We start from the raw sequence: 72,089 nt of genomic DNA on the forward strand, positions 1-72,089 counted from the left end.
TTGTTTATATGTATATATAAAAAGGAAATGGAAACTCAAAATATGGTGCCCAAAACAAAACAGATTTTGTTTAGTTTTTGGTACGGAACCCACCTAAGACCTCCAATGATTTTCATATGTCTACTTTGTAATTCTGGCCACAGAACAGATATTTGGACATGAAAATTTTATGATTTTTATACAGTAATGCCTCATTTTATGTCCTATTAATAGCCAAGAAGGGACTCCTATAGCTCCTGATTTCTAATCAGGGTTCATTGCTACTCTGAATTGTTGACAGTGAATTATGAAGAAAACATGGACATGTAAAATTTCATTCCCAAATTAAGGGAGACAAACATTTGGAAATGTTCTTTTTTTTGGATAGATTATTTTCATCCCTCATTATTCTATTATTTAGCTGTTTAAATTCACATTTTTTAGCAAAAATTGATCAACTTCCCTTGTGCTAAAAGACAGTACCAGAATTGTCTACTTTGTAGCTAAGCTGGAAAGAATATTATTGGGAGAAATAATTTTTATTTATTCGTAACAATAAGAGAGTAAATAATACTAATGATAATAAAAACAAACATCCATGAAATTAATTCACAGATTCTAAGGGTTACCTTAAAAATAACTCAACCCAAGATCCTTGAAGCTTACCTAATTCTTGACTACATCATTTTCTCTGGTCCTGCATAAAAATATTTTTGAGGTATCTGATATAAAAGCAGTTAGTTTACCTTCCCCCTTTCATCCATACAGAACTTTTTTTTTCTTTTCTTACATTTTTTTTTTTTTTCTATTCTAAAGCTGAATTGGAGACAAACTCTGGGTCTGTTTTGATACTTTTATCAGTAAATACACATACACATGCAGTACCATGTGCTTATTTCATAATCATTCATTTATAAGTAGGAGCAGAGTAAAACATAATATTTTCTTTTTTGCCTATTACTATTTCTAAAATTGATTCAAAAGTAAAGACACTCAAAATGAAATACTCCCTGTAGGTTTTCAGTTCTTCTAAATTACTATTTTGAGGATTTTTTCAAGCAGAAAAATAATTCTTTTTTTCCTTTTTCAACCTTGATTCAGCTAAACCACAGGAAGTAAATTGAGTTCTTAAAGTGATTTAAGTATAAGAATAGGAACTGTACCTAAAATTCAACCTTGAGTCTCTGTTTAAGAATCCTTGTTAGTCAATGAGCAGTTACACTTTTCTTTCTCTTTGTAACCATGCATTTTGAAAAAAAACAAGGATGGACAGAAGATGGTAAAAGCACTCTTCCAAGATATGACCAATACTGTGTTTTCCTTATACTTTCAAAGAAAATTATTCTTAGTTTCCCTAAAAAATTGTTTCTATCATATTTGTCTCCTTTTAACACTTGCCTTTTCTGTCTTCTCTGAAATATGTTAGCATTTCATAAACTTCGGCAGGTGGGGCGGGTGGTAGTTATTGATGTTATTTGACTCACGTAATATCCTGACAAATTTTACCCCAAGAAAATTAAATACAAATCCAAACAAAATTTTAAATATAATTAATTAAATTATAAATTCTTAAAGGGCAGAAGTGAATGGTTTACTCTTTATTGCATTATCCTGTGCTAAAATATAAAAAGAAATTCATAATTAATCAGAATTAATTCCTTTATCATTTAGTTTCAGCTTTCTTTAGCAAGAAACCTAGAATAATCTATACATAATTACCAAAGATCTCAATTGTAAGCATTTGTGTTTATTTTAGCTTGAATTAACTTTGTAATTAAATCAACAACTTTCCTTTTGACTCAAACACATATTGAAATATATATTGACTTACTAGTCAATATCCTACAGAGCTAATTTCATATAAAAATGATAGCTACCATGTACTGAGTGCTTAATTTGTACAGTTTCTGTGATAAGCACTTTTTAAAATAATTGTTTTAATTTCACTTATGAGGCAATGGATTTTCTATTAGAGAGTTTAACTAAATTTTCCAAAGTCTCACACTATTTGGTTGAGGATCAAAAATTTGAACTCATCCCTGAAATTCCAGCTTTTATGTTCTTTAATATTATACTAGAAAATTTGAAGAATTCTAATGTGATTGAGAAATAAAAACACAGACACATTTACAATAGCCATTTTTCTTCAGAATTAATAAGCATTCTAAGCTTTATTTGGTTTTACGTCAATGAATCTTTATCGTTTTCTCTTGAGAACCACATAGTTGGGAAGCCTGGGTAACATGGAGATTAGAATGACATGGCCTAATTTCTAAAGCAACTTTCCTGACAGTGAATTCATATTATGTTTAGTAGCGGGATTATTTGTGATGTCTTCTCTCTACCTTAAAAGAAGCAAATGGAATGGATTCATGTTGTATGCACAGTGATAGCTCTCAGTCTTCCTTGTGCCCTGATACATCTGTGAATAGGATGTATTAATCTTAGTAACACTGGATCATGACAGTGGTATTTCTTGGAGAGGGGGGATTTCCTTTTTCTCCCTCACTCTCCATTTGCCTGTTACATTTCTGGACAAAAAAAACTCAAGGTAGAAGCACGTGAAAATATGCACAAGAGAATAAAGAGAGGGAATGTACAGAAATAAGCATAGAATTTGTATTCGTGTGGTGAAATTATGGATTTTTCCTTTTTTTCCAAATCTCATGAAATCTCATGTTTTAAATGCTACGTATAAGTTTTGAAAATTCACTTCTATTTTTAAAGACCTATAATATTCTGGGATATATTCATTATATGAAGTTGTCAATTTTCTATCATCTTTTACTTAACATAAATTGCAATAATTGGTTCAAAAAATAATCAAGGTAGGCGAGTTCCCTGTTTACTTGTTGCTTATAGCAAACTTGGCATCAGAACCTTAAAAGGAGATTTTCCATATTATTAGGAAATAGTGCCATGTAATTCAACTCATCCTTTTCTCCACAACCTGTTGAAAATCCTAATTTAGACTATGTGTTTCTTGTTTATGACCAGCATCACGGTAAGCAATATTGACAGGTTTAAAAAAATGCAAACACATTCACTTGTTCCCATACAGAACAAATAGTGGGATGAAAAAGGAAAAACAAACAAACATGTGAAATGGGAGATATTGCTACACTGTTCATCGAAATGAGTTTAACTATAAAAAAGAGAATAGTTGATCTTAAACAGCAAATAGAAAAAAATAACTTCTCAGAAGAATTTAGGATAAAATAAACCAGTGCTGATCTTCCTGGCAGAATCCTTATTCTATTGCCCGGAAAAAGGTATCTCAGACAGTCTATGTTGCCTGGTCTTCTATTATTATTATTATTATTTCTGATCTCCCTAATTGTTTGGAGTCTTTGAACATCCTTATCCAGGCAGATTTTTTTTTTTTTTTTTTTTTTTTACTTTTACCCTCAGGGCCCAAAAAAGTGAAAACAAACTCTATATATACTCTTTTTTTTTTTCTGTACACTGACTGAATCCTAAAAACAAAGAAATTTACAGGATGATGAGGTAATACACAAAAATTTCCCTTCATGTTTAGGTCTATAGAGTTTAAGGAATTGAGCCAGGAAACTATAACTAGCAAATTTTCACTTTTCTGTGTATGCATGTTTGTGTGTGTATGTGTGAGAAAGAAAGAGAGATAGAGACAGAGACAGAGAGAGAGAGGGAGGTGGTGGATGAGGGTTTGGAGGAAGGATAAGTAAAGAAAATTAGGAACAGCACTGAAAATACATTTGCTATGGTCACATTACCTAACTTTACAAATTAATCAGAATAACCTTAAATATCACCATTTTTGAATTACTTTTTCAGATAAGCTCTTCCTTAAGGGATAATCCTGAAATGACTTGACTTGTATGGCTAAGAGAAATCAATCTTGAATGAATTTTTTCAGAATAACCCACTCTGCTTCCTATAATACCAAACTTATCAGACACTCTTACTTTCATTTGTGAATGTTAATATACAGTGTTGTAAAAGCCTCTACTACCCAGAAAAAATTTTTGGAAGAAGATACATAGTACTGTGGAATGATGGCGGCACACAGAAAAGCAATAATTTATTTCTATAATGCATGTTTCTTCTAGTGAACTCAGACTATAAATAATGCATATTATTAATCCCATGTTATACAGGAAACCTTAAAGAACTCAGATTTATTTTAGGGCCATAGAGAGATTTTGGCAATGCTAGGAAATAGCTGAGAATTTATGCTCCTATATTTTCTTTCTATACTTTTCAGAATCCCAAAAGACAAAAGATGTCTTTCTAAAAATTCAAGAAACCATTCACCAGAAATCAAAAAACATACAGTATGTCTGGCATATGGATAAAACTCCATAATTCAAAGCTCTTTAATCTTTTAGGTTTAGTATAACTGCCGGTTTGTTGTGACAGTGTGTGGAATACCACTGATCAGAATCTTTCAGCTTTTGTTGCATTATATAATGGCAATGACTTCTGTTCACTGTGTAAATATATTTCAGGGCCCAATGAGAGTGACAATTATTTCTCAGATGTATTCTGAGGAATACCAAAGCTGCAGCCAACTTTCACCCAAGTTCTTATAAGTCCAATTGTTGAACTGGGGGTAGGGAGGCTGGGGAGCTAAGAGAAAAGAATGGTTGCGTATCACTTATCATTTCTGCAAAGCATAATTCATGTGCAGAATTGTGCTCCAATTAAGTCAGCAGTGTCCCATCTGCAAAACTGTCATTGTTTTTCTCCTTCAACAAATACATGAGCATTTAGCAAAAAGCCCTAGTAGGATAATAAGTAATTTTTTTGGAATCATATTAAAGATACAAATTTTTAGCATATAGATCCTGTTCATTTTTAAAGAATATATATCAAAGTATTTTATTTTCTTTGGAGTGATTGTGTAGAAGAAAAATTATTCTGACACTTGTTAAAATTATAGGGAAGACTCTAAGACTTGGAATAAGGGTCAACTCTATTGCAACTGGGGAGAAAGACAAGGCTCAACTCCAACAACAAGAATAAGTGGGGATTTATAGCCAATGAGCAGAGTGAGGGAGACAGTGGATGGAAAATTCCTGAGAGGAGGCATCAAGGGTAGGAGGATTCTTGCTAAACTGGCTTAACAAGATTTTTACTAAAGTCATAACAAGGGCATACACATCAAGAGTGAGAGATGATGAACTTGATAAGATATTAAGGGCCATCAGATATCAAGGACAGGAGGATTCTTGTTAAACTGACTAAGCTGGATTCTTTGCTGAAAACAGACCAAGGTTGAGATCTAATTAAGAGGCCTCAGAGGAGCCTAACTAAAGTTTGGTCAAGGAGAGAACCTTTTTCAGTTGTAATAGTATTGGGTTTTTAATTTATTTTTTACCTGCTCATTGTTAGCATACAGAAATGTTGTTGATTTTCATGTGTTGAACTTGTTTCCTGCAGCTTGGCTGAGCTCACCCATTTGTTCCAGCAACTTTGTTGCATGTGTATATGTTTCTTGGGATTTTTTTTTTTAATGTAGACAATTATATCATTTTCAAATCAGAAAAGTTTATTTTTCCTTTCCAATCTTTATGCCTTTTATTATTTTTCTTGCCTTATTTCAGTGGCTAGAACTCTCATTACCATGTTGAATAAGAGTGATGAGAGTGACCACCCTTGTCTTACTACCAATCTTAGGGAGAAAACATGTTTACAAAAATATATAATGATATATTATGATAACAGTAGAATTTTGGTAGATGCTCTTTATCAAGTTGAGATAATTCTTCTCTATCTGTAACACACTGAGAGCTTTTGTCATAAATGGCCATTGGATTTTGTCAAATGCTTTTCCTAGACCAACTGATATGATTATACAATTTTTTTCTTTATAGCCTATTGATATGGTCAATTACAACATTTGATTTTTGAGTGTTGAATAAGCCATGGATAACTGGATTAAATCCCAGATGTGGTCATGGTATATAATTATTTTTGTATATTGCTGGATTCAATTTGCTAATATTTTGTGGTAAATATTTATGTCTAAGATAGTGAGAAATATTCCTCTAGTTTTCTTTCTCTTTCTCTCTCTCTGTCTTTTTTTTTTTTTTTTTTTTTTCTGTATTGTCTTTATCTGGTTTTGGTATCAGCATAATTCTGGCTTCATAAAATGAGATCAGAAATATTTCCTCATCTTCTATTTTTTGTAAGATTTTGAGTAAAATTGGTGTTAATTCTTCTTTAAATATTTGTAAATTTTCCCAGTAAAAATATCTGGGCCTGAGGACTTCTTTCTTGGGAGTTTTAAATTTCTTTAACCATTATTGGGCTATTTAGCCTATCTGTTTCATTTTGGTTGAGTTTTAGGAGTCTGTTGTTTTCAAGAAATTTGTCCATTTCTTCTACATTTTTAAATATATGCATATAAATGTGTTTACATTATTTTCTTATTATCATTTTACTGGCTGCAAGATCTATAGTGGTATTTCCTGTTTCACTCCTACTATTGGTTATTTATATCTTTTTATTTTTGTCAATCTTCCTAGAGGTTTACCATCTTTACTGATTTTTTTCTGAAGAGCCAGCTTTTTGATTTCATTGATTTTTTTATATTGTCTACATATTTTGAATGTTATTGATTTCTGCTCCTATTTTTATTATATCCTTCCTTTGTCATGCCTTGGGTTTACTTTTCCTTTTCTAGTTTTTTAAGGTGGAATTTGTTACTGATTTGAAGCTTTTTCTATTTTCTAATGTATGCATCCTACCATTGCTTTCTTTAGCTGCACCCCACATTTGCTAGTATGCCTTTATTTTCATTTTCATTTACTTATATAGATATTTTATTGCATTTGAGACATCTTCATTGACCCTTGGACTATTTAGAAATGTATTTCTAAATTTCTTAGTATTTAGAAGTTTTCCTCTTGTGTTCCTGTTAATAATGCTTTATGCTTTGATTTCATTATGGTCAGAGAACATGCTTTGTATGATTTCAATTCTTTTAATTTTTTAGAGGTGTGTGTATGGCCAGGATATGGTATATTTTGGTAAATATTCCATGGACACTTAAAAAAATGTGTATTCTGCTGTTATTGGTTGAAATAGTCTATATATGCCAATCAGATTCTGTTGTGTTGTTCAGATCTTGTTTTTCTTGATGATGTTTTTATATAGGAAGTTCTATGAGTTGGCACAAGGGGAGGTGTTAAAGTTCACAATTGAAATTCTGAATTTGTTCATTTCTCCTTTCAGCTCTTTCAATTTTTACTTCACATATTTTGAGACTCTCCTGGTTGGTGAATACATATTTAGGATCATTATATCTTCCTTATTTTTATTACCTAACAGGTGCCTGTGGCTCTCTCCCCTCCCCCACTCCCCCCCCCCTTTTTGAAAAAAATGTTATTTTCTCTCTGTTGTTTAGATTGGGTAACTCCTATTGATTTGCCCTCAAGTTCACCGATTCTGTATTGGAGATCTTCTATTTACTGTTGAGTCCAGAATGTTTTTTGTTTCTGTTACTGCATTTTTCAATTCAATAATTTCCATTTAGTTCTTTCATATAACTTTTTTCTTTGCTGATATTTTTCTTTTTTGCAAAGAGAATTTGTAATTGCTTGTTGAGGAATTTTTATGACAACTGTCTTAAAATCCTTGTCAGATAATCCCAACATCTGATTCATGTTGGTGTTAGAATCAGTTGATTGTCTTTTCTCTTTTCATTTGTGATTTCTTAGTTCTTGCCATGACAGGTTATTTTCTATTGTGTACTGGACATTTTGCCTATTATACTAGGAGTCTGAGTGTTATTTAAATATTTCCTTTTTTTAAAAATTTCTTTAGAAGGAATTAGCATGTAGGTCCTAGCCTGATTTTATAGTCTGTGGTTCTAATGAAAATTTATTTTTCCAAGACTTTGCACTTTTGGTCTACTTGGTTTATCAGGTCCTCTTTAAGCTCCCATTCATCCCTGCTATTACTGCCTGAGGTGCCAGCAGTAGCTTTCCTAAATCAGTTCACCTGGTATTTTGTGGTCAGAGAAGGGAGTGTCTGGCCAAGAAGGGCCAAGAGCCTGGTTTTCATGGCTGAATCTCTGCTGGTGCCGCCTTGTTGTCCAGTGTCTCCCTTTGGGGAAGAGAGTCTCAAGCCCTGTTAAGAAAGCGTGGTAGAGAGGCAAGTATTTTTGAAGTCAAACATAAGAAGAGGGCTGCAAAGACCTCACTATATTCTCATACTTCTGGGAGCAAGGTTAGGCAGGCATTGTAGAAGACAAAGCTGAAACATAGAAACTGACTGACTTGCAACGATGAAAAGGTGATATTAAAACCCAGACTGCCTATCTTCTCATTATTGCTCATTCAAAGAGAGTGAATCTTTAGATCACAAGATAGTCTTTTAAATTTTATAGAAATCTCATGTAGTAGAGGCTTTTTATTTATTTATTTATTTATTTTTAATTTATTTTTTTGGGGGGTACACCAGGTTCAATCATCTGTTTTTATATACATATCCCCATTTTCCCTCCCTTCCTTGACTCCCCCCCTCGAGTCCCCCCCACCCTCCCTGCCCCAGTCCTCTAAGGCATCTTCCATCCTCAAGCTGGACTCCCTTTGTTATACAACAACTTCCCACTGACTATTTTACAGTTGGTAGTACATATATGTCTGTGCTACTCTCTCGCTTCGTCTCACTTTCCCCTTCACCCCCCGCCCCCTCCCATACCTCGAGTTCTCCAGTCCATTCTCTGTATCTGCATCCTTGTTCTTGTCACTGAGTTCATCAGTACCATTTTTAGATTCCGTATATTTGAGTTAGCATACAATATTTGTCCTTCTCTTTCTGACTTACTTCACTATGTATGACAGATTGTAGTTCTATCCACCTCATTACATATAGCTCCATCTCATCCCTTTTTATAGTTGAGTAATATTCCATTGTATATATATGCCACATCTTCTGTATCCATTCATTTGTTGATGGGCATTTAGGTTGCTTCCATGTCCTGGCTATTGTAAAGAGTGCTGCAATAAACATTATGGTACAAGTTTCTTTTGGGATGATGGTTTTCTTTGGGTATATGCCCAGGAGTGGGATTACTGGATCATATGGTAGTTCTATTTGTAGTTTTTTAAGGAACCTCCAAATTGTTTTCCATAGTGGCTGTACCAACTTAGAGTCCCACCAACAGTGCAGGAGAGTTCCCTTTTCTCCACACCCTCTCCAACATTTGTGGTTTCCAGACTTTGTGATGATGGCCATTCTGATCGGTGTGAGGTGATACCTCATTGTGGCTTTGACTTGCATTTCTCTGATGATTAGTGATGCTGAGCATCTTTTCATGTGTTTGTTGGCCATCTGTATGTCTTCTTTGGAGAAATGTCTATTTAGATCTTCTGCCCATTTGTGGATTGGGTTATTTGCTTTTTTGGTATGAAGCTTCATGAGCTGCTTGTATATTTTGGAGGTTAATCCTTTGTCCGTTGTTTCATAGGCAATTATTTTTTCCCATTCTGAGGGTTGCCTTTTAGTCTTGTTTATGGTTTCTTTTGCTGTGCAAAAGCTTTTAAGTTTCATGAGGTCCCATTCGTTTATTCTTGATTTTATTTCCATGATTCTAGGAGGTGGGTCAAAAAGGATCTTGCTTTGATGGATGTCCTAGAGTGTTCTGCCTATGTTTTCCTCTAGGAGTTTGATACTGTCTGGCCTTACATGTAGGTCTTTAATCCATTTTGAGTTTATTTTTGTGTATGGTGTTAGGAAGTGTTCTAATTTCATTCTTTGACATGTTGCTGTCCAATGTTCCCAGCACCACTTATTGAAGAGGCTGTCATTTTTCCATTGTATACTCGTGCCTCCTTTGTCAAAGATAAGGTGCCCATATGTGTTTGGGCTTACTTCTGAGTTCTCTATTCTATTCCATTGATCTTCCTTTCTATTTTTGTGCCAGTACCATACTGTCTTGATCACTATGGCCTTGTAGTAGAGTTTGAAGTCAGGAAGCCTGATTCCACCAACTCCATTTTTCCTTCTCAAGATTGCTTTGGCTATTCGGGGTCTTTTGTGTTTCCATACAAATCGTAAGATTTCTTGCTCTAGTTCTGTGAAAAATGCCATTGGTAATTTGATCGGGATTGCATTGAATCTGTAAATTGCTTTGGGTAGTACAGACATTTTCACAATGTTGATTCTTCCAATCCAGGAACATTGTATGTCCCTCCATCTGTTTGTGTCGTCTTTGATTTCTTTCATCAGTGTCTTAAAGTTTTCTGCATACAGATCTTTTGCCTCCTTAGGCAGGTTTATTCCTAGGTATTTTATTCTTTTGGTTGCAATGGTGAATGGGAGAGTTTCCTTAATTTCTCTTTCTGCTCTTCCGTTGTTCGTGTATAGGAATGCAAGAGATTTCTGTGCATTAATTTTGTATCCTGCTACTTTACTAAACTCATCCATTAGTGTTAGCAGTTTTCTGGTAGAGTCTTTAGGGTTTTCTATATATAATATCATGTCATCTGCAAAGAGTGACAATTTGACTTCTTCTTTTCCAATTTGGATTCCTTTGATTTCTTTTTCTTCTCTGATGGCTGTGGCTAAAACTTCCAAAACTATGTTGAATAATAGTGGTGAGAGTGGACACCCTTGTCTTGTTCCTGTTCTTAGAGGGAATTCTTCCAGTTTTTCCCCATTGAGAACGATGTTGGCTTTTGGTTTTTCATATATGGCTTTTATTATGTTGAGGTAATTTCCTTCTATGCCCATTTTCTGGAGAGCTTTTATCATAAATGGATGTTGAACTTTGTCAAAAGCTTTTTCTGCATCTATTGAAATGATCATATGGTTTTTATCCTTCAATTTGATGATATGATGTATCATGTTGATTGATTTGCGTATATTGAAGAATCCTTGCATCCCAGGGATAAACCCCACTTGATCATGGTGTATGATTTTTTTAATGTGCTGTTGCAGTCTGTTAGCTAGTATTTTGTTGAGGATTTTTGCATCTATATTCATCAGTGATATTGGTCTGTAGTTTTCTTTTTTTGTGACATCTTTGCCTGGTTTTGGTATCAGGGTGATGGTAGCCTCGTAGAATGAGTTTGGGAGTGTTCCGCCTTCTGCAATATTTTGGAAGAGTTTGAGAAGGATAGGTGTTAACTCTTCTCGAAATGTTTGATAGAATTTGCCCATGAACCCATTTGGTCCTGGGCTTTTGTGTGTTGGGATATTTTTAATCACTGCCTCAATTTCCGTACTTGTGATTGGTCTGTTCATGGTTTCTATTTCTTCCTGGTTCAGTCTTGGAAGATTGTATTTTTCTAAGAATGTATCCATTTCTTCCAGGTTATCCAATTGATTGGCATATAGTTACTTGTTGTAGTCTCTCATGATGTTTTGTATTTCTGAGGTGTCCGTTGTTACTTCTCCTTTTTCATTTCTAATTCTGTTGATTTGCATCTTCTCCCTTTTTTTCTTGATGAGTCTGGCTAATGGTTTATCAATTTTGTTAATCTTCTCAAAGAACCAGCTTTTAGTTTTATTTATTTTTCTTATGGTTTCTTTCCTTTCTTTTTCATTTATTTCTCATCTGATCTTTATGATATCTTTCCTTCTGCTCACTTTGGGGTTTCTTTGTTCTTCTTTCTCTAGTTGTTTGAGGTGTAAGGTTAGCTTGTTTATTCGATCATTTTCTTGTTTCTTAAGGTAGGACTGTATTGCTATAAACTTCCCTCTTAGAACTGCTTTTGCTGCGTCCCATAGGTTTTGGGTTGTTGTGTTTTCATTGTTGTTTGTTTCTAGATATTTTTTGATTTCCTCTTTGATTTCTTTAGTGATTCCTTGGTTGTTTAAGAGTAAATTGTTTAGCCTCCATGTGTTTGTATTTTTTGCAGTTTTTTTCCTGTAATTGATATCTAGTCTCATGGCGTTGTGGTCTGAGAAGATGCTTGATATGATTTCAATTTTCTTGAATTTGCTGAGGTTTGATTTGTGACCCAAGATGTGATCTATCCTGGAAAATGTTCCGTGTGCACTTGAGAAGAAAGTGTAGTCTGTCGTTTTTGGATGGAATGTCCTATAAATATCAATTAAGTCGAGATGGTCTAATGTGTCATTTAAGGCTTGTGTGTCTTTATTTATTTTCTGTTTGGATGATCTGTCCATTGATGTAAGTGGGGTGTTCAAGTCTCCCACTATTATTGTGTTCCTGTCGATGTCCCCTTTTATAGCTGTTAGCATTTGCCTTATGTATTGGGGTGCTCCTATATTGGGGGCATAGATATTTACCATTGTGATATGTTCTTCTTGGATGGATCCCTTGATCATTATGTAGTGTCCTTCCTTGTCTCTTTTAATAGTCTTTACTTTCAAGTCTAATTTGTCTGATATGAGTATTGCTACTCCAGCTTTCTTTTGACTTCCATTTGCATGGAATATCTTTTTCCATCCCTTTCCTTTCACTCTATATGTATCCCTTGGTCTGAAGTGGGTTTCTTGTAGGCAGCATATAGAAGGGTCTTGGTTTTGTATCCATTCAGCCACTCTGTGTCTTTTGGTTGGAGCATTTAATCCATTTAAAGTGATTATTGACATGTGTGTTCCAATGACCATTTTCTTAATTGTTTTGGGTTTGTATTTGTAGGTGTTTTCCTTTTCTTGTGTTTCCTACTTAGAGAAGTTCCTTTAGCACTTGTTGTAAGGCTGGTTTGGTGGTGCTGAATTCTCTTAACTTTTGCTTGTCTGGAAAGCTTTTGATTTCTCCCTCAAATCTGAATGAAATTCTTGCTGGGTAGAGTATTCTTGGCTGTAGGCTTCTCTCTTTCAGGACTTTCAGTATATCCTGCCATTCCCTTCTGGCCTGCAGAGTTTCTGTAGAAAGGTCAGCTGTTATCCTGATGGATTTTCCCTTATATGTTGTTTGTTGCTTTTCTCTTGCTGCTTTTAATATGTTTTCTTTGTGTTTAATTGTCATTAGTTTGATTAATATGTGTCTTGGTGTATTTCTCCTTGGGTTTATTCTGTATGGGACTCTCTGTGCTTCTTGGACTTGGTTCATTATTTCCTTTCCCATGTTGGGGAAGTTTTCCACTAGAACCTCTTCAAATATTTTCTCAGACCCTTTCTTGTTTTCTTCTTCTTCTGGGATGCCTATAATTCGAATGTTGGTACGCTTAATGTTATCACTGAGGTCTCTGAGACTGTCTTCTAATCTTTTTATTCTTTTTTCTTTTTCCTGCTCTGTGGCAGTTATTTCCCCCATTCTATCTTCCAACTCACTTATTCGTTCTTCTGCCTCAGTCATTCTGCTGGTTATAGCATCTAGAGTATTTTTAATTTCCGTTATTTTGTTATCCATTGCGGTTTGTTTTTCTGAGTTCTTATGAACTGTTTCTTGTACTTTCTCTATTTTGTTATCGAGATTTTGTATCATTTTTACTATCATTATTCTAAATTCTTTTTCAGGCATTTTTCCTATTTCCTCCTCATTTATTTGGTCTTGTGGGTTTTTTTCCTGCTCCTTTGCCTGCATGGTGTTTCTTTGTTTCCTCATGGTTGTCCAAACTTTTGGGGTTGCTTGTCCTGGAGATAGAGGTGTTTATAGAAGACTGTCCAAGCCTCAGACTAATGCCCAAGTATTGGATTAAATGAATATTAAGTCTAGGAAACAGATACACGTATAACACACACATTTACTGAATCCGTTAGGACATAAGGCTCTAGAAAGACCTGACAGAACCCCAGTGTGCTATCAGATATTCAAAGAGAAACCCAACAGAAATTGACAACTGAAACAGAACAAATCAGAGACCAAAGTAAAAGCAAACAAACAACAAATAACACCCTACACATACAAACATCAATCCGTGGAGATTTTGTAAGCTAGGATCAAATATAGAAAAGAGCTGGATTACCACCAGAGAGAATGGAGATTCTCAGAATGTAATGAGACAACTGTACTAAGAACTAAGATAAAGACAAAAGCCTAATATTAAATCTGGAGAATAGAGCTAGGAGTCTGAGCAGAGCGATAGTGTTGCTTATAAGTATGTTAAGATAAAATAAACTTAAAAAGGCTGGAAGAAAGGGGAACTGAAGAGCGTAATGTGGTTGGAAATATGCAAATAAAAAGAAAGGAATAGAGATGTATAAAAGATAGGGATGAAAGGAAAGTATGAGAGATATTTTGTCCATACTACCAAAAACTTAGCTAGATATAGAAGTACATAAAAAGGAAAAAAAAAAAAGAATAAAAAATAATCATTAAAAAATTATGTTATAAAACTTGTAGATCCCTTAGGGCTAAGATCGTATTTAAAAAATCAAAAAAAAAAAAAAAAAAGAGAGAGAGAGAGAAAGAAAAAAAGAAAAAAAAAAAAAATCCAGAACTGATCCCAGAATGGACCAGTTCAATAGGTATTGATACTACTATTTCTGTTTCCTTAAGGTCTCAGCTGTAAGTGTCCTTCTCCTTGCCTTGGGTTTTTTGCATTATTCTGTGACCAGCAGAGGTTCCTTTATTGTTCATCTGTAAGCTTCGGTGTGTGGGGAGGGAGAGGGTACAATAGTGGTTCCTTCTCCTGGGAGGGAGTGAGCAGTGGCGCAGTGTTGTTTCAGTCAGCCTTGGAGGTGCCTGTTGCAGAGGGTGCTGGTGGCTCAGGCGTAAACAGAAAGTCTTAGAGTTGGGCCTCTCTCGGGGTTTTTTTCTTTTTGATGCTGTTGTTTTTTTTTTTTATCTCAGCAGCCTCCCTGCTGCTGGCGTTGCAAGGGGTTTTAATCTAGCCCCGCCCGAGCGCCTGAGGGTGCTTGTTATCCCTGAGCGCCTTAGTTGGCCCGCAGGGCGTCTCTCCACTGCCTGTTGCAGAGGCACCGAAAGAGAGGGAGAGGCTACGCGCGTGGCTCCTCCCCTCCGCCCATGAGCCTGCAGCCTCCAGCCGCCATCATGGCCGGGCAGCTCTCAGGGACGGGTACTCCTCTCCGCGGACCTCCTCCCTCCTGTGCTCTTGGTCCGTCACCCCACCGGCAACAATGTTTCTCACCCTGAACCAGCTCTCTGGTTCCCACGCTCCCGCTCCCGGACCCTCCGTTCAGCCGCGGATCGATGTCTCGGTCCGGGAACGCTGAGCTGCGCTGCGGCCCCTCCGTATGTTTCTCACTCCCTCCTGTCTGCCACAGCTCCGCCGCTTCACCCTCTTTGAGCCCTCGTAGATGCCTCCCTACCGGGTATGTCGGGCTCCCCGCAGCCCTTTCTGGTGTCCGAGGCCGTCTGCTGGTGTTCAGCTGGTTCTCTGTGGGAATGACTGCGTCCTTCCATGCATTCCCAATGCATCTGTGGAGAGGGATGCACTCCACGTCTCTCTACTTCGCCGCCATCTTTTCTCCCTCGAGGCTTTTTAAATTGAATCTGCTTTTTCTATGTAGATGAAAATCAACTACTATATCAATATTTCATTAAGAAATATTTTAATTTGTCACATTGTCAGCTAATAATTTCATTAGGAAAAGAAGAATAAAAGAAGACGTGGAAGTTTTTAATTCATTTTAATCTCAAATCTTGCAGATAAAGCATTAAAAACAAAAATCACTGGATAAAAATATTCTATATCACTCAAAGACTGTACCTTTTTCTCTTTTAAATAAAAAGAAATTAAAATTAAAAAAAAAAAAAAAGAAAGCATGGGAGCACCTTACCTGATCATTTTCTATTAGTGTGGCTCCTTGATTGAATCCCCTTTTGGTGATGCCAGGCTCATTTAGTGTTGTTAGAGAGACTCCTGCTTGATATGAGTGTGAAATGATCCCACCTGGGCTGCCTACACTTTCTAGGTTGAGGGTTGAGAAATGCTGTGCTTAGGCCACCTTCCTCTGATGGGTGGGGGGATGTAACATGTTCTGCTGCTATGTTTCTCAAGTCTTGGCATCCCAAACCAGTCTGCCTTCCTCTTTACACTTTGAGAAGCCTTATTTTAATATCTCTAGTTTTATTCCAGTACAATTGTCCTTGGTAAGGAGAAATAGAAAAAAATAAGTCTACATGATCTTGCTCAGAACAGAAGCCTGTAGCATAATATTTTAAATACTTTTTAGAGTATAAGAAGAATCATACATTTTCACTATAATTTCAGATGAATAGAATCTATAAATGAGAAAATAGACAAAATATCAAAATGTGGAAAAAATACTGTGGCACTGAGGAACTTAAAAAACAAACATTATATGTATTTGTATATATTTATATGCATTTATTTTGCTAATATATATTTATCATAGTGGTACTCAAAAATAACCAAATTATGGTCACATGTTATAAGGTATTAAGTTCACCTACTGTGCTATACTGCAAAAAGATAACTTATAAAAACAAATTTAACAAATTGTACCTTTAGTTTAAGATAAAAAACCTTCTAAAGAAAATATTGGACTGATTATTTACTTTAAACCAAATTCAAGGGATTCTCAAAAACATCTCCTTCTGAGTTGATTTCATTATTGATTCAATATTTTCATTTACAAATTATTTTTTAGGCATGCATAATTGTACCCACAATTTTGATAACTGGTTTCACAGTTGAATATAGAAGGTGTACTCCAGGAAGGCTAGGTTTGACCTACTGGAGCCCTCACCATTGACAAGGCTTTGGATTCTTCAGGTCAGGGTCTCAGGTTTACCAGACTCAGGAGGCTGACTGACCTGAAGCAAACTGTAAGTCTAAAAGCGTAGCATGAGGCAATGCTCTGTGATGATACAACAGTTCTGCTTCTTGATTGCAGTGGTGTTAACATAAATTTAAACATGCGATAAAATGACATAAAACTGAATGTACACACTGTACCAGTGCTAATTTCTTTGTTTTGATAGTGATTATGATTAAGTGAGATGTGACAATTAGGGTAAACAGGGAGAAAAGTGCATGGAACCTCTCTACTCTTTTTTCAAATTCCTGTGAATCTATAATTATTTCAAAATAAAAAAGTTGAAAAAATTATTAGAGCCTATTTTAATCTATTGAGGGCAAGTACACAATCATTATTGCTATTTTTAAAAAAAAAACTCTTTTAGATAATATTCTTTGAAATGAATATTAGAATTATTCTGTGAAGTCCTAAAAATGGCATCATATTACAGTAATATGTTATTTGAGGGGGAGAATATTGTCCTTATAATATTGTCCTCCTATCCTTGTATTTACCAGCCGGAATGGACAATGCCCCTAACTACAAGGCCATTGTAGCTTCAATGTTGTAGGCACAGAAGTCTAGCAGAGGAAATGTGTGCAACTCAATTCACTATGGAAAATGATGTTTCCTTTCATTAGCAAAGGAGTCCATGGAATCAGATAAGTTCAGAAAGTGTTCATAATAAACTGTAATTAATGTGTCAAGAGAGGTAAGTCTCCTTTATAGAGTTGATATTTGTTGAGATAAGACATCCTTCTTCTCTTGTGGAGATTTAATGAAATTGTCTTTCTTAATAACAATGTTTTTGCAAATCATAAAATATTTTGTGTAAAGAAATAGATGGGATTTGTAATCTTAAAAGTCTTAGCTCATGGTTATGTCTTTTCTCTAGTTCCATAATTTTCCATACTCTAATTTTTGGAATAGTGTTTGTGCCTTCTATAAAAGTTAAGTGTGGATCTGGAAAGTATGAGAAACACACATTGAGTGTAACTTTAAGCACTGATCCAATCACCTCTGGCTAAAACTGTCTAGTGGTTAGAGTGAATTACATTCGCTCTTTTACCGTGGTCTGGAACATCCTATGTAATCTGGCCATTACCTACCTCACAGATCTCACCTCATTCTTTCCTTCCTTTTATTCTATAAATATTTATTGATACCTCTTGTATACTAGTTACTCTTCTAGGTGCTGGGCATCTAAGAATGAAAAGACAGACACCATGGTATACTTGCTTTCATGGAGTGAACCTTCTAGTAGGGAGAGTTAGATTTGCAAGTCAATGAATGTTTTCTTTTCCATGCATTTATTCCTATAAAACTTTACCGAAGGGGGAAAAAAGCACTTACTCTATTTCTAACTGATTGCCAGTTTTTTACCTGCAGCCTTTTGAATAAAGGAGTTAGAGGAGATTATAATCACAGCACTGCTGTTAGAAAGAAACAAGCAAACATTTTTAGAACTTATGTCCTATGTTCAAGGTTCAAGGGGGTGTCTGCTGAATGTCACATTTTGTCATGTGCCCACTACTTGGCCAGGGAATCTTGGCTGACCATACCACCAAGATCATTTCAAAGGTGGGAAGGATATTTTCCCACAGGAACATCAGGGTGCTAAGAGGGAGTAAGTGACATGGCTAAGACTGGAACCTATCTTAACTTCAGAACTAGTGTGTGTATCACTATTAGAAATTATTAAACTGAAATTCAGAAAGGAGCTTTAAGGAATTTATGAATCTCTTGAAATAATATGCAAAATGTTGGATGGGAGGAAGTGGTCTCAGGGTTTAATTAGATTTTTTTCCAATATTATTTTTATTGAAGTATAGTTGATTTACAATGTTGTGTTAATTTCTGCTGTACAACAAAGTGATTTAGTTATACATATATATACATTATGTTTTAAATATTCTTTCCCATTATGGTTTATCATAGGACATCGAATATAGTTCTCTGTGCTAATTAGATTCTTAAAAGCCTTATGACCAAAAAAATAAAGTAATAATCATAAAGTTAAGAATTACTGCATGCATATTGCATCTATTGAAAGGAAGTAAGCAAATATGAGTCCTCTACCACTATGCAGCTCACCTCTTTCTCTTTCATGTTTAAGAAGCTACAAGAAATTAAAACTAAGCTGTGGATGCATTCCACCATTTACCGCTGGTTTGGGATTAGTGACACACTTTCTGGGAAGCATCCCACAGGAGCCTATCTGTAAAAGAAGGGCTGCTTTGTTTACAAGGTAATGACAGGCATCTACTCACTTCTACAATTCTTTGAATCATCTCCATATGAAATAGTATTTATGTTTAGCCTCTACTCTTTTTACTACTTGCTCAAGTGAGAGAAGAAGGTCACTGATTTGTTCGCAACTGTGTAGTGAATGAACTTGGACTAGCTTGTTTCCTAGCTTCTGTAGGTGCCTCTAGGGAGAGCTAAGTGCTAGAGGAGATTAACCTTCAAGTGTGTACTTAAGTAATTAGCTGGGAAGAGGGACTGGAGACTTATCCCTCAATAAATTTAAGCTACTTTTAGGAAATATAGTAAGTCAAGGATTCCCCAAGAAACCAAAACAAAGAATTTCTTCTCAGCTCTGAAAGTAAAACTATAGATATAACAGATGTGAAAGTGCTTTGGAAAAGTAGTTAAAACACTAGAAAAATGTGATGGCTTATGATGGAAGCAATCCCTCTGCCCCCTCCCCTGAATGCTACAGCATAGTTTTGTGTGCAGAAAACTAGTAGTAACAAAATTCATTATTGAAAAAGAGAGGCTAAGTAGAAATTATTTAAGAGTGATAAGGATTACAATAAAGAATTAGCATACTTTGGTAGGATTGCCGAAACTTATTTTTTCAGTGATTTTTATTTTGGATACTTAAGGATGATATTTTCCCCTCTGGAGCACAGAGAATATAGGTTAATTCCACTTGCAACCGGCTGAATATTCCAAGACTGCTCCTGTGGGCTTGGGAGTCAAGCAGAGATGAATTCACACAAAGTCCTTCTTTGCTGACTCTATACTCATTTCTGACTTTTCACCCTTAGATAATAGTTAAAGCTCAATTCCTCCTGGGGGGTGGGGGGTGGGGGTGGGGGAAGGCTACTGTTTCAGGTTCCGAATTCTTTACTTTCAGCATCTGTTGGATGATTCAGGAAGACAGGACTTCTCCATGAGCTCACTTGTCTTTTCCCAAGTGAGAAATCTACACGAGGAGCCAAAATTAACACACAAATTGGAATTCCTTTCTCTCCTTGCATGTTTTAAATTACATACGGATATAACCAACTACTACTTTTCTATGGTCTTTCCCCAGAGTCACTTTTTACAATGCAGATTAACTGGATCTCTTTTTATTTATCAGGCAAGAGTTTTTTTTTTCCCTTAGGAACTAGCACGGGAATAAAATGAGTGAGCAAATATGGGGCGAGGGAGAAGGAAGTAAGGCTTTGATTACTACATATTAAGAATGTTTTCATATCCCAAGTGTCTTTATTAAAGATCTATTAAAAGTAAGCCCTGTTACAAGGGATGCTTCAGTCAACTGAGCACAGCAAGTAAAATATCCTATAGCAGTGTTTGTCAAAGTGTGAGTCCCAGACTATGGCAGCAGCATCACCTGGGAACCTATTAGAAATGTACATTCTTAGGTCAAACCTCAGGCCTATTGAGGATGAGATCCAGTAATTCCCATTTTAACAAACCCACTGGATGAGTCTGATGCCCGCTAATGTTTGAGAACATATGTCCTAGTGACCAGCCATTTTCCTTTTCTCTTAAGATACTTGTATAAGTATATACATCTATATTTTTATTGGAGTATATTTGCTTTACACTGCTGTGTCAGTTTCTGTTGTACAGCAAAGTGAATCAGCCATAAGTACACATATATCCCCTCTTTTGGGTTTCCTTCCCATTTAGGTCACTGCACAGCATCACAGAGCACTGAGTAGAGTTCCCTGAGCTATACAGTACAATACTACTATTTTACACATAGTAGTGTATATATGTCAATCCCAATCTCCCAATTCATGCCACCCCACCCCTCCTTTCCCCCTTGGTCTCGATACATTTGTTCTCTATGTCTGTGTTGCTATTTCTACTTTGCAAATAAGATCATCTATATCGTTTTTCTAAATCCCACATAGAACATACGATATTTGTTTTTTTCTGACTTATTTCACTCTGTATGACAGTCTCTAGGTCCATCCATGTCTCTGCAAATGACACAATTTCATTCCATCTTATGGCTGAGTAATATTCCATTGAAGATAAACCTGTTTAAATATTTTGAATGAGGTTAATTTAATTTCATGAATCTTTTAGTTTTGAATATCACAAAAAGATTAATTAATTAATTTATTGGCTGCATTGGGTCTTCGTTGCTGCACTTGGGCATACTCTAGTTGTGGTGAGTGGGGACTACCCTTCATCGTGGTGCGTAGGCTCCTCATTCATTGGCTTCTCCTGTTGCAAGGCAGGGGCTCTAGGCACGTGGGCTTCAGTAGTTGTGGCACACAGGTTCAATAGTTGTGGCTCACAGGCTCCAAAGCTCAGGCTCAATAGTTGTGGCGCATGGACTTAGTTGCTCTGCGGCATGTGGGATCTTCCTGGAGCAGGGATCTAACCCGTGTCCCCTGCCTTGGCAGGTGGATTCTTAAGCACTGCGCCACCAGGGAAGCCCTGTATGTCCTTTAAAAAAAAAAAAAATTCCTAGAGCTAATCATTGCCATTTCCTGAATTCCATCAAGTATTCTTTCCAAACCATCTAAGAGAATTATAAAATTACTCTAAACGCTACTGTGTGTTTGGTCATGTACATCAACCTCTGCTCTTCCTTCACCCAGTGAGGGTTCCTTCCAGGAGCCCTCTGTGCCCCTACTGAGGTTACTGTTCTCTGAGCCTTAGGCAGAGCTGTCTCTCTGGGTCTTCCCTTGTCTCTCCTGTGGGTCTCATTTCTCCTGTATCACTGTTTTTTTCTCTTAATTCCTTTCTCCCTTCTCTTTCCTCCCTGATAAAAGATGAATGCAAGTTAAACATTTTGAACCTAGTTTATGGAAAAATGGTTTTATTCCATTCTTACACTTAGGAGTTGGCGATTTGGGGGTTGTCCATTCCTTTTTAAAACAAACCATTAAAAAATGACATGGAAGCCTTGTGTTTATGGCAGAAGTTGTTCATTGATGGGTTTTACTGGAAGATCTGATCCAGCAGGAACTCAGCTGTGTTATTAGAGAAATCACTGTTTATATGTCTTTTCTTGTGGGCTGTTCAGTTTCACCTCATAAGATTTTTCAATTTCTTATCTTAAGGGAGAGGCAAAAGTGGTGATTTTATGTCTGACTCCCGACCAGAGTTATTGAAGCCAAACAGTAGCCAGGACAAGGGATCTTGCCTTTCAAGGCACATAATTTTGCTTCTTAGAACAGCACCCATCCTCCACTCTGTTGCATTCAGATATCCCCTGATTTTGTGGTATCTGTAGGTCATGCAAATGTTTGGCATCTATTAATAAATGGACACTATGTTGTATATACTGAGGTAATTAAAGTGAGTTATGGTATGAAGTATAAAGGGTAGAGGATGGAACCATGGGAAACTTTAACATTTAAGGGGCAGTTGAAAAAAATCCTATAAAAAAAGAAAGTGTTAGTTTAGGTTTTCCAAGAAGCAGACTGAATTAGATGTGCAAGAGATTTAGTGAGGAAATCGCCTGTAAAGGATAAATGGGAGAGTGTAAAGTAGTAGGATGGGTGAAATTATACAAGATGTGGATCTGACACCTGTGAAAGGAGAAAGAGATGGAAGGATTGGGTAGGAAGAATGTCGCGCAATTCACTTCCCAAAAAATTTTGGCCAAAGCAATTAATTGAAAGTCCCTGAGCGAAGATATCTTTTGGATGAGTCCTGGGAAGGCAGGAAAAGGTGGGCACTAGTATCCCTGTCATGCTCATCATCAACTGAGAACAGCAAAGGGGGGTGTGAACTTGGTGCAGATGCAGTGTTGAATCCCAAGGTGAGGCAGCTAGGGCTTCACCTATGCTTCCTGAAACATCGTTTCTTGGAGAAAATCTGAAAGGCAGATGTTAGAAATGAGAGAAACTGGAAAGAATGGCAGTACCAAAGCCACAGAGAGGAAGTTGTGTGTATGTATACTCATAACTCCGCTAAAAAAAGACATGATGGATAAATTATCTTAAAACTGCAAATTTGAACCTGACACTTTTCCCTGTGAAACCTGTAGTTAATAGTCATGTGCAAAAATGTGCATAATTGGAGGCAACATTAATACTGGGGAAAACATAGATCTGGAGAAGATGATGGATTGGCTTTAAAGTTTAAAACCATTTATAATTTTCAAATATGCACTTTGAGTTGATTTGAAATATTTCACACTTAATGGAGTTAATTAATCACAGCTGATTTCATTGCAAGCACAGCACCAACCAGGAAAAACATAGTCACAACACAAGTGAAAATCAAGGCATATCACTCCTACGTATTTAGTGATGAGGAAGGGATTTCTTTCCTAAACTTTAATTCTTACCTTATTAATATGTTGTATTCCAACATAATTAGAAACTTGGTTATGGCTTCAGCCTTCTTATAACCACAACTGCTCAATTTCTATGTATCATTCTTTGGGAATTTTAAAGTTATCAAAATTTCTATTATCCCTATAGACTTACTCCTGAAAAAAGTGGGTCCACATCTTGTAATTCCTCCCTGTATGTATATAACTGTCAACCAATAGTCCAGCAGCAGGGATCCATTTTCAGAAGTGTGTTGGGATGTGTCCATCATACATACACAATGACACAGATAAAGAGTTTAAAGAGAGAAAAGAGAGAGTGAGGAAAATCCCTAATTATCACAGATCGCTTCTGTATATGCAAAGCTGAGTGATGAATTCCCTGATGACCACCCCCCATGACTTTAGAGAGATTGCTCTGCATAAGAAGGGAAACAGATTGGGGGGTGTGGGGAGAGTCCAGGAAGGAAACCACAGGAGTTAGGGTAGCTAAGTTCTGAAGCAGGAAAACAGAGGAGATGAGGGAGAATAAGACTATGAATTCCATGAGGTTGGACACCATGTTCATTTTTGCTATTTGTTTCATCACCAGCACAGTAATGGCTTATTGGCAGAAATCAACAATTTGCAGTTCTAATATTCAAAATTAAATGAGTTTTGGGGACTTCCCTGGTGGTGCAGTGATTAAGAATCTGCCTGCCAATGCAGGGGACACGGGTTCGAGCCCTGGTCTGGGAAGATCTCACATGCCATGGAGCAATTAAGCACATGTGCCCCAAGTACTGAGCCTGCACTCTAGAGCCTGCAAGCCACAACTACTGAGCCCAAGTGCCACAACTATGGAAGCCCACAAGCCTAGAGCCCATGCTCTGCAACAAAAGAAGCCACCACAATGAGAATCCTGTGTACCATAACTAAGAGTAGCCCCCGCTCGCCACAACTAGAGAAAGCCCGCGTGCAGCAACAAAGGCCCAACACAGCCAATAAATAAATAAATAAATAATTAAATTCATTAAAAAAATTAAATGAGTTTTGTTCTCTAGTTGATTCATGTTTTAAACTAATTTCTGCAACCAGCTCAGATTTTAAAGTACAGAAGTGCACCACTTCCTTTAGTCAACCCTGTAGGTTAGTCCTGTTCTGGACACAGTATAAATTTTCAAGAATTAATTGATGGAATTGAACTGTCATAGTTTTAGTTATTTAAGCTCTGAGATGTTTAGTTTCTATAATGTGATCACTCTTCATACCCCTTTTATTTCCAGATGAGCAGAATCCAGTGTGGACTCTAGAGGAAAAAGTCTTTCTTCTGCATCTCCTAGGTGTAATAGCTGTGACACATTTTTTTACAACTCTAATTGAAAGGGGGTGGTGTGGTAGGTGGCTTGGGATCATCTATTAAAATCCAAGCTGCCTTATTATGTACCTGGCGACATACCAGTCTAGGCCTAACAGATCCTTCTGTATGAAGTAGCTGTATGTTTAAATAAACATTTAATAACAGGACAAAAGTGGGTCCCCACACCCACCACCATCAGACCTCCGGTTGGCATCCACTCTTCTGGCTTTACACAGATCTGCTCTGAAAATCACCAATTTAACAGAATCATATTTGACTTTTAAAACTTCCAGAAGTGTTTTTTTTTTTAAATCGAAGGATTGTATGATTCTCTCTAAAAGGAGGATACTTAAAAAGGTAATTTGAGGTTCTAAAAAAACAAAGTCAACTCAGCTCTCCAGTGACCTTCATTTCCGTTTTTCTAAGAACCAAGAAGTGTGTGTGTTTGTGTGTAAATGTTACATAGAATACAAATATATGTAATATTTATATATATATAATATATACACATTATATATATTACACACACACACACACACACACACACGTCATAAAATTGTAATGAACTTCTACATACAAACCAGAATTTCAAATCTTTGAAAATACAGTTAAACATGTAGATTGGGTTTAGCTTGTTTTTATTTTTGACACTGACAGTGCTTCAAAATCTTTAAGTTGAAAATAATTGTTTTTGTTACAATTGTGAAACATATGCAATTAGGGTGGTTTTAGGGACTTACGTGATGATGAAAACAATTGTAATCAGTAAGCTTCAGTGAGTTTATTAAAGTGTTTACAGATCAGGGTGATTTTGTTTTGAGCTGAATTCAGGTATCTCTCTAGAGGTAGCATCCGTAATCCATCTGAATTTTCCATTACCGCTAACACTGAAAAAAAGTAAGAAAAAGGTAATTAAAATTATAATTAAATCAACACTGAGAAATAACTTGAGACAGAAGAGGTTTATAAGTTTTTGCAAAAGTTTTCTTCCTAGAGTCGCTTTCAGATTTTTCAAAGATAAAATAATATGGGTTGGATATTGTGCATTTCTGCATGATGCTCAAGCGTTCCCTGTTGACTCCCTGTAGACATTTCCATAGTTATCAAGTTGAACATGCAAGTTGGAGTTATTTCTACACTTTCACATTATATTAAATAAAAAAAGAACCTGCAAAGCAGAGTCAGTAGCACAATTCCTTTTATTCAGCAAAATATTGATACTGCAAGTAATATAAATATATATAGACATATTGTTCTATATTCGTGAATATACAAGGAATGAAATATTAACATTTAGTTAATAGTAGTTAATTTTGGGGCAGAGGTTTGTGGGAGGTGATGGAAAGCTTCCTAATTTCATGTTCCAAGTTTCAGTTCTATGAAGTTTTTAACCACACATTTCATTATTTTTATTTAAAAAAGTCAACAAGAACTCTAGGCCCTCTTAGGTTTCCATTTTTACAAGATTTCTTTTAAGATAGAAAAGAATGGTTTCTAGCACTGTTTAAAAAGATTCCTCTTTTAAAATATCAAATTGTACACTTTAAATATAGGCAGATATATCTCAATAAAAATTCTTAAAGAAAAAAAAGATTCCTCTTTAAAAAAAATTCTAATTCCTTTCCTAAATCTTTGTGAACTATTATTATTTCTCCCTTAAACTGGTTGTAACAGGGAGTTATATGTAGAGAGTTTGAAAGACCTCTCACTAGGTGGAATATGAGAATGATTTGTGAAGGAAAGCTTTGAAAAGAGAAGGTATTGACATATCTAGGGAGGTGGAACGGAGGTACAAGGAGAAAAGAATGCTTCTGGAATAACATAGAATGTTCTTACTCCCACAACACTAGATATGACTAAAGATGTTTTCCAAAGGTGAGCTGACCTCTCTGAGAAATATGAATATTAAAGGTGCAGCATACAATTTTCTGAGATTGGTGGCAATTGCGCCCTCTAGTGGAGGCTGGAGAGCAGACAAATCCGGGAAAGCGGGCTTTTAGCATCTTCCTTCCAAAGACAATGAGAAATTCAAACAGACACTTAGAATAGGAAATGTGTCTGGTTAAACACGGTGGATTAAATACTTAGGTCTCTTCTCTTTCTCAAGACACCATTAAAATGCTACTAAATGGCGAAAAAAGGTAGAAATCCTTCAAAATGAGGCGATAAAATCAGACAAGAGATGGGAACTAATTTTTGAACGCAGGAAAGTGGATGGAAGTTTGCAGAGGCGGGAGCTGGCTGCAAGTAGGACTCCAGTTAAGAGACAAGTCTTTTGATGCAGAATCCCCAAAGGGCTCAAGAATTGGAGGTGCCATTTACCACTGACATCTCATGTGAGGTGTGGAGGGGAAAGCAGGGGGTTGCTTGTCTGTCTGGATGAAGAGAGCATGAGATCCTGCGGATCGGGACAACTGCAGGAGCCTGGGGAGCATTGCACCATACCAGCACCCGGGCCTCGTGCCCAGAAATTCTGATTTAAGTTAGTCTGGATGGCACCCAGATATGTAGATTTTTTTAAAATCTCCTAAGACGACTCTGACATGCAGCCAGGAGTGAGCACCATGGCTCACATACAAATTGACCATTGTTCCAAAAAGGAAACAGGCTATTTTTAGCGACTTTACCCAAGGTTTCCCATCTAATAGCAGTGAGTTAGAATGAGAAGCAGTTCACTCTTTACGGGTTTTCTTCCCATTGGCCATCCAGCCTTGAATTCTGCCTATTGGAGGCAGTGTGACTTACCCTCAGCTCATTGTGACACTGTGTCTCTAAATAGTGCAACCAGTACCCCAGCAGAAGAAAACTTTGTAGGTCAGAAATCATTTATAGATTAAGAAAAAAAAGCATCATCTTCATGCACCATTGAATTATAATCTTAAATATGTCTTTTGTCTTGTTTACACATGACTTTGTGCCCCATGAGAAAAACAGATAGTGCAAAAGAAAGAAACAATGCCGGTGGTCAAGGAATTTGATGCCCTTTGGTATTGACTTGTACTCCCAGATCACTGCATTTAAAATTGAGAATGCAGGGTTTTCGTGTCCATGCGTTTCTGTGTCATTATGTTTTCATACCACGAGAGCAATTTTGATATAAAACAATATTGCTCTGAAAATAGAGTGCTGTCCCTCAGAATGAAGGCAAATGAGGATTTAGAACCCTTGCAGGTTGTACTGTCAGTACTAATTTGAGTGCTAAAGTTCCATTTGCAAACCTAAGTAAACAGGAATGTAGACAGCTTGAACAAGATGAAATTGTGATATCGCCCAAAGGAACAAGCTGATCAGGGAGAGCTCAGCATGAATTTGAATCAAAAGCATCTGCAACAACTTTAACTCTGCTTCATGCCATCAGGGCTGGACCGACACAAGGGAGGCTGAATCCATAACACCTGGGATGGAGGGCAGAGCGCCATACACTAGCCATTCTGACAGCCTCTCCAGATTTTTGTAGCATGTGGGGGCCGATGCTAGACAAAGATCACATCCGATTCTTGCGCAGCTGCGATCTTAGTGGGCTCTGGCAGATTCCGGTTCCTAAACTCATCAACAGCAATAAATATTTATTGCATGTTTTGTGAGCACATTGGTAGCAAGACTGAATTTGCACTAAATTTGAATATAAAACGTCGTTCAATTTAGACAATATGCATAAAAGCACATGACAGAATTCTTTCCTAAAGAAATAACAAACAGCTACTTATATAATAAAAAGCCTCAGAACCACAGCAGGCTTCTGTGTTTGAAGGAAAACCTGCTGAAGGCACGGAAAGAAAGATTTCCTGTTGATGGGAGGATTTTGGCTCTGTGTAAATCCAGCAGAATTCTCTCAGCTAGCCGGGGCTCTCTGCTTGAGTAGACAGCCTAACTAAGGTGGCAAAAGTGGTATGGTTTGGACTTAAAGTTTTAGTTTTTCTAGAAACCACCAGAGGGTGGTTACTGAGGCAGGGCAGAGTCAGAGGGAACAGATGTGTTTTCCTGTATGGGCAAGGTCTGACTTCAGGGATGGTGAAGAGTATTTCAACAAGCACTGATCCAGGAGAGCTAATAAGTTGAAAAGTGTAATTCATGCTAAGTATCCAAACTCCTTGTGGGCAATGGAGGCGAAGCCATCATACGCATATAGACAAAAGTTAAATAAAAATCCTCTTCTCTCCAAAGGAAACTCAAGTCTTTTTTCTCTGATAGTCTGTGTCCAGAGCTGAGTGGAATACATAATAATTTTCCTACTAACTAAAAATGACCTCTCACTGTTAGACCGTACTTGCCAAGAAGAAAAAGAAAGAGAATCTACATTGGTAAATATTCTTTCATCATATCTAGATCATCAATGGCAAGTTGAAAACATGAACAAAGAAAGAATCATCTTCCTAAGAGTGGAAATGAGATGAAAAGGAATGAATGAAAACTAGATCCAGAATAATAAGATTTTAATTTTTAGTTTTCAAAATCCCTCGATTTGGTGTGGGGATGTGCCTTTGTGTGGGGGGGTGTATGCACTCCTTTGTATACATGTAAGCTTTCTTTATGCTCATTGTACAAGAATAGTCAATTAGAGGATCTGGAAAGCAGGGCAGCAACTAACATAAACAATAGAGAAGGCACCCTTCTGGGCAAATTAGTGAAAATATGCTTCTTCTGCTAGCTGACTATAGCCCCGCTACCAGGTTCACGAATTGATGATTTCAACCCTTACCCCATCTCCACCCTCACTGCCACACACCTCTGTATTGGGCATAGCCTTCCTAATCTTACTGGTTTACCATCCTCCACAGCAAAGTGCACCATTGCCATTTCTACCTTCTTTAAATTGTCTTATGGGAAAAAAAACAAAAAATTAAATAAAAAACACCACTTGATAAATTGTCCTACTCCAGAGGGGTGACATAGTGAAATGAGGGTGTAAACCAGAGATTCTAAACCTAAGGCTCCCAGTGCCCTTGAAAACAAAATGTCTTTTGCATGTGTACCTCCACGTTTTTCTAAGGGCAGAGGGTCTGCAAATGTGTCAGCGACCCCAAAAAGTTAAGCCTTAAGCTAAAGTGTAGTGGAATTAATAATTTAGAAATGTTCACTAAAGAATAATTTAACTTTTAAAAAGTGACCCTGCATTATCCAAATGAACTTCTACATGAAGGTCTGAATTTACCAAACTTGCTTGAAACAAAATTCTTGTAATTTTAGGGGATGATTTCAAATGAAGAGTTTTAATAAGTTGTTTATAGTCTGAAATTCTTACCTCAAAAGCCAAAAGAAGATATCTACCTTTTGTAATTAGTTATGTCTTTTTCTTTCATTTATTTTTCATGGGATATTTCATTATTCCAAGGCTCTCATTTCTCTTTAGCATAGTGACTTTCACTTTGAAAGAAATGTTTAGTGATTGAAAAGTTCAGCTCATTTGTGACATTGTGTATTTTTCCTTCTGTCATGTAAGAAACACAGAATTAAGGAATCCAAAATCCCTAGCTAGTTTTCTCCTTTATGCAAGATTATATTCCACTTGACTGGATTTTCTTTTTTCCATTCAAAGATAAATCACTTAAAGAATTTCTTTCTGTTTATATGCCATATAACCCTAAGAAATATATTCCATAAAATAATATATTATTAATAAATTAACTATTTGTTCACATGATATTCTCTATGTTGACTTTGTTTTAGACTCTTTGGTTTCCCTCAATATTGTTGTCTTTATTGCCATAAAACCTCATTACTTTTAGTTCCACAGTTTCAATTTTGTGATTTTTTCTAAAAGGGCTAGTGCTGAAATTAACCGTATGCCTTTACAATACCATCTTTATTTTTTTTTTTATTTGCTTAACATGTTTTTCTTCACAAATGAAGCAATCAGTTTCATAAATATCCCTATATAAAACAGAAAATACCATTTTATTGATTTTGATAAAACTGATATGATATGTATTTCCCTGGTCTCCTTTGACTAATGAGCAAAAGTGAGCTTTATTCTTTAGTCTCAAAATGACAAGCAATTTGCTTTACATAAGTATTATCTTTTATTCATATACATACATTTTTCAGAAAGAATTAACAGATATACTTTGTAGATTTTCTAGAATTCATTCTCTCAAGATGTTAAAAAAGAAAAAAAAAGCAAAGAATAAGAAAGAGTATCCAAGAACACCCACAATACCCACTGTTTGCCTTAAAATTTATTTCAGGTTTCTGGACCCAATTCCAATATGTGTGTGTCTGTGGAAGTTTCTCCACACCAACAAGCAATGCTTGGGACCAGCAGGCAGTCTGAGAATTCCATTCAATTGTGACACTATCTACCTGGGGATGGCATCAGATTCCACAGGTAAAGGGCTCATTCCTACAAGACCACCCTTCACTTTAGACTCCAGTCACAAACCCAGGTGATTACCTGTGCTTCTGACCGACTGGCTACAACTGTATGTGACAGACTGGCTACAAACTGTTGATTCTTATGACTCTCCAACTCAAGATGCTAATCACAAGATCAGATTGTCATCTGTATTTCTGACCGACTGGCTATAAATTAGAGGTTCCTACAATCCCCTTTGTGTTTGATTGATTTGTTAAATTGCTCACAGGACTCAGGAAACCCATTTAGTCACTAGAGTATCAATTTTTTATAAAAGAATATAACTCAAGAACAGTCATATGGAAGAGATGCATGAGGCAAAGTGTGTGAGAAGGAGCACAGAGCTTCCATGCCTGTCCAGGGGCTCCCTTCTCCCTGCTTCTCCACATATTCGCCATCCTGGCAGCTCTCCAAACCCTAATCTTTTGGGTTTTTATGGAGGCTTTGTTACATAAGCATAATTGATTAAATCATTGGCCATTGGCCATTGATGATTGATTCAACTTCTTGCCCCTCTCTCCTCCCTGAAGGTCAGGGGATGGGACTGAAATTTCCAACCCTCTAGTCACGGGATTGGGTCCTCTGGTGACAAACCACCACCCTACCTTGATCTAGGGGTAGCAAAAGAGTCACTTCATTAGAATAACAAAAGACACTTTTTATCACTCTCACCACTTAAGAAATTCCAAGGGTTTTAGGAGCTCTGGGATGAAGGACAAATATATATTTCTTATTATAAATCACAGTATCACAGAAGTTTTCTGATGAAGATCTCTCTTTTCCCCAATTTTGCTGAAGATCAGAATTCTGATCTTCCAAAGAAACTCTCTCCTTTCTCTGTTTCACTCAGTTCATTTATTTATTTTCTAATATAAGAAATACATAATTAATGTGTGTTTATTTCAAAGCATACATTTAAGCAATGTGGTTATTTATAATTGCTAGAAACCTTTAATGATAGAATTGGGCATTGCCATTTTTATAAAGTTGAGCATTGTTTTGCTTATTAAATTTCCTTCACTTTAGTTATTAACATTCCCTTAGAAATTATGAGCCTGAACCCTCTCACCAGTGCTTAGGCTGGAATCCTAAACAGAAGGCAGCTGGCACACAGGGCAGCATATTTGGTGGAGGTAGCTAGGAAGATGGCAGCTTAAAAAAAAAAAAAGTGAGAAAACATGGGTGGTATCAAGTATGACACAGAGAAAGTATCTTGGATTTGGGGGACCTGGATTTAGGACTTGGATTCAAATTTATTTAGTCTCTGCTGCATACATTATGGCAGGGTATTTTTTGACTTCCACCACCAGTATTTCTTTCAAATAAAGTAATCCTCAGGGATGAACTCACAAATAGCATCATTTTGAGATATCAGTGTTTGCTTGTTTTTGAATTCACAATAGAAGCAAGTCATATTGTTACCTGTTTCTTTTAATTGGCCGTTCTGAGCAGTGCCAGAGTATTTAAGAACAGTCAATAATGTTTGATGAATGTAATTAATTATGAGTTACTCCAAAATTCAAGACACTTGTAAATTAATCATTATCATTTTATTGTTTATTTTTTTAAAGACATCTTGCTATTTATTTTCAAAATAATGTTTTTGTCCTTAGGAAAATCAGACAGTTTCTAAACATTTTATGAGGATGGAATGTAAGCAGAACTTGTTAGTCACAAAAAGCATGGGATTGATTTATATTTTAGTTGGTTAGTGATTTCATGCCATCTCAAACAATAATGGTTCTACAATTGGTTTTTAAGAAAGAAAAAATTTATTTTTATTTTATAATTTTCAGCTGAAAGACAAAGCACATAAAGACTATGAAACTTAGATTAAGGAATCAAGAATGAAAGAATTAATAGCCACAATTCTGGTAAGTTTAGTAAATCAGGTGGTCTCCATAATTAAAAAGAAATATATATGCAATTTTAAATTATTTTTAAAGAAAAATTCATTTTATTTGAAAAATATTATATCTGCTATGTTAGGATGTATACACTGATAATTTTAATCATTTCTTTTGCTATTAGGAAAAGTAATTTGATATATGGAGGCACTTACTTAGGAGAGCACACTCCAAACTTCTCTCTTGGGTAACATGTTTTTGGTAATATTCTGTACTGGATAATTACAGAACAAATCATCTTTGCACACTTTATTAAAAACACATTTTTGATGCTCTGGGTAGTTGATCACTGGATTTCTCCTAAGAACTCTATTTTCTCAATATTACTTTTATTTTTTTTTGCATTAACATGGGTGCCTCTTACATTTCTAGGAAATATTGATTATCCTTAGTAAAATAAGTTTTCCAGTGGTTACAAATGACTTGTGGATGTGATGAAAGAAAGATCATTGATCTCAAATCCAATAATCCTGTATGTGCAGACAAGAGACTTTATGAATCCTATTTATTTATATGTTTCTATTATGTGGCTCAGCTCACAGGACTGGAGGTATTGGTTTATTATTACAAGGATGCTTTTGAAGCCAATAACAAAAACACCAATACCAATTTTACCTAGGCCTGCATTTACCTAAGAACATTATCCTATTAAAATAATTAGTTTCTTCAAATTTCAATGAAATCTTGCTTCTTTTGTGTTTTCATCCATGTGGTAACTTATTTTTTCCTAGAGCTTTTTTTACCATACTCTTATTTAAATTAGTCTTTTTTTATTCAATATCCAATTTCAACACAAAACCATAAAAGATATTCTTAGAAACTGTAACATCAACTGAAACCATCCGAAGACAGTTAATGATAATGTCCTAATAACATTTAATTTAAATTGGTTAATTGAGAGTAGTTTCTGTTCTAATAAATTAAATATGTATATATACACACATATATATAGCTTTTAAAAATTATCTTGCCTACACGGTCTCTTCATAATCTACCATTTCAAAGTTTGTGGTGGGTAGGTTTAGGTAACAAAAACTGTTACCAAAAAACGTATAGCTACCAAAAAGACTGACTAAACAGTGAGTTATTCCTCTAAAGAGTCAAGTGAATGGCAAATTAGAGACATGGTCAGAAAATAAATGATACCCATTGTGCCCTAATTGTCCATTAGTCATCTTGCCAATGAATCCAGCTGTAGTGTTCTTGAGGTGATTGAACATGACCCCTGGGGTATGTCGGCCATTACAAGACAAAGGGAAATTTCTACCCCAATAACTGATAGTCTGGGAGCTCTCCCTACATCTTTTCCTTTTTTTCTGCCCCCATCCTTTCAGATTTAACATCCAGGTTGAATGCTTTGACTTAAAATTGATGGTTTGCTTGTTTCTCCATTGCCTTTTTTTGCTGCTGTAATTCCTCACCTATGGGGAAATAAAGCACACACACTCAGAGCCCTGTGCAGCACTGACAATGAGGCAGATGTAGTTCATACAAGGTCTATTCACATGCAAATCTCAACTGAACCCCAAAGAGGGACAGCCTTGGAGCAAAGACATATCTTGTTCCAATCAGCTGTTTTTCAGAGGAGTGTATTTATTTGAGTAATAAACATTTACATGCCAATATTGAAAAGTTAATAGAATTATTGCATGTGAAATATTTCAACCACTATATAAATGTACAGAATTTTTAAAAACATAATTATAAATCCAGACAGCTCTGCTTACTGTCAAAATATGAAGAGGCAATGCCATTAGATTAAAAAAAGGATAGGTCATATATTATAAACGTATAACATATCATATTGGCATAAACAGGATTTGAGGCATAAAAATTATTTATATCAAAATTATTTTGACTTGACTATCAACTAACTAGTCTTTAAGAAGATGATGCAGTCAAGTGAAGTTTCCAGCCTGGTATCAGCAAGTATTTGGCAGGATCAGTCCCTAGTTCTGAGCTAATGTCAGACATGGCTAATCAATCATGGCACTCTTTCTTGCTGAGTCCAGATTTTGCCTTAGGTATCATCACAAGTGCCAAATCCATTATTTTTTATAATAGCTGCTGAAAAACTGTGTTGCAAAAGATTGTGTTTGCAATCCCAGTTCAGGGCAGTTCTTCTGGGTTGCAACAGTTGAAGACCACTGATATAAAACAAAATGGTTCATAGTATATAAAAAATAATTCAATTTAAGTATCTTGACCATTTAAAGGGGATAATTTACACATGCCCAGAGATCAATAATAGATTCCAGAGTTCCAACTACCAGTAATAATGGGATTAAACTTTTCTCCCTTGTCATCACCTACTTCTCTGGACTTTTTTCCACAGTCAAACCTTACAAGATAACTTTCTTATATTGATTATCTACATCTGCTCACCTCTAACCTCTTAATTGTCTCCTATCTGGCTTCCATTCCTGCCGATCTACTGAATCTTTCTCACTTAGATTAAAAATCACGTCTGTGTAATTAAATCCAATGGACAACTTTTTAATCTTTATTTTATTTCCAAGCAGCCTTCAGTACTGCTGATCACTTCTGCAACCTTCTCCCTCCCTAATGTGCATCATCAGTGCCTCTGTGGTGTCACCACACAGTACTGAAATTTCTTCCTTTTTTTTGTTCTTCCCAGTCTCTTGCCACCTTCTAAACCTATAACCAAATTTTAACTGGTGTTTTTCAGGGCTCTGTCAAAGTTCCTTTTTCCTTTCCCTTTGTGTATTTTCCCCCATCAATGTGTACTCAATGGCTTATAATACCTTCTACAGACCTATGAGCCCCAACTCAGTATTTGCTGCAAAAACTTCTCTCCTGGGCTCCTGATTTATATTCCAAGTACCTATGTGGCATTCCTACTTGGTTCACAAGTACTCAGACTAACTAAATCAAAACCAAATGCTCTATCTTCCTTATGGAACTCCTGCTGTTTCTTCAGTGTATCCTATTTCAACAAATGGCCCTGCCCTCTTTCCTGTAGCTCAGGCCAGAAATGAGAAACTCTCTTGACTTGTTCCTTCTCCTCACCCGTCACCATCCTTTTTATATGTTCTGCCCCTTGTACTCTCTTAGTATTTTTCAAATTAGTCCATTTCTCTCAATTCTCATTACTACTAGTTGAATGTGTTCCTATTTCTACTCTTGTCCGTCTGAACCATTCTTTACAGTGCTGCCAAAGTGTTGAGAAACTCTTAATCATTATTTAAAACCTTATGATAATTTTGCCTTACCATTTACATCACATCCAAAATCCTCACAGGATTCTCTCTGGCGTGGCTCCTCTCTAGGTCTTCGACTGTATTGTTCAGTCCATCTCTTTCCTCCATCTATAGCAAGCTTGTCTCTCTTCAACAAAGGGACTTCATTGTTTTGCCTGAGGACTTTCAGGCTCATTTTATTTTTTCATCCTGGTATACCCTTCACCCATCCATTATTTAGGCAACTCTTACTCATCTTTCAGGATTTAGATTATATGTTTGTTTCTCTCTGAATACCCAGGTTGAGTTAGTTACTTCTGCTTTATGTTTCTACAGCACTCTCCACCTGCCTTTTTCAGAATAATTGCCACACATGTCCTTTTTCTTAACTTCAAAAAGGCAGATTTCATATTTGTCTAGTTCGTGGTTACATTTTCAGTGTAGTTACCTCAGAAATATTTTGGAAATATTGGTATTCTGAGAATTTTGTAGAGAAAATTTAAAAATATATTTTGTCTTCTTAAGTACACTGTTTTTGCTTTGGAAGAATTCTTTTCCATGAGATGCAATCCAGTGGGACTGTAAGTGAGGGATCTTGTCTTCCCTCAGGCTGAGGTTAGGGATGAGATTAAATTTTCATGATTTGATGATCCCTCCCTGGAAACTGAATCTTGAGCAGAGTGGCAAAAAAAGCAGGGGTGAGAGTGAGTTTCTTTCCTGTGGAGGTACTCTAAGTGCTCTTGACATTCCTGTGCCTCAGCTCCATGCCTTCCTGTTTCCAAGACAGCTATCCCCACCCTGATATTACTTCTCAGGACACTATATTTGTAATAAATTTCCTTTTTAAAAAAATTATCCAAAGTTGTTTTATATGGCTTACAATAAAAAAACCCTAATTGGCAGTTTTTACTTCTTTTTTTTTTTTTAATTTGACTTTTTTTATTTTTTATTTTTTACAATTAACTGCATATATTTAGAGTGTACAATTTGGTATCCCAATCTCCCAATTCATTCCCCCCCAACCCTCCCTGCTTTCCCCACTTGGTATCCATATGTTTGTTCTCTACATCTGTGTCTCTATTTCTGCCTTGCAAACCAGTTGATTTGTACCATTTTTCTATAGTCCACATATATGTGTTAATATACAATATTTATTTTTCTCTTTCTGACTCACTTCACTCTGTATGACGGTCTCTAGGTCCATCCATGTCTCTAAAAATGTCTCAGTTTCCTTGCTTTTTACAGCTGAGTAATATTCCATTGTATGTATGTACCACATCTTCTTTATCCATTCATCTGTTGATGGACATGTAGGTTGCTTCCACGTCCTGGCTATTGTAAATAGTGCTGCAGTGAACATTGGAGTGCATGTGCCTTTTTGAATTATGGTGTTTTTTTATTTTAGCATGTCAAAAATATATCATGATTTACTTGGGATTCTGGATTGGGATCCTGTGATATTCTGTAGCTGGTATTTAAAACTGATGACTCTCAACCTGTAGTCTTAATCCCTCCTTGCCTAGATGTCGTGTTTTTTAAACATCTTTATTTCAGTCAATCCTGTATTCATTCTTTCATTTATACATTTACCCCACAAAAATTGTATTAGTATGCTTTCACTATTGTAAAAATTAATACATAGAAAGCTCAATTAAAACAGAGTTGGGAGGCTAGAAGGAGAAGCTTCAATGATAGCAGAGCCCACTGGACGAAGGAAGAGTTCCTTTTCTTGCCTGCCAAGATCTCAGTCCCTGAGAGACTCACAACATAGCCAATGAAATGCCACTATACTTTGAATTCTTACTTCCTCCAATGGACTCTTCGTTTGCTATAGCCCTCCCAACTTCCTTTTCCCTTCTATATGAGTCTTCTCTCCTTGTTGCAGGGGCGCTTGCATGTGGCTCATCATGGTTGCAGACCCCACATTGCAATTTTTTGCTGATCCCAAATAAACCCATTTTTGCTGGAGAAGCAACCGGCAGTCTATTTGTTTAAGGTCAACACTATGTATCATACATTGGCAAGACACTGGAAATACAAACATAAAAACACATCATTTTGGTTCAAAATATTAGTGATGAGATACGCTAATAAGTTGCTTCAATATCTTGAGATATGATAAACGCTATGAAAAAAGATTATATGCAAAGTAAGTATTCTATCATGGGCAATGGAGGACTAAGGTTCTGTTGTTGTCACTCAGTGCTATAATGAAAGGCTTGGGGAGGGGGGCGGTGGGCAACTAAGCTTTAATAAGAATGAATGGAGAGACCTTTGTGAGGATGTATCATAGAGTAGTTAAGAGCACAGAGTCTGGAGCCAGAGTGGGCTTAAACCCTGGCTTTGCATGTATGGTATAGTTTTTCAAACCAAACCACACACACACACACACACACACACGCAATACTATATTAAGCCTCTAGATGTAACTCCCAGTTTACCAGTAATACAGGGGAAGGTACATATTAAATAACACCATAAGGATGCAACCAGCAAAATCTAGAATTTAGAAAACTCCCCAGAACAAAGACTACTGTTTATATTAACTAAAGAGCTAGTGAAAATCAGAAGCAAAGGGAATCTGTAGATTAAAAGAAATTTAAAAGACATAATCAAATGGAATATTTGGACTTTGGATCCTGATTTAAACAATCCAGTAAAAACTATATTTATGAGACAACCATGGAAGTCTAAACACTGACTGGATTGTGAGAATAGTTGTTAATTTGTAGCTTTGAATATGGTATTGTTATGTTTAGGACAGGTCCCTTATATTTTAGAGATGCATCCAAAAATATTTACAAATAAATAATATGTCTGAGATTTGCCTCAAAATAATCCACTTGGGAAGGGAAGGGAAAGGGACTTATATAAAAACCAAGAGTGGACATGAATTGTTGTTGGATGAATATTGGATAGTTAAATGGGACTAAATTTATATCAAAACTTTAAAAAAAGAAAAGTAAGTAAAAATTCGGGATTTGCCATTTACCCATAGACCAACTGTATGTCTTGAACAAATTATATAATATCTCTGTTTTAACCTAAATTTTCTTTACTTGTAAAGCAGGGATAATAGTAAATTACCGCCATAGGATTGTTGTGAGGATTAAATAAACTAGTTTATGTATATGTTTAGAGTCATGCCTGGCCCAGAATTAGGCTTTATAAATGTTTACTCTTATTATTATTAATTGGTATAGCAAGATGATAAACAACACGAGAAAGAAAGGCTGGAGAGACAACTGAATAGATGAGAAATCTACAACAGAGGTGAAAGTTAATAAGATAGGAAAATTTTAAGAATATATAATGATGTTCCTAGGCACCAATTCCTATATAATGTACCTATGATTCCAGGGTTTGAACTCTATGTATAAGAGTAGAGAGAACAGAGAAAGAAATAATTTCATCCTCTTTGTTTTTTATTTGTGCTAAACTATAAGACCTCTAGAAACACACAGTTGAAATTTGTACTTTACAATGAACATGGTTTGTTCACTAAAAAATCTTATAGAGCATTCTCATAGAGAACCAGCTTCACTGTGATAAACTTTTCCAATGCTATTGCCTTCATGAGAACCACATTTCATAGCTCACTACCAATGATGTTTTTAATCTTCCAAGTTAATGGCTTTACCTAAATTCAGCAAGCCTGTATAAATCATGGAAAACATATATTCTTTTCTATGTGAAGTTTGATTTATTGTTTTATTATTATTAATATTATGATGATGCTGACAATTGCCTGAGTGCATTGAGTCCATCTTCATGTGGGAATGTTCTTCCTGTTTGTTGTGTTGTAAGTGATGACTTCAATAACCATCTGAGTTACTACATCCCTGATAAGCTTGGGTGTTATTGAAATGATTTTCCAGAGGTAATGTGTTTCTGGCCTAGCTTGTTTCATTGTTTTATTGAATATGTGAAAAATGTTAGAAATAGCAGCACTTTAACAAAATGATCATGTATGGTCATGTGGGAATATTGAAGATAAAAAGTAACAAAATATGGTCACGTGGCTAGCATAAATGTATGGACTTTTTTTGCATACAATATTGACTAATTTAGTGTTTATGTTTCTAATGGAGACTGTGGAAGTGATTTATAATTGTTTTTAAAAGCACTATTCATTTTATTTTTAAGTTGGCTCAGCATATTTTTTTTTTCTTTGAAAGGAACTACATATGATTTTTGCTTTCCATACTGAAAGTTACTAAAAGTTGTTGTCGCACACATTTAGGCGTATCGCATAATATAAATTTGTCAAATTAAAATTAAATAAAGCCATCTATTTTACATTGTGAACATCTCACGAACATTACAAATATTAACAAATATCAATGTAGAAATAAGAAAAAAGGGAAGTATGCTAGATGTAATAATTAATACAAATAATTACTGCTGTAATTTACAAAGTATTATTTATTATTTGGCAGCACTGTGCTAACTGCTTTATGCGCATTATCTCATTATTCTTCACTGCGATTCTATTAGCAGTCATGGCACCTTTTCCGTTAAACAACAGTAAAGAGTCTTTGTAAAAACAGTGTGCTTGCTTTAGAGATTTGAGAAAATCCTCCAACCCCTTCTCCGCTTACTAGGATGCCATGCAAACCCCTCTGATGTAGATCGTCCCAAGCCACCAGTGCCTACAGGAGATCCCATTATTATACCCATTTGCATAGTGGAAGGCCAGTACTGAGATTAACTTGTCCAAAGTCATACATTCAATGCATGTCAGAGATGATGCCCTGCAGTTATTTTCTCCACCTTGTGTTTCTTATTGATGCTCCTCTTCTTCCTTCTTACCTGCTGCAGAAGTTAATTATTGGTAAATTTTAGTTGTAGTTAATTAAATCTTTAGTTCATCCAGCTCCCCCTCATCCTACAGAAGAGCTGCTCCTGTTGATGCCATATTTACAACTCAGACTTCTCCTTCTCCTTCTCCTTCTCAGAAGCTATCAAAGTAGCCTGATCCATTCTAGCCCCTTGAATGCTTACAAAATTGGTATTTTTCAAGCTTTTGTTGGTGCCATCCTGGAAGCAAGTGACAAGAGACAGGTGAAGGAAAACTGCTGAGGCCCTGGAGCAGCTCCCAGCAAAAGCAGTAAGGTGCCGTGTTGTGACTTGAGAAAAAACCCACTTTTAAAATTTTACTCTGTACGTGTGTAGGTAGGTATGTATGTGTGTGATTGCAGTTGAGATATTTGTGTCCTCTTTTTATATTTAATTTAAATGGACTGTGAGATTAGACTGACCAGATTCCTGTGAATTATAAATGCTTTAAAAACAAACCCACTTTTTTGTTTTTTGGTTTTTTTTTTGGCCACACAGCAGTGTCATGCCATGCGGGATCTTAGCTCCCTGACCAGTGATGGAATCTGCTCCCCCTGCACTGGAAGCATAGATTCTTAACCACTGGACCGCCAGGGAAGTCCCCAAATGCCCTTTTTTGGGTGAGAGGTTATGTGCAGAGAATATTATGTAATACTGTATAGCTCTAAAGCATGATGGGTTTAAATATCTTTCAGAATTACGAGATTATTCTAATTCATTTGGAGAATGTAATCTTTTTATTCTTTATAAATAATTGTTACAAAACAATATTAGCCCTTCATTTTGAACAGTGATTCATTTTTGCATGAACTGGTTATCTAAAAATAATAATAAATAAAAGTGAATCATACTTAAAGTTTGACATTTTACACTGCTCCAAAAATAATTATTATGATTTTTATGTACAAATGATATAAGAAAATAATAAAGCAACACCTATTGTATCAAGATTGTTGTGTCAAGATTCCACCAGAGAAGTAGAACTAGTAGGGTGAGTGTGTGTATATACACATAATGTACATATATATGACTTATTACAAAGAATTGGCTTAGGTGATGATGGAGATTGGCTAAATAAGTCCAGATGTATAGGACAGGCAGTCAGGAAGGGAAGATGATGAGCAGAAGGGAACTCCCTCTCCCAGGAAACCTCAACCCAGATTACCCAAAGCAATTTCCCTTACTTAAACTTACCTTATCATGGGGTTTATATACATCTGCAAAATGCCTCCACAGCAAGACCTTCGTTTGTGTTTGATTGAGTAACTGGGGACTATAGCCTAGCCAAGTTGCCATCTCCATAAAACTATCATATCTGTAAGTTCTCTACCCTCCTCAAGAGCTAGCATGCTGTCAAACTGAAAGCTCTCTCTGAGCTCCTGCCTGCTCACATCCTTCTGCTTCCCTTTAGAGAAACCATCATATTGAACCACCATATCGGATTTTTCAAAATATTGTCTTGCTTTTTTGTTGTCTTTGGAATTTGTTAAAAATGGTGACACTGTGTTTTTTCCAGATATGCTGTTTTCACTTAACATGTTTCTAAAATATGTTCATTTTTAAGTAGCTGTTGTCATTCATTTCTAATTCTCTACATTATTGGGTTATTTGAATGCACCAACAATTATTTATCCATGCTTCTATTTATGATCATTTCATTTTATAGTTATTAACTATTAAAACAATAAATTTTGAAGCTTTTGCACATATCTGTTTATTCACATCTTAAAGGGTTTCTCTGGGTAAGTACTTAGAATTGGAATTTGTATGTGGTCAATGCAGGTTGAACTTAACAAGATATTTTTATAGTGATAATACTGATTCACTTTGCTTCCGTCAGTATAAAAATGTAGATCTTTATTAACACATGGTTTTACCAGACTATATTAGTTTCCTATTGCTGCTATAACAAAGTATCAAAGTAACAATTTAACAGTTTAAACAACACAAATTTTTTCTCTTAGGATTCTGGTGGCGATAATTACAAAATCAGTTCCTCTGGGCTAAAGTATAGGTGTGGGCAGGGCTGATTCTTTCTGTAGGCTCCGTGGAAAATCTCCCTCTGCCTCACTTTTATAAGGACATTTGTTGCTACATTTAGGGCCCCCCTGGATAATCCAGGATAATCTATCCATATCAAAATCTTATTTAATCACATCTGCAAAGTCCCTTTTGCCATATGAGGTAACATTCATAAATTCTGGGTTTTAAGTTGTGTACCACATCTTTGGGGGCAGAGCATTATTTAACCTACACTTCAAGTTTTTTTTTATGCCAAACCTGTACATATAAAATGCAATCTTATTGTTTTAATTGGTATTTCCAGTAATGCTAATCTGTTTGAGCATTTTCTTACATGCAATGGGCACTTGGGTTTCCTTTTCTGTGAAATGAGTGTTTATATATTTGATCTTTGATTTTGATTGAAATGTTAGATACATATGCTGAATACACATTATTATGACAAATATCTTCTCCCAGTTTTTAACTTATTTAAAAATTTTAATGCCATCTTTTTATGAATATTATTTTAATGTAATCAATCTACTTATTCCTTTATGCTTAGAAATTTTTGTCTCATCTAAAAAGTATTTTCCTAGCCTAAACTTATAAATATATACTCTTACTTTCTCCTAAAATATTTAAATTTTTGTTCACATATTTATATGTAATTCACCTTGAATTGATTTTTGTTTATAAGTGGAAACCAATTTATTTATTTTTTCCTTATGGATAACCAACTATCCCAGCATCATTTATTGAATACTGCCACTTATACCCTACTTTAAAATTCTACTTCCTTGTGAATGAAGCATCCATATATACTTGAGTCTGTTTCTAGATCTGGTATTATGTTTTATTGGTCTATTTGTTTATCTCTATACCAGTACTCCATGACGTTACTATAGATTTCTGATAGGTCTTAAACTCTACCAGAGCAAATACACCATTTGGGTCTCTTTGAGAAGTATCTCGTTGTTCCTCCAAATAATTTTAGAAAAACTTTTGTCAAGTTCTGGAAAATCCTGTTGGCCTTTGCTTGGAATTGCGTGGAATCTATAATTCAAGGGAATTGACATCTTTATGATATTTAATCTGATTTAACCATGAATATCTCTGTCTCTGCAGATATTCTTTAAATTATCTTTCAACAGGGTTGCACAATTTTCTTCACAAGTATTTTACACATATTTGGTTAAATTTATTGTTAGATGCTTTATATTTTTATTACTTTCTACATGGCATTTTACAATTATTATCTAACTTTTTTTTTGCTCTTATATAGAGATACAATTGAGTTTTACATATTGATCTTATATCCAGATCTTTGTTAAACTCTTGTAAATTCTAAAATTTAACTCTGGATTGTTTTGGATTTAACATGTAGACAATAATATTATTCCTGAACAATTAGAATTTTTTAAAAAAATCTTTGTAATTCCATTCCATAGGTTGCCTTTTTATTCTGTTGATTGTTTCCATTGCTGTCAAAGAGAACTCACACAAATGACTGATTAAATATTGTGATATATATGTATAGTAGTATGCTATTTATATAAAATTCTAAAAGAGATAAAGCTAACCTGTGGTTAAAAAAAATCAGAAAGACAGTTGTCTCTGAATAGTGGGGGGTAAATAACTGAGAAGAAATGTGAAACAAATTTTGAGATGATGGTAATGTTCAGTATTTTGATAGAGTTTTGGGTTGCACAGACTTATGTATCTGTAAGAATGTACTGAATGATACACTTAAGATTTGTCTATTTCATTGTGTGTAAACTTTGCCTCAAAAGAAAAAAAAAAGAATTGTAAACAAATATTGAACTTTAGTTAATGATAATTAATGGCATATACAGAGACCAAGTATTTGGGAGGCAGTGTAATGATGTCTACAACTTACACTGAATTGTATTAAAAAGTAAGATCTACTGATAGATAAATAGAAGAATAGATGGGGGATAAACAGATGAAATGTTATAGAGCAAGTAAGTTGAAAGATTGATTGTAGAATCTGGGTGATGAGTATAAAAGTATAAGTTTTCATTGAAGTCTTTCAATCTTTCTGTACTTTTGCAAACTTTATAATAAAATATTAAAAATATGGAATTAATATATTTCCACATAAAATACCACCATAGAATCATTGACAGTTTTTCAGAACTTTCAAGTTCTATATGAAACTCAGTATTATGGCATTACTGAAGGCCTAGAAATTTTTATTTTACTTTGATAGCTTTTTTAATTAATTATTTTACTTTTCTGAATTGCCTTCATTTGATTACTTTCACTTAGGCAAATTTGAATTTCAAAAATAAATATACTTTATCATAACTCCATGAAATATCTTAAAGTTATTTGATACTTATTTTTGTTAAATGAAGGTAAAATGTGGGTGATGACATGGTTGGTGTAGATATAAATCTCCTAGTTTTAGTTAGTTGATTTGTTTCTGGCATGTTGAGTGCATCCTTATAACTATAAGGTTAAAAATTAAACAACAAACAAAGAAGAAGAAGAAACTAAGTATTAATGAGTGCAGGTATTGCTCAAGGGAAGAGCATTTGATTATAACTCAGAGAAGCCCTGTTTCAGATCCAGATGTCCACTAATAACTTTTGCAAATGGATAGCTCCATTGGGAAAGCATGTGAAGCTAAATGTGCTTGACCCCTTCTTGTTTTTGTTTTTTTTTCAGTTATTGTCATTTGGAGACTGTGCGGAGCTGTTCATGTGTTGTTAGCTCATGAAACAATTTTTATAATGCTTTTACATAATATCTGTTATAATAAGGATTTCAGACTGCGCAATATGTTGACATAGAGGTTAATCTCATTTCTATCATTTACTACATTTGTATGGAGCAAATTTTGAATAATAAGTCTTCTTTTGCTTATGATTAAGGAAGGATAACTGTTTCTTTTAGAGTCATTGTATTCATGGTGTTCATATTATATTAAGCCATAATAAAAATAGTGAAAAATCAAGAAGAAGGTTAATATAATTTGTGCGTTTATTATTTGGATGTGTTTAAATTCGGATTGTTGAAAACTAACTTTGAATAGTTTTAACACAAAGAATTGAAGGGAAAAGAAAGCAAAGCAGTGCAAACCAATAATCAACCAATAAACATGGAAGCCTGAACTCAAGATGAATATAACACCTACTAGCATATCAAACATTTGCAAATTATGTGAGAAAATTTAAAACAACTTCCTCTGAAATTTTGAGAGTGAAAATAGATTTTGATTTTGAAAGGATATCTAGAAGTTTATGTGTGCTATTTTCATTCATTTTAGGACCTAAACAAGTTTTTGTGCTTTCCTTTTTAAAGGTCAACTTGTTACAGAGAAATCACACCTTTCCTTTAGTCACACACATGATCTCTAATTGCACCCAAGAAAACAAACCCACTATTCTCAGGGTCAGAAATAATTAGCATGTCTTTTCCTGTTAAAGCTCCCAAATTCCACAGAAAGAACATCTTAAAATCATTATAGAGAAGCAGGACTGGAATTACCTAAACAATTAGCTTATCATAACAGTTGGATGTTTGGAAAATTAGTTCTTATCCCTAATGCAAAGATAAATGTTAGATTAAACTTGTAGGTTTATGACCATTCCTTAGTTCTTTCAATTACAATCCTATGAATCAAAATGTTTTGAAAATCAAAATCGGCCAGAAATAAACCAGTGTATGTATTTTGTTCAGTAAAATGCAGAGAACTTAAATTGTTTTGCTGCATTTTCTAACAGAAACCCTAAAGGGCTACTCATATTTATTTTTTAGATCAGGCCATTTCAGCTATCCAGATGAAGATATAAAGTTTAAATGTAGCAACCAGAAACAAAGCAAAACAAAACAAAACAAAACTCACCTTTGCTCTCCAAGGATAACATAACCCAAACAGATTTAAAATCTAGAGAGTCAAGCAAGATTCTTGCTTACTGATTGAACCATGTAGTTAGTACCTATTCAAATTAGCTTTCTACCTGTGTTATGATTTTTAACAGTTATGAAAATAAAATTTAATAGCAAACTCAACACCTGTTTTTCAATGAGGCCAGAATAGGACTCCTCTTGCTTGTTTACATGTTTTTTTAAAATTTATACAAAGCTACTCAGTGTATTCAAACTAGTACAGCCTTTATGAAGGGTAATTTGACAACTTCTGTGAAGAATATTACATATGCTTAGATTCAACCTCTAAGTTTTTTTTTCTAAAGAAACAATTAAGAATTCATTAAAAGCTGTGTATTTAGGGTTTTGATCATTATAATAGTCTAAATAGAAGTAACCTAGAGAATTCCCTGGCCAGTCCAGTGGTTAGGATTCCATGCTTCCACTGAAGGGGCCACAGATTTGATCCCTGGTTGGGGAACTAAGATCCTGCATACCATGAGGTGTGCTCCCTCCCCCCCAGAAAAGGTAGTTTGTTTGAGGAAATATTCTTTCAATAGAAGTTTTAAAAAAGTAACCTAAAAATATAGGATTAGGAGATTTATTAAATATAATTTTTTCATACAATGTAACACTATGAAGTGTATATCTAAAAATTATTTAAGGTCATGAGAATACACTCAGAATGTATTAGTGATAATTTTTTTCAAAAGTTTGTATACACAAGTTATAAAATCACTCACGTTCAGACATACATAAAAACATAAGAAAAGACTGGAAGAAAATTCAACATAACTTTTAAAATGCTTAGGTCTAAGTGGAAAAATTATAGATAGCAATTTTTAAAATCTTTTTGCATATTCCAAGTACTCTATGACAACTGTGTGATAACTTTTATCACCAGATAAAAATATTAAGTTAAAATATGTAAGTATAACAAATACAATTTCTCCAAGTATCAATTTGGAAATCCCTCCACATTATGCTATACAAATATAATGAAGACACAGACAGGGCTAAGGGGACTTAGGTAAATAATTCAACCTTTCTGTGACTTAAGTTTGCTATTTTATTAAACAGAAAATGAATAAATCTTGGTCCACAAACTTGGATAGGCACTGAACAGCTTTTATCTCTTATATTTGAACAACTGTGTCTGGCTAAACATTAAAGTGTTAGAAAGTATAACATTAGTAATACCCTGACCCAAGTAATGAAGAATTTTGAAATGGTAGAAATGTGGCATTTTTATTAAAATTTAAAATATGCATACTCAAAACCAAATAAATCAATGAAGGGTTATTATAGTTCTCATAGCCTAAAGGCCAATGTTACCAGCTATACAGAATTTGTTTTGATAGAGCAATAAAGTAGGAATTCAAATTATATCAAACTCCCCAATTAGCCAGTAAGATTTAGATACGGGTTGCTCTGATTATAGTGATTCTGCTGTAGACTAAAACTCTGAATGAGGAAAACCTGCAGAATTATGTTACAAAACTGAAAAAAAAATCATCCTCTGATATTAAAGTTAGTAAGTATGAAAGATGGTATTCCTCATTTAAACAAACAGGTCTATTTAATAGGTTTAGAATTGGGGTGCTACTGAGATTGGGGTATTTCCAAATTCCATCAAGAAAGCTAGGGTTTCTCATAAATCGGCAATCTGTTCCTTTGCACGTTACCTTATCTACTCCCTAAAACACATTTCTTTTAATAGTCAATCTATAAACGCCCATTCCCTCTTCAGGTCAGCTCAAATGCTTTACCCTGAAGAAATCCTTTTCTAAGTCTGAGGTGTTTTGTTTTTGCTTTTACTCTTGTGACTCTACTATACCTTGTGTTTTAATGACTATCGCAAGAATCACTGGAAATTAGAAATGTTTGTGTGATTACCTTTTTTTTCTTTGAACTGTTCACTTTTTGAAAGCCAGGACTGCCTATTTTGTCTCTGCCAATGCCTAGTTGGGCAGGCAGTATAAGTTTGCTGAAAGAGTCTTGAATGGACACACAAATTGTTCTCAAGCACAGCCAAGTTGACAGAATTTTATCCTGAGATCAGGTGTACACCAAAAAAAGAGAAGCTAGATATTTTCAAATATATCAAAGCATATTCAAAGTAACTTTAAGCAGTAACAAAAGAAGGGATGTTGTCTATATGGCTACGTGACTATTTTCATTTTTAAAAAGAAACAAATAGTTGAACATGAACATATTTCTATAGTTCAGAAAAGGGAAAGGGTGTCAAATTTTAAGGACTATTATCAGTTATTTGAGTGAAGATATCTTTGAAGCAGAAAAGGAAATTCATTGAGATATGAGTCATATCTTGAAATAGCCCTAAAATATGTGACTTTTTATTTGGTCCAGGGCACACAGATCAACCTTCTGATCTATAATGTGGTTGCTTTGGGTTGATTTACCCATCAGGAGGGAGAAGCCAGTGAAATGACAGGTGCTGGTTATCCTGCCAGATATCTCTGTTATTGTGAATGTATAAATTGCCCTTCTGGTTTATCCATCCCATTCTTTGTGAGATTAGCCACTGTGAATCAGTTCCTCAGAACATAATCACTTGTGGAAGGACTGATACCATGGAGTTCTCAGGCTGCATACCTAAAGGCTGGATATTAGACTGTGGAAACACTGCAGATGAAGTCTTAACCTGAAGCAGTGGGCCAGCCAGCCAGCCTCTATTTATAGTAGCTCTTGAAAGCAGCTTTTGGTAACTGAATGTTCTAGTTTCCAATTAAAATGTATGCAAATTAAAATGTATGCAACATAATTGCTCCTGTCAAAATCTTCCTTTCTCCTTATGCCTACTGATGTTTGTAAAGTGTCCTTAATTGTGATTTTGGACATTATAAAGAATTACTACAATGAACATCCTTTTACATGTTCTTAAATTAGTTAGAACATACACCAAGAAGTAGATTTTTTTAACCATAAGGGTGATATCCAAAAATTAATAGCCTGCAATGACAGAGGTGCTGTCAATCAAACCAATTGCTAGCCAAGCAGCTATAGAAAGTATACTGTTTCAATATTAGCCCTGGAAATGTGCTGTACTTTCATTATAGAATACCAAATTATCTAAGGAAGTTTATACCAATTTACTCTTCTCTTGAAGTGGGAACTTTGGAGGTTTAACTCTCCTTTGAAGTTTGTACATGCTCTCAGTTTACCCCATCACATTAGATGATCTTTTTTTAAGAGAGATAGTTAACTTCTATTTCCCAATGAAGAAAAGAGAATAACCAATGCAAATGTTGGTTATAAGTTCTTATTCTATAACATCTTCTTTATAATATTGAAATAAGGCCTTTATAACCAGTGATTTTTTTAAGCAAAACTAAAATTTAGTTTAAGATTAAACTTTCACAATGTAGTGATTATTGTATAAAATTTATTAAAATATTGTAAAATATAAATTCTCCAGTATATTTTTAGAATGTATACATATAACTAGATTATAGTTTTGGAATTAAGTACCTATTTTTCCTTCTTAGTATTTTGATGTAGAAATGGCAATGGCAATGAGTATCTATCTTAATGTTTTTGTTTTGTTCTGGAGTGTTGTTCATTTATTGTGTGGATTTTTTTTTTAATTTTAACCTGCATTCCAGATGAGCCAACACAGGGCTTGTTGTTTCTTAATATCAAAGCAACATGCATGAATTTTCATAATAATTATTTTATTATTTGAGGCTATAATCTTGTGTTGTTTTCATGCTTTTATGATATTTATGTTTTATTAAAATTCTTTCAAATTCTGATTTTTCAATTACAGATGCTCAAGATAAGTTTGTGGACAGAACTGGGTAAGAGTTATTTACCAGGTTAGTACCCAGGTCCTGGAGTCATTCCAAACAAGGGCATTGCTATGACTTGGATAAGATCAGAAGTCAAGAAACAGAGTAGGACTTTAAAGTCTAGAGGGTAGCCAATGGGTAAATTAAGTTAGTGGTATTAGACAGCAAAGGAACCAAAGAATGAGAAAGTTCAACCATAAGGAAACAAAGTTAAAGGGTAAAGCACATATTGATAAAAAAGATATTTTTAGAGCAAATATCTAGCACCCATTGTGACTCAGAGATGTGGAGAAAGATATTTAGAGACCCAAACTAAAAGGGACAAGTATTTCCATAATCAATGGTATATGGGGACAGTGAGATTATTTGAAGTTGCAGTCATTCTTGCATACTTCCAGACATATGGTTATTGTAAATACAATAAAGAAAATAGTTTCCCACACAGATAATCAAAGTATAATTTTCAAGTTGCATCACTAGGTTCACAATAATATTTCATAGCTAACATCTTTCAAACCCAAGCTTTGGTGAAAGACAGAAATTTAACGTTAGTCCACATTAGTTAGGTGGCAAAATTACCATTTATGTTCTAATAATCACATATAAAGACAATGATCAGAAATGCCCTAAATTAGATACATTGCAGCATCCTATGATAAAATTCATTGGTCCAACTCTGGAATCAAATACAGGCTTGTTTACCTAAAAACATTTTTTCTAAAGGCATAATGGGTTTAGTTATTCTTAAAATAATCTAGGAAATGAGTAACAGCTGAATTTTTATTAAGTTTATACTGTTATTAATTAATGCTACAGGCATTCAAAAATGAGATTTTGATATAATCAGCAACTGGAAAAAATTGCTTCTATTAAAAAAAGAAGAATATCATTAGTACTACATTCTGTTGAATGATCTCAACTTAAAATTTGAAAGGCAATAAAAAATTACTAAGGGAAACGTGGAATAGCATATTGAGATGAATACTGATTCAAATGCTTCATTTGGATAGAGGAAGATAAAATTAACGCGTAAAAATCATAGTTTATGTTGTCTTTCTAGATTTCTGAAAAACACAAATACCACACTTTGGACTCTAATGTAGGTAAAAATAAAATAAATTTCCCACTTTGGGAAAATACTTTTTTTTCTTTCTAGGAAATGGATTATCAGAATGAGTTAATTAGTAGATGCAATTACATCCATTAGCCAGAAAAACAAAACAAAACAAAAACTAATTCTTAACTCCTGGCTATCTTCACTTACTGATGTTGAAACTAACCAGTATCCAATTCTTAAATTACTTATTTCTTTGATGGAAACTATTTCTGATTGAGTTTTGTTGAGTTCAATAAAACCAATGAACTATATTAGCAGATTTGATATATGGATAAAATTAAGCTCAAATTTCAATATTATCAAATAAACATATCATTACTTAGTTTTCAATAAATAAGTTTTCAATAAAATATAATGTGAGCCCAAATCCTTACAGTAAGTTAAAACAGAATTTTAAGTGATTACTAAACAACAATTACATTTGGATAATATCACCTCAAGGTAGCTTACCCTAACACATTCAAAAGCTCTCATGATTCCTACATAACTAGAAGATAATCTGAAGCTCAAAATATTTATGTTTCTGCTTCAGGCCATTCAAGAATTAATGAGAGAATCTAAGATGAATCTGAAGATCTGAGGTGCTATTTTATCAACTATTCTTTATTATTTGAAAAAATAAAATGTATGCAAACCTTGTCTGTGGTGCATGGATTCTCAGTTTTACTAAGTATGTAGATTCCATTCCAATCTTCGAAGATTAAGTTCAGTGTGTAGCAATATTTCTTTCCATAGATTTATTGTCAGTTTTTCTAAAAGTTTTCTGAATAAACCAAAGGGTCATCAATTGCTTTCCCTAATAAATATGTTATTTAAGAGTATATGTTGTTTTAGAGTGAGTACACTAAATATAGTTTTTCAAGTGGGACTCATATTTGAATGTTTCTCAAACTATTTATTTAGCTTTTAAAAGCATTGGGATGTTTCTGAAATAATTTATATTTCTAATATGTAACTATATTAATTGACTAAAAAAACAACTTTAAGTGAATAAAACTTACACTTTACAGAGAACATGATACCTGTAACACAAAATTGATCTTTCTCGCTATTAATATATTCTACAGAATATCTTCTATTTTAATTCTTTAAATGCTTTGATATTGTCTTTGGAAATGCTAGCTCACATGTTTCTCATTTATACCCCATGGCAATTTGCAGTCTCCCTCAAAGTGTTATATGACTTCTATTTTTTAAGAGTTATTTCAACATTTCTGAAATTGAAATTGACATTAGCCCTGGAAATGTGTTGTGCTTATATACTTCTATAAAGTTCAGAAATTATTTTAATTTAACCTTAGTTACACAGTTCAGGAAAGAATATCAGAAACAACTCTTTCTGATAAAGTGTAGAAATAGGATTTAAGATATTATAATATGACAAAACATTGGTAGAGCTAGAAATAGAACTAAGCAATCATATTCTAAACATTATCCTGTCTTTAAAATTTAAGTTGCCTCAGGAAGTTGAAAGTAGTCAGGAACGTTTAAAGAATAAGAACAATGGTAATGCCTCATTGCAATTTTGCCCCCAATGAATATGTTTACACACACACACACACACACACACACACACATACACACACATCCTCCTCCATTAACATTATTGTATTACATATTATGAAGTCTAATTTTATGCCTGTGAATAATATAATTCACTCCACTAATGTTTAGTGAATACTTATGCTATGCTGGCATAATTCTAGGCAATGAGGATATAGCACAGAATACATATGATCAGAAATGAAATTCTCTAATAAATTCAATGTTCAAAAATATTCAAATTATGATTTTATATGTATAGTGGCTGTTTCAGTTGAAAGCAATATAAAACCTAACTTATAACAGTTTTTAAAAAGGAGAGATATTTAGCTCACGCAATTGAAGAGTCCTAAAATGGATTTGGATTAGGATTTAGCTGGACGTAGGTTTTTAAATGTCAGTTTTTTGGGTCTTTTTCCATTTCCAGAATGGATGCTTTCTTTTCTATGTGAGTTTCCTTTCAGAAAAGGCCTTTTTTACATAGCAGGAAAGATGGTAACTGACAGCCAGGCTCAAGCCTAAATATCAATTGTTTTGTGAGCCAAAGAATGGGAGATATTTTCTCTTTTAACATCATAAATCTTAGGGAAAGTTCTGATTGGTCTTGCTGTGAACCATCCTTCAACCAATCACTTTGGAAAGAAGTATCTAATTGGCTGTGCCTGGATTACATATCTGCTGTTTCTGGGGGAGTGGAGGGGAAGAAGGAGACTGTGAGACAGTCTCCTCAAATTGTACAGCATAGATTTGCCATAGGAAAATTATTCAGAAATTAGAATAAGTAAGGAATGTTGCTGGGCATAAAATGATAGTCATTCTGTATAGTAATTTTCAATACATTTGAGATATGATCATTTGCTTCTGTTATTCACTTAATGTGCATCCCTCATTGCCTTTCATCAGATGATATGTAAGTGGTATTATAATTATGCATTTCTCAGTTTTAGCTATTGACTGGGGTTCTTCAGAAGACCTAATTTCAAATTGCTGCTGATATTGCTAATAAAAGCTATATAATTTAATAGCTGTCAAATATATATTCTTTATCAAAACTAGCATAGAAATAACTGTAAACATAACCTCTGGACATGAAAAATAGAAGCCAAAGAAGAAAAGGGTAAGGAAAATCTAATACGGTAAAGTGAACTATTAGTATTAAGTGCTAGGTCTTATTCTAGGCAAGTGTTTAACATTATTTCACAATTACCCCACAAGAGATACACTATCACCTCAGTTTTCAAATGAAAAAAGTAGACTTGGACAAAGGCAGATATCTAATGGCAGATCAATCTGACTCTGGATTCCATGTTTTTCCTCTATACAAGAGAGTAAGTTTAGGAACACAAATATATTTGAGTGTGTGTGTGTGTGTGTGTGTGTGTGAGAGAGAGAGAGAGAGAGATCTCAGCTTCAGAGCTTAAGTGTGATCAGCCAAATTCTCTGTTGACACTATTTAACAGAGTTCAGTTTATTTTTCTGCCAAATCCTGCTTCCTTCACTTCCTTACAAGTGTTATTCCTAAAAAGCACTCTTCAATAAACCACTTGGGTGCAAATCTCCATTTCAGACTCTGTATTCTGGGAAACCTAACTTATAATAGTTGGTGCTAGGAGTAATCCTAGGATGAAGAACCCAAGAAGGATTTTGCAGTTGAATCATACCTGCTGGCTGGCTGACAACAAGGACCCCATTGCTAGTGGAAGGTGGAGCACAGAAAGCCCCTTGCACAAGGCACAACTCTCACATCTTTCACTTGTACTTAACTGGTATAATATAGCTGTGAAAGGAAAGGTATTGTAAGGTGCGATATCTCAGGCATTTGAGAGATCTAAGGGACGTAATAATTATAAGAACTATGAAATTAGGTGTCTCTTATCTGAGCAATGGATGCACTAGATAAAGACGAAGGAAGTCTGAGGTTGATTAATCACCATTTTAAGGATAAATATAAAAACAAAGAAAGAATAATTGTGGTGGCATACAAATAGATTATCATGTATGGCATCCAGAAGGGAAAAAACCTCAGGATCAGGCCTAGAACAGACATAAATCATAGCAGAGCTCCAGAGAAAATAAAATTCTCAACCCTGGCAAGTCTGCAATGCCAGGATTATATCTTGAAGGAGTGGTACCCAGAGACATGAAATAGGGGCATCTGGGTTAATGCACTAAAAAATTTTGAATTCCCAGATTCCTTTGAACACCTGGACCTGTGGAAGTGTTATTCTCCTGATTAAAAGCTTGTGAGCCCTCCCTCACCAGCTTGGAGATAACATAGAGGACTGCTTTGCTGGACAAAATGAGCCCTCTCTGGATCTTTCTCTTCTTCTGGACACCAGATCAAAAAAAAAATATTAAGCTTAAACATAACCTAGTTAGGGAAGTACTGTGTCTTCTAAGAGAAGAAATGAACTCAACCATAAAGAATCTATAGGACCTAGGCAAAATAAATCAGGCTTCTGAAAGAAAATCTCACGAAAAATCATTTTCTTTATTTAATGAAAGTTAACATCCAAATTCACCAAGTTAACTCTATTCTGCTCCTACTTTCCCAGAAAAGAAAAGAATTCCAATTATGTTTCCCAAAGGTGACTGATTTGGAGAGATGTACTAAAAGAGATAATCATCACAGAACATGTAGGAAAAGACCATCCTAAGTTGCTCTATCTTTTCCCCCTTCTCATGGAAGTCACAGAACAGAACTCATGAGTATTAATCAATTCAACTTGCTCTTGAACTAAGTTCAAAGTGATGGCTTCTAGGACAAATGATTATCAAATGAGTTGTTTGTTCTCTGGCTATCAGGCTTCATATGGAAAGTTGGTTTTACTAGGATAAGCCGTGCAAAAAATGCACATACATGAATAAAAATTTTAGTTTTAAAGGCCACACTTGATAAAAATTTATAATACTTAAAGTACTCATAAATTTTAGAGCCTTCTAAGTAGTTTCAGATTTATAGGCACAAAAGGTACTCAGTCATGTTCATAGTTTTAGAGCTTCTCATATGCTATTATTGTTGACTACGTGATGACTTTAATATTGTCTTGGCTAGGAGGAGATATCTGAAAGAGCATATCATTTATAAATAATTGCATTCAATTTTACAGACATGAGAATGAACACTTTGGTTCAGTATAGTATTATAAACCTTTTAGATCTTCAATAGTAATCATATTTTAATTATAATACAAGGTGAATAGCTTTTATTCTAATAGGAAAAGCACTAGATGTTAATGAGCATCATATAAGTATACTTAATGAGCTCACATTTTTTTCTGAACACAATTAAGTGTTTGGTTAGTTCTTTCAATAACCTTTATTTGTTGAAAGTTTGGCCAAGTTATAGAAATAGGGAAGGAACCAAAATTCATGATGAGAGGGAAGAAGTAGTGAATTACACTGATACCCATACATGATCGTCTTCTCCTTACTTAAAATGAATAAGGGGAAAAACATCTCTATAACCAATTTCAATTAATAAATTCTCATAGAATGTAGGAAGATGCTGGTCAGCTGGGCCCATTTACAAAATAGCACATAAAAACCATAAGGAAATTATGAAAGGTAATATGTATCATTTCATCAAGTAGATTAATACCGCCATGACTCATTAGACTTTTTCCAAAGGTGAAAAGTATCAATGGCTATATTTATATTGAAATTGCGATTAAGCTTGTTTTTTTCCTTCTTCACAAAAGTTTCTGCAGTCTTAAGCTTGCTTAACAAAGTTTAAGTGAAATGCTGACTAGGTTTATGACTCTGAAATTCCCTGCTTGAACTTTCCTCATAGTGAATGACTCAAGAAAAGTTGGGTTTTCACCTTTAGTCACTGGATAGAGTATAAGAGAATTTTATCAGCATCTCCAGAGACGCAGTGACCGTGTCATTTTGGACTTTACCTCTTGTAAATGATTTTGTTTTCCAAATTACCTCACTAAAGTTTCAGGAACTTTTACTACATTTGGTTTTCAAGCAAAAAGTTTATAAAAGGAACTAGAGTATGAAGACAGAAGCAGTACAATTCAATATCTTATGTCATTTTTTCCTAGAAATCAAAAAAAGTAAAACAGAGAATAAGAATTACAAAACATCACCAAGACTCCTACCAACCTAAAAGCACTAGTTTCCATGAAACTATATTAAGAGTATAAACTGATACATTTGTAGGGGAATTCGTCAGTATTTGTATAAAAATGCCCTTTCAAAGAAAACACCACTTCTGGGAATTTGTCTTGCTATTACATGTACACATATGAAATTATGAATGCATAAAGTTATTCATTTTAAGACTTTTTTATAATAAAAACTGGAAGCAATTCAAATGTTTATCAAAAAATAAAAAATAAAATTTATGACAATTTCCCAAATTTTTAAGTTACAAAAACAATGATGAGAACAATATGTTTTCATGTAAAATAAGGTGAAGTACCCTCAGAGAATTAATTAAGGTCATTTCCTGGGGGAATTGCGGATTTGTAGGTAGGAGAAGCCTGGTCAAACTACAGCAGTGGTTCTCAACCAGGAGCAATTTTCCCCAAAGGAACATTTCACAATATCTGGAGACAGTTTTATCACAAGTGGGAAGGATATGATAATTAGATGGAGGATATTTGCACATAATTGTCAATTTTGTAGACCTTTATTTGTAAGATAGTACCCTACCCTATGTGGCAAATGTTTTGGACATATGTGGAGTCTCATTTTGGACTTGCTTCGGGAATCATCGAAAAATGAACTATGAAAGTATCTTGTCAAAGAATTATGGGCAAAGTGTATCTTTCAAAATTGGTCTTTAAAATGTTCATTACTTTGTATTATATGAGGGTGAGTCAAAAATTATCCGCACTCAAGTTATATTAAAACTTTTGTTGGCTGCACTGTCTCATCAGTGCTTTCCATTCAAGGCTACTGTCTCCCCAGTCACTGCTGTGCAGATGTGAATGTGTTACATCAGTTTATTTGTAGCTGCAGTGTGAGCAGAAATGGATGCCCCACTTGTGATTTGCACAAAAGGAGTGTGCAGTGATTCATTTTTTGTGGTCTGAGGGTGTGCACATCTGGACACTTCTGCCCACACTGTCAACACTCTGCAAAAACTTCATTGTGAGGTGTTAAAGCATCCTCCCTATAGTCCTGATCTTGCTCCATCAGACTTTCACCTGTTTGTTCCCCTGAAAGCAGCGCTATGAGGAGGAAGATTTACTTCTGATGAAGAAGTGAAGATAGCAGTGCATTCATGGCTCACAGCTCAGCCTAAAACATTTTTTAATGATGGAATACAAAAGCTTGTTGACAGATCAACAAAGTGTATTGAAAAGCAAGGAGATGATATCAAAAAATGATGTATTTGTCTTTTCTAAAAGTTAAGTAAAATGAATTCTACAGCCAGAGTGCGGATAATTTTTGACTCTCCCTTGTATATGAGACTGGTTTTATCCTAGATAAAGTTTGGTCTCACTTTTATTCTAAACTAGCCTGAAATCTAGTCTTGACCAAATTCTACATGGCCCTAATAACAAGAATATGGTGTATAATATACATCTTGTCTAGCATTTTGTCACTTTAACAGCACCTGGCCTTTTTTTGGATAAAAGACAATAGTAATGCTCATATTCTTTAGCAGACAGCTCAATGCATGTCAGCATCTTCTCATGAATGCCAAGGCTGAATATATCCCTTCTAGATTCTTACATAAAATGTAGTATTTTGAATCAATATTTTGATATAATGTTTTGTTATAATGTTACACAGAAAGCGTTATTTTATAAACAAGCATTGTGTGCAACAATAGATGTTTGTCATCAGGGATGAGCTAGAAATCAGATCTTTTATACATGTAATTCAATGTATTCTGACCTTAAGAGAATTTGGCTAAATACGAAGACTCTTCTACCTTAATATCCAAATTTCCATCAGTCCTAGGCCTCAGATGTGTAACAACAGCTTCTCAGCCCTCAGTCATTGTTAAGGTTTGTCAGGGTTACAGGAAGGGATATTTTATTTGTATTCACAAATCAATATGAGCTTCCATTTGCCAGTGACCTAACGCTGAGCCACCATCACCACTTCCATTGAAGTTTTAAGAAAAGAAATTAAGGAAAATGGGAGAGATATAATATTTGAAGATTTTATGTTGGAAATCTTTAAAAAAGAGATACAAGACATAAATATCCAGATATATAAAGCACAGAAATATAAATTAAAAAAATTACCTATAGATATATTTTAGTGGAATTGCAGAACACAAAGACAAAGATATAATCTTAAGTTCAGCCAAAGAAAATAGAAAGATGCCTACAAAAGAAAGATTATTATCAAGTAGCAGTTTTCTAAAGGGCATTGATAAAAGCCAGGAGATAGTGGAGGAATATTTTCAAAAGTATAAGATAATTATCAAACTAAAGTAGCATTATCTTCTAAATACATACTGAACTAAGCATTCAGGAATACAAAAAAGAAATATATTAAAAATACACTAGGAATTTATTAAGTAAAATAACTGATCAAGGGTGTACATCAAAAAGAAATAAAATAAATCTAGCATTTAGGTATGAGATGCAGAAAAGATGAGTAGCAAAAAATTAGCAAAAATTTAGAAACATAAATAAATAGAACAAATATAAGCATGTTATTACCTGCCTCATAAAAAATACAAATTAGACTAAAATTTTGAAACAAATATATGAAAGATATGAAGAATGTAATTAGAATTACAGCACTTTGAGATCCTTTTATTGATCTGAAGAAAGATTATGCTATCAATTAATACTATGCTTTCCTAGTTGTGTGACCAATAGTAAGTATGACAAATAAAAACAGAAATAGAGTTTATAAATTTCAATTTATTAGGACAGAGAAAATGAAACAATTTTTAATCTTAAAGAAAAGAGGAAAAATTGTTATGAGGGCAAAATAGTTTAAAAAACACAAAATCCAAATATATTAGCAATTAGCATAGATATAAATTCACTAATCATTAGGTCAGATAACTTTTTCTGTCAAGGGACAGATAGTAAGTATTGTAGGCTTTACTGGCCATATTGTCTCTTATGATTATTGAATTATGTCATTGTGACAGCAATAGACAGCATATAAATGAGTGGGTGTGGCTCTGTTCCAATATAACTATATTTACAAAAATGGACAGCTTGCCTTATTTGGCTTAAAGGTCATAGTTTGCCAATATGCTCAAAAATCCACAAGTTAAAAGGAAAATATTACTACTTTTTTCTTTAAATTCCAGCTATATGATGATTACATGAGAAAATTAAAAAACAAGGTAGAGAAAATTTGAAAATAAAAGAATAGAAAAAGGTATGCCAAGCCAATGCTTTTAAAATAAATTATTGGCTACATTAATGTCAAGCAAAATAAACTTTAATGCAAACAAGTATTTAGAGAATAGAATAAAATGCTGCACTAGAATGCTATATAATTTTAAATCTCTATATAGCTAATATCATAGTCTCAAATATATGCATGTGCATGTGTACATAAATAATAGAAATAGACCATCATAATGGAAGATTTTAATATATTTCTTTCAGTAACTGATAGATGAGGCAGATATAAACTTAATAAGGATATAGAAGATTTGAAAAACACAACTAAATTAATCTAGAGGATATATGTGGTATCCTGCAGCCAACAATTAGAAAATTAATGTCTTCATAAACAAATGTGGAATGCATTTGAAAACTGTCACATACTAGGTCATAAAACAACTTCAACAAGTTGCAAAGCTTAATATCTTAAAGATAAATTAGATACACCTAAATAGACGTGATATGATAAATTTGAAAACAAAAATTAGTAAAAAAAGTTTTAAATACAAAGCATATATTTGGTAATATCAAAACACACTTCTTCATAATATGAATAAGTATTCAAAGTAGAAGTCAGAAAGTATTTCAAATTTAACGATGAAATACAGTATACCAGAACTTGTGGAATATGAGTAAGTGGTAATAAAGAAGACAATTTATAGCAACAAACACCTAAGTTAGACAATAAGGAAGAGTGAAACTAACAAATCATTCAATTTTAAAAGTTTGAATAAAAACAAGAGAATAAAATGCAAGAACATTGAAAGAAGGAATTAAATATAAAAGCAAATTTACTATTATATACAAAATAAAAGTACAATGAAGAGACTTGACAAAGCCAGAAGTTGGTTCTTTGAAAAGACTGTTTAGTTACACCTTGAAAGCAGGACCTAAGACAATGGGTAAATGTATTATAGTTTTTATTAGGGAATGTGATCCCAGGGAACAGGAGTGAGGGACAAGGGGATTGAAGCAGTGAAAGAGGAGACACAGGTGAGGTTGTGTTACTGACTTAGCCACAAAACAGAATAATGAATTGCATGATCCCATAGACCATTTCTCAGAAGTCTTATAAACTGCATCTTCTGATAGTCTTTCCTAAAAGGGAGAGGTCGAAAGGGAGAGGTATATATTTACTGGCTCCTCTAGCTTTTAGGTTTAAGTTTAGTCCCTTTATCTTCCCTTTTCAGCCATCTATTCATAGGTCCCAAATATGGAAGTATAGATTCCCACAACTCAGTACAAAAGGTAACCTAGAGCAAGAGGCAGGAAGTACTGAGACAAGGCATTGGAAGATTGAAACTGCATGAAATTGGTCAACTCCTATGTCGAGCTGGTCACTGCAGCAGCTAGAAAAAGGTGTTCCAAGGCACCAGAGACATGTGAAGCCAAGAGTGTCTGAAGTAGTATAAAAGAATTATCTGACATAATGAAAAAAGTAACTTAACTGTAACAAATTTTATTAAAAAAAGATAAAAGCAAAAGTAAAAAATATCAAAGAATAACTTTTCAAATAAATTTTAAACTACACAAAATGCATAATTTCTTTAAAATATATAACTTATTGCTCAAAAGGAATTAATAATGCCAAATAAACTGATTACCATGTAAAGAGATTACATCTATAGTTTAAAATCTACCCCAAAAATTAGCTTTAACAAAGAGTAAGGGAAAAGATAATTCCAGTTTTATATAAACTCTTCCAGAGAAAAGAGAAAAATTAAATAAACAATTCCAAAGCAAATCCACCAAAGGGGGGAGAAAAAGTATATATTCAAGTTTGGTTTAATTCAGGAATACAAGAACATATTAACATTATAATTGATTAATGCAATTTACCAACTTAAAAATATATAAAACTATATGGTTATCTCAATAGATAAATGAAAAGCACTAAAAAAATTGACATCTAGGATTTAGGTCATGACTATGACATTGTAATGTATATTAAATTAATGCCTTTACCTACCATAACTAGAAAAGTTAGAGATCTTCTAAGGCAGCCAGGACTTCAAAGATCAATATCTCACAGGGAAGCGAAGCCTATTGAAGGGGGCCAAATATTTACTTAGACTTAAGAAATCTAGGTAAATATTTGGGTAAAAGGTGGAAAAGCTGGCATAGATTTCACAAATCTCAGAGTATGAGTGTTAAAAACTGAATCTGAGACTGCCAAGATAACCAGGACTTGGGGACTTGAGACCTTGGAGAGAAGGGAGGGGCAGAGAATTGAGCCTGACTTTCTGGGTTGGTTTTCTCAATGAAACGTGTGCTTAGTCTTAAATTGTAGAACGGCAAGAGAAGAAAGACTGGAAAACACAGCAGAATTTTGATCAGGCTTGTAGTTTTGGGGAAACAAAATTGAAGCTCAGGACCATACAAGTAAAAGGAGCATACGTAAACATCAGGAATTCAACTGAGGTCCTAGGAGGGCAACAACATTCTAGAATGAGGGTGAGTGAGATTTAAGCCTTGCCTTATATAATCTGAAACCAGATGAAGAAAATATTCCCTAGTTGGATTAAAGTGAATTATCCTGAATGGTTGTCCATCTCAGTCTTTCTCTACAGAGAAAGGCAAAACTATCTGGAATCTTTATGATTTTTCTTACACTATGTCTGCTATGTGATTAAAACAAAATACCAAACACACACACACATACACAAAGACTAGATCAAAAATAAAAAATTGAAACATCCCCACATGTGATTAAGATTTTGGAGTTATCAACAGTGAATTTTTACAAAAACTGTGATTTAAATATCCAAAAAAATAAACAAGTTTAAAAATTTCCCTAGAGAACTAGTATCTATTTAAAAATTCTAACTCTAATTCTGAAATTGAAAACTACAAAAACTGAAGTAAGAATTAAATAGATGGGTTTAACAGTAGAATTGATACTACAAAGAGAGAGAGAATTACTGAATTAGAAAACAGGTCAGTAGAAAGCATCCAAACAGAAGCATGAAGGAAAAAAAAATGGCCAAAATAAAGAGAGTTGAAAATACAAAAGAAAATAGGCAAAAAGGTCTAATATATATTTAATCAAAGTCCCAGAATATGAGATGGAAGAGAGAATGGAGCAAAAATAATATTTGATAAATAGTCCCAAAATGATGAATGACATAAGATTACTGATTCAAAATATCTAAGAACTCAAGCAGGGAAAAAAGGAAAGAAAAGAATTGAGTTATAACTAGGCAGATGAAAATAAATTACTAGGGATATTGCATTAAAACTGTTGAAATTAAAAAAAATCTTGAAAGTAGTCAGAGAAAAAAACTTTAAATGAACAATAACACTAATAGCTAATTTCTCAACATAAACAGTGTATGCCAGAGACTACAAATTATCTTCTAAGTGTCGGGGGTTTAACACACACACACACACACACACACACACACACACACACCCCTCTAATCTAGATGTCTGTACTCAGTAAAATTATTCTTCAAAACTAAGGGAAAATGTAGATATTTCCAGAAATGAGATAATTTAATGCAGCAGATCTGAAATAAATGCAATTCCAAAAATAATTTAATCTCTTTAGAAGGAAAAGAGATCTATATAGAAAACAGTAGTGTAGGAAAGAATAAAGATCAGTAGAAAGGGTGCATATGTGGATAAATTTAAAGAAATATTGACCATAAAAACAAAATAATATTGTTTTGTGAGATTCAATTATAGGTAGAATTAAATGCATGACAAAAATTACATCAAAAGAAGAAGAATGAAAAAAGATGAAAGGTCTTCTAAGGGTTTAGCATTAACTGGAAAACGGTAGATATACTGCTATATTATATGTCAAAATATATGTTGTGATTTCTAGATTAATAACTAAAGAAAGAATGAAAAGTGTAAATCCAACAAGCTAATAAAGGAAAAAATTGGGATAATTGAAAATAATTGATTAATCCAAATGAAGACTCAAAAGGAAAGAAAAAGGAGGCTAGAAAAAGTGGGACAAATAGAGAACAAATAGTGAGATGGTAGATATAAACTGATATATCCACAATTATAATGGATGTAAATAGTATAAATATTCCAATTAAGACATTAAGATTTTTAAGCTGAATTTAAAAATTCCGGCTATATATCAGTTGCTTCCAAGGACATCCCCTACTATAAGAACAAAGATCTTAAATGTAAAACAATAGGAAAAGGTGAAACACAAACCAAAATAAGCCTATTTTCATTCTACTAACATGTGAACAAGTTAATTTTAAGGCAAGAGATGCTTCTAAAAATGAAATTTGTATGTTCCATTTAATATAGCCTTAAGATATATAAAGCAAAAATGACAGAACTAAAATGACAAATTAGCAAATATACAACATAGTGCATAATTTTAATACATATCTCCCTGTAACTGATGAGACAAGCACACAAAACAATCAGTAATGATATAAAGACATAAGCAACATAATCAACTTGACATAATTGAAGTGTCTAAAGCACTCTACCCAATACTGTAGGAATACCCATTCTTTTCAAGTGTGCATGGAATGTTTACCGGACTGTCCATTAAAAATATCTGAACAAATTTTTGGTGACTGAAATTATTCATAATAATTATTGAACCCCAGGGGAATTAAGGTGGAAATCAAGTCTAAAAGAGAAAACTGAAAAGTCTCAAATATTTCCCAGTTAAGCAATATATTTCCAAACTTCTACCTAACTCATGTACCAAAAGGTAAAGAAAAATAGAAGATTGAAAATATTTTTATTAGAAGATAATGAAAATGCAACATATAACAATTTGTGTTATGCAGTTAAAGCTATGTTTAAAAGGAAGTTTAGAGCCTTAAATCCTTATTTTAGACAAGAGTACTTAACTAAATATTGTCCAAAAGACAGTGGCAGCACTGAGGAAAAAACATACTCTGTCCATGGAGTGCAGTTTGGGTAATATTTTGTGGAAAAAGAATTCTAATGTGACTAGTATAGGATAAGTGGAAAAAGTCATAGGGAATGGGTCTGGAAATGTATGGTGAGGTAGTTTGAACATGCTAAGGAGTTTGGAATTTTTCCTATTGGCCAGGGAATTAATGGGAATTAAAAGAACAGACTGATTTAGAATGTTCTTGAAATAATATAGTCAGACATAATGAGGGAGAAAATTAATTTAGTGGTTGGGATGTAGAATGGAATATGGATTTGGGAAATATTTCTTGGATTGAATAAAAGGTTCTTGATGATTTATTGGATCCGGGGGGAAGGAGTAGATAAGGAAAAGAAGAAGCAATTTTCTATGTGATTTACTAGTTGAGTATTGATTCCACTAGCATGAAAGAGAATAAAGGAAGAAAATTTAGGAATAAGATAATGGAGCCCGTTTTATTGCGTAAGTAAAGGGTACCTGTGATAGAATCAGTTGAAAGCAGCTAATAAATAGTTTCAATTGTTAGAGCTATACTTGAAAGAGAGGATTGTGATATATGCCTGGGTGTTATCAGTTGAGGTAAGAGGAGTAGATGATACTGTCTAGAAAGAATACAAATTGCAAAAAAGAGGAGGAACATGGAGAGAATTTCATTGCACATTGAAATTTAAGGTGTAGGCTGATTGAGGACATAGACCAGACACCACAGAAAACTGACAGAAAATCCAGGGAAATATGGGATTATGTACCTGCAGAATATTAAAAAAGGAAGCTTAGTCTACTTTATCAATGCAGCAAGATTACTGTCCTTCCCTTCCACTCTCTACTTTAATACTAAACAAATGTAATACTTTGGAACCATGAATGCATTCATCTTTATTTTTTTCACAATAGGATTTTGGAACACAGACATCAATTATGTGAAATGCTCATTGATAATTTTATAACTAGGCCAGACTGATCAATATTTAAATGAAATAGCTAATACAGTTGTTAATACAACATTTAATGTAAAAGAGTTGTTCAGGAATATAAATTGAGAATAATCATTTGATGTTAACATTATTCAACTTTAGTCAATTAGTTAACAATAAATGTCAAATCACCAAGTATGTAAAATCATGTCCTCTTTATATCATAATTTGCATCTCCGGTTCAGACATTACTTTCAGACATGGAGGCATAGATGAGTTTAAAAGCCGAGTGAGTCGATCGAATCAAAAAGTCCCAAGTGTAAATCGTTTCTCTTCTCTCTCAAATTTGCTCTGATAGGGAAAATTTACCTGCTGGAATATTGTAAAAATAATTTCCATGGAAACCAGCTATAATGATACCTATCTTGATATATTATGCCAGATGCTCTTATAGAAATTATACATATGGGGAGAGAACAAAAATAAAAATATCCTTAATTCACTTACACACCAATTTGCCCTAGAGAACAAATAAAGCTTAAGTGAAAACCTCTGCAAATTTTCTTTACTATAAATGTTCATGAAAAATCTTTATCACGCCCTCCCTTCCTCCAGTGAAAAGGACTCTTTAAAGAGCAATAGTTCAGAGACAAAGAAATATAATTAGAAATTAAAGTACTATATTTGAAGGCTTGGCAATGCTTCTTTGTGGCAAAAAATTTGATCTCTTGGCATTGGGCAGTTCAGTAACAAACAATTAAAATACTGATTGCAATATACAATCAGTTTATTAAAAATCTACTTCAGGGATTTACCGTTCCCCTCAGGATTTGAAGTGAACTTTCCACTCTTCATTGTTATTCAGACTACCAGGCTTTGGGGAATAATCAGTTCATCAGCTGGGCTTAGCAAATGACCCTCATGTCACCTTCTTTGCTTGGTTTTGCAAAGGTCACCATGCAAATGTGCATGCTTTGCACCCAGATAAGCTCAGAGAAATGGCCTGAAATCTGACATGTCTTGTGGCTCTGTGACAAGTTCTGACCCTCCTTTTCCAAAAAAGCCCTTAATTTAGAGAGGTACATACTCTGAGGGTATAAAAAATGTAAACAGAGCAAGCAGGCTCCACCTAAGAAACAAACACAGTTAGATGGAAATAACAAGACTTTTCTTTCCATGTTAATAATAAGACATTGTAAATCACAACTTAATAAAAGAAAATATACTTAAAATATCACTATCTTCAGTTTTTTTCATAAATATTCAAAACATGACCCATTTATCTTAGCCCACAGAGCAGATATAACTGAAGTAATCTGTCATTGAAAAACATAACCTATTATGTGGCTTTTCAGCTGATGAGAGCAGATGAACAAATGAAAACAGTGAAATGAAAATAGAAACTACATGGTCTTTCTCAACTAGTGATATCACCATTTTGATCTAAAATGGCAAGATAAAATAAAGTTATTGCAGTTATTTAGAATATTCAGGCCCTTAAATCTCAAATCGTTACTTTCTTCTGAAAGTACCTATGTAGAGTAAAAATGTGCACTTTTGTTTACATTATTAGTATGTATCTTTTAACTTTGCTTTATCAAAGTAATTTTCTTGATATTTTGACAAGAGCAACAACAAAATAATAGCATGTTTACATCAAAATTGTCCAAATGTGTTCAGAAGTAGCTGAAAACATAAGGAAACTGAATTCAAAGTAAAAAAAAAAAAATTGGAGCAAATTTTTTAAAGTGATTTACTATCTCCATGTTTTTTTTCTTTTTAACATTCAAAACATCTAGAAAATAAAATAAGGAAAGAGGGATAGGAAGAGTGTGAGATTGAGTTTTTTTAATCATTAAGGAACACTTCAGACATTCAAAGTGGTATAAAAAATATTATTATAAAACCAAGTATCAACCCTCCATCCAGCTTGTGAAATAAAACTTTATGATAAGTGAACCCCCTACTCTCTAATTACATCCTAAATCAACTATGCTGAATTTTGCATATATTAATCCATTATTGGACTTTATAGTTCATCCTACTCTACTGTTTAATTGTTTTAACCATGAACATTTTAAACAAATAACCATGATAAACATATATATCTCTGTTTTTGTAAGTCAAATGTTTCTCCACAAAATTGGACCATTTATGTGTTTAAATTTAGAGTATTATATAAACTTAACATTAAATAAAGAATAAGTTTTCATTTATGGAATTATGTGCAAGTTTGCAGATTGTTGTAAAATTAGACTTCTCTGTGGGTAGTTTTTGCAGGGTGACAGTGATGGGTTGAAAGATACCAGCAGCTGCTAACAAATGGTTTAAGTACTTTAGTAGACAAGCATTTAACTCTCTGAAAATTGACTGTAAAGATAGAGCTGAATTTTCTCTGTTAGCAGGTCAAGCATCCGTGGCTTTTAAATCCCAATAGAGCACCGCAAGACACATCTGGACCTGGTGACGTCCCCTTCGGGTCCCCTTTAGCATTCTGTCTGCTCTTTTGATTCCAATACTCTCCTGACCCCTCCTAATTGATTTCGAGACTCCCTTTGCCTTTTGTTCCAGGCATTCCATTTGTTCCATTGTTTCTTTTTCTTTGTGTTCTGTCTGCCATTTTAGTTTGGTGGTTTTCTTTGGTATTTTTCTCAGTTTCCTCTTTTTTAATGTTTTGTGTCTCTGCTCTATGTTTATTTTTTGTGGTTACCATGTATAAAACATCTCATAGATAAAACAGTCCTTTTTCTGCTGATAGCATCTTTTCATTTGCTTAGACAGGTTTTGTCCTTTTCCTCTTTCCCTTTTATGTTTGTATTGTCTCAGATTATCCTTTTTATGTTGTGAGTTTATTACAAAATCGAAGTAGCTGTAGTTAGTTTTACTATTTTTTCCTTTAATTTTTATACTATAATTAAGCATTTAACAACCTATTCTGATACAGAGTTGCTTTTCTGATTCTATTACCTTACTGAAAGTTTTGTGTACTTCTGCCTTTTTGTTTCAACATTTGTTGTAAGGCAGATCTAGTGTGATTAACTCCCTCACTTTGTTTGGGAAAGCCTTTCTTTCTCTTTCCTATCTGAATGATAACTTTGTTGGGCAGAGGATTCTTAGCTGACAGTTTTTTTTTATCTCTCAGTATTTTGAGTATATCATCCCACTCTCTCCTGGCCTATAGAGATTCTGCAAAGAATTCTGCCTACAGACTAATGGGGGGTTCTTTTCCAGCTACCATCCTTTTTCCCTGGCTGTCTTTAAAATTCTTTGTCATTGACTTTTGACAGTTTTAATATAATGTGTCCTGGAGAAGGTCATCTCCACTCTTCTTTCCATTTCTTCTCCTGGGATACCCTTTTATCCTAATGTTGCCCTTCCTAATAGAGTTGGATACTTGTCATAGAATTTCTTCTTTTTTAAAATATTTTATTTTCTTCTCCTCTTCCACTGTATCATGTCTAGATTTCTATCTTTGGGCTCACTGATTCTCTCTTCCAAATGCTCTGCTCTATTTCCAATGTTTTTTAATGTGTTCTTCCTCTCATTTATTGGGTTCTTCAACTCTGGAATTTCTGTTTGGTTCTTTTTCAGTTTCAATCTGTTTATTCATTAATTTTATTCCTGAGGTCATTGATTGCTTTTCTGAGCTTTTTCATAGCTCATTGAGTTTCTTCATATATTTTGATTTCTCTATCAGTTAGATCACAATATTTCATGGCTTTAAGTTTGACTTCTGGAGAATTGTCATTTTCTTTTTGTGATATTGTGTTACCGTGGTTATTCATAGTGCTTGATGAGTTTTTTCTGCCAGGATATTTGAAGTGGTGAATACCTTTCTTCTTCAGATAAAACTTGTTACTTGATTCTAATGATTCATTGGGTTAGTAATCAGAAATCGGTATTTGGTTTTCCAATAGGTGGAGATATAGCATGAGCTTTTGGTTTTTCTTACCTGAGCTGTCTGGTTATATTTGAGGGTCATCACTTTTTGTCCCTCAACTCTTCTGTCAGAGGTGTCACAATATGTCCTCGGTGTTGCTGCTTGTGTCTCCAGGGTTGCTGTTACCTTGTTAATTCTGCCAGTGTTGCAGGTGTCACTACCTGAGGAATAAGGATGGCAGGTGCTTCTGCTATGTCCAGGGTCTTCTGAGTTACAGTGTTGACTTAAAAAAAATGCACAATGTGAGAGTTGTGAGTTAAGTTTTATGTGGGGCAAAACGAGGACTATAGCCTGGGAGACAGCATTTCAGATAGCTCTGAGAAACTGCTCCAAAGAGGTGAGGGGGGGTCAGTATATATGTGATTTTGGTGAAGGGAGGGGTACGTGCAATCAAGCACATATTTTTTTGCAGAAGGTTTCTGCTAGTCACAAGGAGCAGCCATCACTATGAAGGATTTTAGTGCTTTTCTAGCTATGAGGAGGTACAAGCATTGGGCTCATAAAATCAGCTCCTGAAAATATCTAACTATCTGAAAACCTGTTCTGCCAGTTTTTTCCAGAGCACAGGATGCCTCGTGTCTGCTCTCCACCCTGAACTCCTTTCAGAGGGTGTGGAAAGCCAGCAGCTACAGCAGCACACGATTTAATCCTTGTAGAGGTAGATGGCAAGTGCCAATTTGTAGTTGACAACAACATCTGCCACAGCAGGGGGAAGGGGGTGGGGAGGTTGCTGGGGCCATGAGTATCTCTGTCATGACCTGGGTTGTCTGGTTTGTGGTTCCTGCCACTGGAGAGGGTATGGGGGTCGGGGGGTAGTTGTGGATGCCTTCATAGCTAGATGCACTGGGTTGCAGCCCTCATTGCCTTTGCTGTCTGCTTCCCTGTGGCCACAGGTGCCACTGAGGCTGGGAGATCAGTATCCTGTGTGCTGCCTCTTCTCATGCTGCTGGGTTCTCTGGGGCTGTGGGCTCAGCTGCTGCCACCAGGGCTCTGGGACCACCTTTGCTGTTCTCCCACTTTTGCTGTTCTCCTTTATATATTCCAATCCCCTGCTCCCCCCTTAGATGTACAGGTTTGTGGAATTCCCTGGCATCCTAGTGTGTTAGGCGGAGGTACCTTTGTTGAGTTATAGGTGTTTTACAGGTTGTAGATTGAAGGGGAGAGACAAGGGCAGCGTCTCATGTCTCCATGATGCTAATGTCACTTATTGTGTTTTGAGTGAATGTCATGTATTTTGCGTTCTGATTGGCTAGATAAAAATGTTTTATGCTATTTTCTTTTAAAGAGAATAACTCAAAATCTGCCAATCTAAAATGAACTCCAATGACTTGTACAAAGAACAATAAATCATTGTGTTTAATAGAAAATGTTCATTATCTAAAGATAAGGGAATATATGTATAAATACAGCTGATTCACTTTGTTGTACAGCAGAAAGTGGCACAACAGTGTAAAGCAATTATACTCTAATAAAGAGCTTAAAAAAAGAATTTATTTTATTGAGGAAATTCAAAACTTTCTAATTTTCTTCCCTTAACCATACATCACCACTATAACCTCATCACTGAACAAAAGAGTATGGGTATGAAAGACAGAGCATGTGAGAAGAGTGAATAGCAGGATTACTTGATCGTTAAATGAATTGGTTAGATTGGGTTAGGTTATGTTATTTAACAAACAACCCACAAGCCTCTATGTCTTAAAGCAGAAAAAATTTATTTCTCTGGGGAGTGTGCTTCAGATTTGGGCAATTATCCAGGATAGCTGACCTGCAGATGATAGTTTAGCTCTGTAACTCTGTATCAAACTGCGCTTTCACAGCCACTGCAACAGGGCAAGAGAGAGATGGAGAATGGTGGACTAGCTTATAA

The sequence above is a fragment of the Hippopotamus amphibius genome, chromosome 8, assembly GCF_030028045.1.
Source record: "Hippopotamus amphibius kiboko isolate mHipAmp2 chromosome 8, mHipAmp2.hap2, whole genome shotgun sequence".
NCBI lineage: Eukaryota > Metazoa > Chordata > Mammalia > Artiodactyla > Hippopotamidae > Hippopotamus > Hippopotamus amphibius.